Source organism: Hyaena hyaena, unplaced genomic scaffold (assembly GCF_003009895.1).
Source record: "Hyaena hyaena isolate Hyena2069 unplaced genomic scaffold, ASM300989v1 scaffold_4, whole genome shotgun sequence".
In the NCBI taxonomy this organism is placed as follows: Eukaryota; Metazoa; Chordata; class Mammalia; order Carnivora; family Hyaenidae; genus Hyaena; species Hyaena hyaena.
The window spans coordinates 8621239-8688680 of NW_024080636.1; the positions used below are offsets into that span (position 1 = coordinate 8621239).

Here is a 67442-nt window from a genome sequence, read left to right on the forward strand (position 1 = left end):
GCAACTGTCTCCTTGCACCCGGCGGTCCCAGAACCATGCACCCTCCTCAGCCGGATCCCAGGCTCCGCCAGCTGGCTTACCTGCCTCGGCTTAAAGGATGCCTTCTTCTGCCTCCACTTGGCCCCCGGAGCCAACCCCTGTCTGCTCCTGAATGGACCGAACCAGACACAGGGCGTCAGGTGTGACTGACTTGGACACGCCTCCCACTGGGTTTAAAACCTCACTTACCGTCTCTGGGGAGGCGCCGGCCGGAGACCTCACCGGCTTTCCAAGGAAGGCCACACGCTGCACCCTCCTATGCGGATGACCTGCTCCTCACCCGCGATACCCGAGAGCACCGTACAGAGGGCACGGCGGCCCTCCCCCAACTCTGTCGGGCTCGGGGTATCGGGTCTCGTGGAGAAAGGCGCGGATCTGCCCACAGCAACTCTGGTACTTAGGCTTCCTCCCCACCCAGGGAAAGAGAGCGCTAGGCCCGGAGAGAAAGGAGCTCATCACCACCTACCCCGGCCCCAAACTAAGGGGGCTACAAAAATTCCTGGGGGCTGCGGAATTCTGCCAAATCTGGATCCCCCGATTCTCAGCAATAGCAAGACCCCCCGACCATCTCTTGGTAAGGGCCGGATTGAGAGCCCCGTCTGGACAGAGGAGGCCGAAGCCTCCTTCCTAGAGAGAAAGGCCACCTTGGGGCAGGCACCAGCCCTGGGCCTGCCGAATACAGAAAAGCCCTTTAATCTCTTTGTGCACGAGAAGAAAAAGGCCACCCTCAGGGTGCTCACACAGACCGTTGGCTCTTGGCACCGGCCAGCAGCACACCTGTCGAAGAGGCTGGACCCAGTGGCAGCAGGATGGCCACCGTGCCTTAGGGCACTAGCGGCTACAGTTCTGCTCATTAAGGAGGCAGATAAACTCACCCTGGGACAAGAACTCAATGTCAAGGTCCCTCATGCGGTCATGTCTCTCATGCCTGTCCAAGTCTCAGCTAGCACAATACCAGGGGCTCCTCTGTGAGCATCTATGGGTCACTCTTAAAACACTGCAGACACTGAACCCTGTAACCTTCCTACCTTCTGAGGAGGGATCTACACCGACTCCTGGGGGGTCTTCGCTACTGTACACACACACGGGGCCTCCTACAAAGAGAGGGGCCTCCTCACAGCGGTGGGGAAGACCATCAAAAACAGGGAGGAAATACCAAAGCTCCTCAAGGCTGTCTGGCTTCCAAAAGAAGCTGCAGGTCTACACGGCAAAGAACAGCGGAAGGGAGACGACCCTGTAGCACGAGGGAATCGTCCAGCAGGCAAGGTGGCCAAGATAGCAGCTAATAAGGAGGTAGACACAGCTCCCCCTCATCCACACCGCGACCCCCACCAGCAGTTCAAAGAAGAAACTGTTCCCCCGGTTCGGCTCACTGGCCACAACGCACAGCGATAATGGGCTGCGTTCGTGGTAGACTTTATGCAAACCAGCCCCAGAGCTCAGAGAAAGGAGAGCGGATGAATCGCACTCTTGCGCATCCACTGCACACCAGGAACTCATGGTTTCTCCCCATTTAAACTACCCCGTGTCCCCCTTCTCACCAGGGCACGGGGCCAAAGACCACAGTGGACTGGGCCTCATGCCGTTATTCTGACCATGACTACTGCCCTCGAGGTCACAGACATCACTTCATGGGTCCACTGCTCCAGAGTCAAGAGGGCCAATCCTGAGGAGCCCCGGACTTGGAAGACTGACCCAAGTCCCATGAACCGGCTCAAAGCGACCTTCCAGAGAGTTCTAGAGTCTCAGGATCTTCAGCCCTGCTCCAGCCACGGCCCGGAAGCTGGCTGGTCTATGCACGGCAGAAATTTGAGGAATCACTGGTCTAATGAATAGACGATCCTTACTCCTTGCCATCAGACTGGCAGAGGGAATCTGCCAATCCCAGAAAGCTGGGGGGGCAGCAGGGGATTCCTGGTGGCACTCACCTTCCTCTTACGCGTAGGATGTTTTGTTGGTATTGGTTGCCTCTAGTCTGGGCCCCATTTGTAAACCTTCAGCCCTAAGGCCCAGGTTAAATGCGCACACAGTGTGGCTACCCGTCCTCCTCGGGACAGGAATAGCCCCAGGGACAGGGACTGGCATGGGAGGCATAGGCTCTTCTGTGGGACCAACGGGTGGCCGACTCCCGAGTGTCCCTGCAGAGCCACATAAGTTCCCTGGCAGGAGATGCCCTCCAGAACAGACAGGCGCCTGACCTCCTCGCTGCCGAGAAGGGGGCACCTGCATCTTCCTCGGAGACTTTGGAAACCAGGCGGGAATAGTCACAACCAAAGTCCAGGAACTAAGGGAAAGGACCAGCCCATAATAAATGAGGATGATGGCCTCTAACACAGCCTAGATCTGTTTCAAGGGTCATCAAAGGGGGGACGGCAGGCAAAAATCTGTTACAAGGTGGCAAACAGGACTGATGCGGAGACTGCAGCCCCAACTGAAGACTCCCGTTCCGGGTGCTTCTTCCTGCCCCGCTTGCCGCGCGCACCGAATCACTACTAGACTATAAACTGTCCCCCATGCTTGTGCTCGGGACTCAGACCTCTGGAGAGTGAGCTCCTCTGAGCCCACCAGTGTGAAATAAACCCCCTGCCTTCCAAGATCCCCGAGTGCCACCTGGTTCTTCAGGCAGGTGATCCAGACCAGGTTCCGTAACAAAATGAGAAAAATCACACGATCATTAAGAGATGCAGGAAAAGCATATCCAACAGCCACTCATGATAAAAGCTCTCAGTAAAGGGGCGCCTGGGTGGCTTAGTCGGTTAAGCGTCCGACTTTCGCTTAGGTCATGATATCGCGGTTTGTGGGTTCGAGCCCCGCGTAGGGCTCTGTGCTGACTGCCAGCTCAGAGCCTGGAGCTTGTTTCAGAGTCTGTATCTCCTTCTCTCTCTGACCCTCCCCTGCTCACGCTCTCTCTCTTTCCTAGAAATAAATAAAAAGAAAAAAAAGAAAAAAGAAAAAAAAAAAGCTCTCAGTAAACTAGGGATAAAGGGGGCCTTCCTCAACTTGATAAAGAACCATTATAAAAAGCCTACAGCTATCATTACACTTAATGGTGAGATGCTCAAAACTTTCCCATTAGATGAGGTACACGGCAAGGATGTCCTCTCTCACCATCCTTTTCAACGCTGAACTGGAAGTGCTAGCTAATGCAACAAGACACGAAAAGGAAATAAAAGGTACACAGATTGCAATGGAAGAAATAACACGGCCTTTGCTCACAGATGACATAATCATCTGAGTAGAAATCCTAAGAGAATTGACGAGAAGGCTTCTGGAACTAAGCAGTTACAGTAAGGCTCCACGAAACACGGTGAACATACAAAAGTCAATTCTGTCCTACATGCTGCCAATGAACACGTGTTATTTGAAATTAAAAACAATACCATTTATGTTAGCACTCAAAAAGCGAAACATTTAGGCATAAATCTAACAAAATATATACAACATTTAAATGAGGAAAAGAACAAAATTCTGATGAGCAAAATCAACTAAACAATTGGGGAGGCAGCCTATGTTCACAGATAAGAAGACTCAATATTGTCAAGATGTCAGGTCTTTCCAACCTCATCTATAGATCAATGCAATTTTGATCAAATCTCAGCAAGTTATTTTATGGATGTCGACAAAACAATTCTGAAGTTTACATGGAGAAGCAGAAGACCCAGAATAGCCACCAGAATATTGAAGAAGAACAAAGTTGGAAGACTGACTCTGCCTCGCTTCAAGCCTTACTATAAAGCTACAGTTAATCAGGACGATGTGGTGTTGACAAAACAATATACAAATTGATCGGTGAAACAAAGTAGTCTAGAAATAGATCTCCATAAATCCAGTCACGTGATCTTTGACGAAGGAGCAAAGACAACACAAGGGAGTAAAGATGGGCTCTTCAGCTAATGGTGCCAGAGCTGTATATCCACTCACGCCTCACACACTCACACACTCACTCACACACGCAGAAGCTAAACACAGACCCACACCCTTCATAAACATCACGCAAAATCAACCACATACTTAAATGTAAATGCAAAACTATAAAATTCCTAGAAGGTGACAGGAGAAAACCTAGATGACCTTGAGTGTGGAGATGAGTTTTCAGATGCAACACCAAAGGCACGATCCATGAAAGAGAGAACTGATAGCTAGACTGGGTTAAAATTAAAATTCTCTGCTCCGTGATGGACAATGTCAAGAGGATGCAGAGACCAGGCCGGGAGAACACCTGTGCAAAAGCCACATCTGATAAAGGGCTGATATTCAAAATATACAAAGAACCCTTAAAACTCAACAGCAAGGAAACAATTCAGTTGGAAAACAGGCTTAGAGACACTGATGGACACCAGAGACGTATAGACACCAGGTAAGCATCACATCACGCGCATCCGGCAAACGCACGTTAAAACAAGGGCCGCCACGCGCCCCTCAGAGGGGCCGTATCCAGAGCGCCGACAGCACCGAGTGCCAGGAGGCTGTGGAGCACCGCTGCCGGAGGGACGCAGATGGTGCGGCCACGCTGGAGCACAGCCCGGCCGTGTCTTGCAAAACTAAACATACTCTGGGGCGCCTGGGTGGCTTAGTCGGTTAAGCGTCCGACTTTCGCTTAGGTCACAATCTCGCGGTTCATGGGTTCGAGCCCCGCGTCGGGCTCTGTGCTGACTGCCAGCTCAGAGCCTGGAGCCTATTTGGGAATCTGTGTCTCCCTCTCTCTCCGACCCTCCCCTGCTCACGATGTGTCTCTCTCTCTCCTAGAAATAAATAAAAATATTTAAAAAAATAAAAATAAAAATAAAAATCAGCCTCTAAATACGGTATATCTGACAAGAGTACATAATGATTTCCCTAGAGTTACTAACTTTTAAAGATGGCCATGCTATTGGTCACATGCTCCACCAAAAGTTNGAGCCTGGAGCCTGTTTCAGTCTGTGACTCCCTCTCTCTCTGACCCTCCCCTGCTCACGCTGTCTCTCTCTCTCTCCTACAAATAAATAAAAAAAAACATTAAAAAAAAAAAAACTAAACATACTCCTACCTTACAGTAGTCGTGCTCCCTGGTATTTCCACGGAGCTGGAGCCACGGGTCCTCACAAAAAGCTGCGCACAGATGTTTAGAGCAGCTTTCTCCATAGTTGCCCAAACCTGAAACGTGCACGTTCGGTGTGTGACTTCACATCTCTGAGGCAACGATGGGCCTTTAGTAAGTGGACAGCCACTTGGAGAAAGAGGAAAGAAGGCCTACGCCTCACACAAACAAAAGTGAGCTCCAAATGGACCCAAAGCCTACATGCAGAAGAGACACCGAGCAGACATGGACAGAAAACACGGTGGAGCTGACTGTGCGAAAAGCTTCCCACCCAGGATGCCAGGCAAGAAATGGGCAATAAACCTCCACCTGGGAAGGCTCTTCACTTCACACTCGAGTCCGGAGATAAGTGACAAAAGGAGAATGTGCAGCTTATGTTGGAAATGAAGGGCAAATACCCTAGTAATGTATGTATATACGTAGATACATATAAAATGAGAGCAAAACGTCCAAGTCCGATGGAAAATGGACAAAATCTATGAACAGACAACTTATAAAAACAGATAGTTCTTACATCTATGAAGATGCTCACCTTCACTTGTGAAAAAATGAAGCAAAGGGGAGCCTGGGGGCTCAGCTGGTTAACCGTCGACTCTTGACTTCGGCTCAGGTCATGACCTCACGGTTCATGGGTGCAAGCCCTGCATCAGGCTCTGTGCTAATAGTGGGGAGCCTGCTTGGGAATCTCTCTATTCCCTTCTGTCTGCCCCTCCCTAACTTGTTCTCTCTCTGCCTCAAAATAAATAAACATTTAAAAAAAAAGAAAAGAAATGGGGCACCTGGGTGGCTCAGTTGGCTAAGTGTACTTCAGCTCAGGTCATGATCTCACAGTTCATGGGTTCGAGCCCTGCGTCGGGCTCTGTGCTGACAGCTCAGAGCCTGGAGCTGCTTCAGATTCTGTGTCTCCCTCTCTCTCTGACCCTCCCCTGCTCACACTGTCTCTCTCTCTCAGAAATAAAAACATTAAAAAAAAAAAAAAAGGAACGAAGCAAAGTCCAAGACACCATTGCCTCGCCACGAGACCAGCGAGGCCAGGGCAGGGCGATGTGGCAGGACCCAGCAGAACGGGTCCACGCTTCCGTGACCTCGCCTTCCCACCTGTAGGAATGCATCATACAGACACTCCTCAAACAGCATGAGAGGACACGTATGTGAGCTTACTCACGCAGCTCTGCTGGGAGTTGCAAAGTCCTGGCAACCACGAACATGCCAGCAGCCAGGAGGCTGGCTGCCTCAACCACGGCTCATCCACACCAAGTAGTACGTGGTTCCACGAAGGAGGAACGTCTGAGAAGAGGAGTGATTTCCAGAAGGAACAGCTGCAGCAAGCACGCGGGCAGGGAACGAGCCTGTGTGTATCTGCACATCTTCACAAGAAGGACCAACCAGAACACGGGGACAGTAGTTAGAAAACGTGGGGGAGGAGCGGGAGGGAGCCACGGCCCCGGTTTCTGAGGCGCAGTCACGTTTACCGGATCCGGAGACTGGAGGCAAATGGAAAGACACGAGCCCAGTCCTATTTTAAACGAAAAACTGCCACAGTGAAGGCAGGCTCATCCAAGGAACTTGCACACACGGCATTTGACCGTGAACCTGGTCGCTGGGGACGATCCTCAGCGTGGGGGGCGGAGGTACAGGTCTGGAGCCAGGCGGGCAACCAAGCCCACGGAGGTGGGCCTGGAGGTGTCGGTGGGGGCGTGTGGTCTCTCACAGGTGCACGTGCGTGTGTGTGTGTGCGTGCAAGCGTGCCCGTCCCCCCTCGCTGTCCACAGACAGGGCCTAGAGACAGACATCCCGAGAGCTACACGCACGTTTTGCATCCAGGTCTCTACACCCGCCCCCAAGAGGAGGCAGGGCCCCCGGACACATGGCTGATTTCCGGGCTGGGATGGAGGGGCCCTGGAGCCTCGTGCCAGGAAGTAGGGGAGCGATGACACGTCACCCCAGACAGCTCCCCGTGCGAACCCGGCACGGTGTGGGCACGGGGGGAGTCGGGGGGACTCAGACCGTCAAGGCCCAGCGGCGACCCACAGACGCGTGCTGACACCCCACGACCAACGCTTGAGCGCTGACCAGCTCTACGAGTGAGACATAGACGCCGGCGACGCGCACGTGCCAGAGCCCACGCAGACGCCGGCGACGCGCACGTGGTAGACCCCGTGGACAAGTAGATAAAAGGGAAAAGGCAGGAGTGGCTCTGTAGAGCGCTAAGCGCCAGCCGCGGAGTCACAGGAGGGGCCCGTCGGGGAGAGGCTGGGGGAAGCGCGCCCAGTGGACGTGTCCGCACACATTACCCGTCGGCGGCCGCGGAGACACAGCAGCTAAGGTGGGAAATGCCGTCACCTCCCTCCCGGGACACGCTGAAGCGCTGCAGGCCATAAGCACTCTCTTGAACGGCTCAGAAAAAATATCCTTTATGCGCGTGCACGTGTGTGGCATGAGTGCATGAGGTAGGGGTGCAGGTGACGTGTGCACATGTAGTATGAGCACACCTGGTGTGTCTGTGCACAAGGTGTGCGTGTGCATGGGTGAGCATGCGTGGCATGTGTGTGCGTGCGGGATGAGTGATACGTGCAGCGCAAGTGTGCTCGGCAGGAGTGCATGCGGTGTGAGCGAACACGGTCTGCGTGTGCATGTGCGGTGCGCCCGTTTCCTGCGTCATCTTCAATGTCTGCTCATGTCACGTGCACTTTGGGCACCTAGTGGATTCTCGTTCATTAAAATGTAAAGGTGCCAGGGTCACCACTTAAAACACACCCTCTGTGAAAGCAGCCTCTAGAAACAGCACGTATCAGGAGATCTCTAATAAGGAAACGTTCAAATTTTATTCTCATTCCTCTCGAAATTCCCAAAATTTCACGTGAGCTGGGTCGGCGCGGTGTGCCTGTGCCCACGAAGGCTCTTCCCGCAGCTTGGGGCATGGGCAGGGGTGGGGGGAGCGCCGGGGTTCCCGTGTTACCTCTTCACAGAGTCTCACACAATCTCCCCTGAAGGGAGAGGCCCCCGGGCAAGGCCTAGGGCCCCTGCAGTGTCCAGGGTGGCCGTGCAGGACCCGGCCTGTCCTCTGAGGCGTCCGTACAAGGCTCGCCCCCCGTTCGACTCTCCGTCTCGCCTCACTTGCCAGGGTGCCGGCCGAGTCTCTCCAGAAGCACCAGCTTGGTCTGCAGGTTGAAGTCGAGGGGAGGGAGCCGGGTCAGGTTCAGACTCACCCCGGTGGTGCCCGTGATGCTGGACAGGACCCGGTGCGTGTCCCTGTAGAGCGCCAGCCGCGCGGGGGCCGCCTCCATGAGGAGGTGCGTGTAGGCCAGCATGTGCCCCGACCCTGGCTGCACATCCTCCCTTTTCTCGTACCTGCAAGGGAAGAACATGGCCTTGCACCTGTGGGCCCGTGCCAGCCCCTGGTGCCAGCGTGCCCCCAGGGAGCCCACGCGTGGCCGCTGTGAGGGGCGCCACCACCTGCAGTCACAAAAGGCGGGAACACACCTCCAGGCACTGTTGACTTCCAGGAACCGAGACACGCCGGTCTGCGCAGCAGCCACGTCAATGTGCACGACGACATCTGTGGATGGCCACGTGTGCTCAGTCAGAACGGTGAGCCGGCGGGCCCCCCGACCCCCTGCCAGAGCTGCCGCCGGCCCCGCTCGGCCCCAAGCACCCACCTGTCCCGGGGGCCACCAGCTCGTGCAGCCGCTGCATCGCCACGCCGCCAGGATAGTTGAAGTGGGACACGTACAGGGCCGTGGCCGAGTAGGTGGCATTCACTACCAGGTGTCCTACCACAAGGACGGAGCCCAGCTTATACAGCCAAGACTTCCTGTAGTTGTTCAGCCTGGAAAGAGTGTGTTTCACGGAAGGGTTCCCTCTCCCCCGGCAACACCGGCCTGGGGAGTCTGCGGCCTCGTTTCAGAGGGGATCGGTTCACAGACCCCCCCCTTACCACACAGTCTCGGGCAAAGTCTGTCCGTGGTTCGCCCCAGCTCTGCTAACCTGAGATACCCGGAGTTTCCATGAGCAGGGTCCTCCCTCCTGACTCGACCCCTGAAGTAGTGTCTGCCTGTCGCTCTGAGCAGCCTCCTGCCCCCTCAGGTAAGGTGCACGTCCCCCCTGCCCCCCCGGGTAAGGTGCACGTCCCCCCTGCGCCCCCGGGTAAGGTGCACGTCCCCCCTGCCCCCCCGGGTCGGGTGCACGTCCCTCCAGCACCAAGCCCATCGCTGAGCCCAGATGGGGCCCCCAAGGCTGAGGCTTGTGTCCAGGGTGGCGCAGGGACACAGCACTTCCTGCCCTTGACGGGTGTTGGCTCTTTGGGAGCACGGCCTCTCCCGGCTCCCCGGGGCCGCCCCCCCCAGCCGCACCACCGTCACTCCAGTTCCTGCCACAGCAGTTGCCCCTGGGAAGGGCAGCCCCGCTCGACCGCCCTGCCTGCACCCCGGGCGCCCCCCTCAGGGGCACCTACGTTCTGCTGTGGAGACTTCTCCCTTCCTCGGAAAGCCCCAGGCCACCACCGTGGGCCTCAAGCCCCGGGGCCGAGCACTTCCTGCCCTTCCCCTTCCCTCCTGCCCATCATCCGCTCGGACAAACAGTGCCACTCTCTGCTGGGGGGGGGGGGAGGCTGTCCCTTCAGGGAAGTCAGCCCCAGAGACCATCCCCCTGGCTGAAGCCCACTCAGCCACCCCAGGCAGGGGCCACTCCGGGGACGTCCTCCCCGAGGACGGAGCCCGGGACGGTCAGCACAGCCGTGTGGACAGCGGCCCGACTGACTGGACGGACCGACACGCTGGGCGCGAGGCCAGCCCGACCCGCCCTCGGCCGTCCCCCTCCAACGCAGGCGCCCGCTCAGCAGCGTCTGTCCACCTAAGCGCCTCCCCCGTGTGACAGCGAGCGTGTGCGGCGTGGCTGCGGGAGTGGGGACAGCAGGACACTCACAGGCAGGCGCAGCCCCTGGCGGCCACGACGTTGAGCACCGGGAAGGAGTAGATGATGAACCGCAGCTCCTTGTGCGGGAGCAGCGAGTACAGGCCCACGAAGCCCAGCGAGGGCAGCAGCAGCGCCAGGGCCCGCCTGTCCACGGCGCCCAGCGGCACGAAGAGCAGGCTGCAGCCCAGGCCGCGGGGCAGGGCCGAGTAGAAATACCACAGCAGCGGCGAGGTCTGCGGGCGCAGGGTCAAGGAGCCACACGCCAGCGAGTCACGGCCGACAGGCGCTCCCACCCTGCGGCACCTGGGGCCCCGGCCGCCTGCCCCCCACGGAGCAACCTGCCCCCACGGGACGGGTGCACTGGGGCCGGCACGCTGTACCCCGCCGTGCGCGTGCTGACCGTCTGCGGCAAAATGTTACAGGTTATCATCAAAAACGACCCTGAAGGCTAAGAGAAACGGCGCCCAACAGCAGGGGTGCGGCGCCTGAGTGAGGCCAGGGGTGACCGCCCCGGCCAGCAGACCCAGCAGAAGGATACGCCCCAGTTGGAACTCTTGTTCAGGACGGTGTTGTACCAAAGCACCTTTCCCTCCGGCCACACGAGGTGTCGCCAAAACCAGGAGTCCACGGCGACCGTCAGGCCTGGTGAGACAGAGGAGACCCTCAGGGAAGAACACGGCCACCGAGAAATTCGGGCTCCGCCACCGCGGCGTGAACGGCGGCCCCAGAGCCCAGGTCTCAGGTACGTGTCCCGTGAAGCAGCGGCATCTGCACGGAAGCCACGAGCCACCTGCCTCAGGGGACGGGGATGGCGCGTCGGGACCTGGGCTCCCCACACGGGGCCAGCCGCCCCTCCCGGCCAGGACAAGGAGGGCCCACGGATGGAGACGCGCAGACATTTCGTCTCTGCCGGGGATTAAGGTCAACTCTCCCCAGAGCCCCGCTTTTGGTCACAGCAGCCGCGGCGGCTCCCACTCACCTAAGCAGAGAACCCCGGCCGGCAGGGCGCAGCGCACAGCCCGCGCCACCGTCACCCTCCGGGAGCGCAGCAGCAGCAGCAGCACGAGGCCCAGGAACAGGCTCAGCTCCGCTCGGAACACCAGGATGGCCAAGGCCGAGAGCCGGATGAAGCGGGCCCACTTCAGCTGCAGCCAGGCCGTGAGCGCGGGCAGGACTGCAAGACACGGGGTGCCGCTGCGGGCCACTCACTTCCTCCTGGTGAGAGCCACACGGAACCCTCCAGAAGACCGTACACGCCATTCACACCTGATCCGCTGACACAGCGCCACCACACAGCCTGAGGCCGCTTCTGCGGCCTGACTGCACCGGGACCCGGGCACCCGCTCTGAAACGGCCTAGGCTCTGCTCCAGCCTCCCCTCCTCTCTGCGCACCCGGCCTGCAGTGTGTCCCGCTGGCCCCCAGGGGGGGTCATTCGGCCCGGCGCCCTGCCTGCCACCTTCCCCAGGCAAGCTGAGGTCTGGGCCACGCCTCTGCTCCGACCGGCACAGACCCCCCAAGCCCACACCATCCACGGCCTCTCCCCGTCGGCCTGGGTCACCCCCAGGACGCTCGGACAGAGCTTCCGTCTGGCCCGCAAGCAGCTTCTCTCCGGCCTCACTCGCCGTCTGCAGAGCAGGGAGACCCCTGCACGCGGCCCCTGCCACCTGCCGGGAAGCACGCCTCCATCTGGCACCGGGCGTTTCTGACGGACACCCCTCACCGGGCCGCTGCGGCCTGTGTGCGCCCATGAGGGTGCAGCTCAGCAACCACCTACCCACGGACAGGGCCAGCACGTTGGGGAGCGTCCGCGTGCAGTAGAACATCAGGTGGAACTGAGTGGCCGTCACCCAGCAGAACATGGTGGCCACCGTGGCCCCGAACTGCCGCCTCACTTCTTTTTGTAAAGTCCAGAGTCCCAAGATCACGCCAAGTCCCAGGATGGCTCTGACTAAACAAAGAGGGCGCAGTGAGTGGCCCGCGGCGTGCAGGGCGTGAAGCAGCTCCCCGCCAGCGTCACTCGCAGTGGTGACTTAACAACAAGGTGGCAGTGAAGCCACCTTGAAAGAGGGGACCCTAGAGCTTCACTGTGGCCATGTAGCCTGGGCAGAGGGCTTAGGGGACACAGACACTGGGCAGGGCAGGCAGTGTGTGCAGGACGGCATGACCTCATCACCGCAGCACACGCCGAGGGGACAGGACACATCCAGGGGCGCCCTTCCCAAGGGAAGGAGACTGTCTGGGGCTCCCCAACACCCCCCGAACCGGCACAGCCCATGCAGCTGGCCCCGCTACGGAGGATTTCCATTTCCTAATGCAGTCGCTCAAGAAGCAGCTTCTTCCCCGGGGCCTGTGTCTTTAATATGCTGCCTCCGGAGGGTGGGGGGGGGGGTCCAAATACCATCTGGGCGCAGCCATGATAAAAATTCACCACGATGGAAAAATGGTGACTGTCAGCTAACAGTGACGTTGCAGAAAGACACGCATAGAACGTTCTGAATTTAGTTTTAAAAAATATACAGCACGGGGGAAGACCCAGGAGGCTCCACACAAATCCCTGTGGACGTGGCCTCTGGGTGGGGAAGGCGAGGCCCCCGATGCAGGAACCACGCTGCCCCGGGGGGAACGGGCTCTCCAGGCGCAGCCAGCGGCCCCTCTGTGGCCACCGCGGGAGACGCGTGCGCATGCTTTACCTCCTGCCGCGGCGGCCGGGGACAGGTCAGCCGGCACCCGCGCCTCACGGGCTCGGGAACAGACTGACAGGTGCCCAGTTACCTGTCCCGGGTCACACTCCAAGAAGGGCTGACTTCGGGCCTCAACCCGAGCTCCGGACAACTGCAGCGAGTGGCTTCGGTCCTGACAGAAGGACAGCCCGGAAGGAGGGGGCCTCGGCCCGGCGGACTGGAGCCCCGACTTCACATGGCCCCCTCCCCCCGTCCTCGCCCGAACTCCCCTTACCTACTAGCTGGGAATAGAACTTGGGCGCTTGCAGCAGGGACAGCACGCAGACCGCGGGGCTGGAGAGCACCGCCAGGGCCAGTGGTCCGAGGAACGTCCTGGGGACCACGCCGGGGAACTCCAGGTGGTCATACTGCAGGGAGAAGGGGGCTCAGCGCATGCCCCGGCCGGGGGCTGCCATGTGGCCTGGGACACGGGTACTCACCTTGTCCACGTCCAGCCGGTGGTAGAGCAAGTCGTGCGCGGCCTGCAGACTGAAGCTCTCCTCCACTTTGGAGTAGGGGCAGCTGAGGAGGTGGACGGCGCCCACGGCCACCAGCAGCCCCAGCAGCCAGCGCTGCCTGCTGGCACCCGATGTCCTCTTCCCGGCCATCGAGCTGTCCCGCTTCACGTGCCTCCAGTGATCAGCGACGCCGCTCTTCTGTGAGCACTGTGACAAAACAAAAATGCAGATTCCTGAGTTTCCACAGTCACACGCGAGTTAACGCCCGGGGGAGCTGGGTGAAGGGTGAGCGTGACTCTTCGAACTGCTGCCGTAACTTGTGTAGCTCAGAAGGCCTCCAAAGAGAATGTTCAAAGAAAAACCACACTTGAGCACCTTTCGTATTTTTTTTTAAAAGTAGGCTGGGGCACCTGGGTGGCTCAGTCAATTAGTGTCTGACTGGCTCAGGTCATGATCTTGCGGTTCATGAGTTCAAGCCCTGCATCAGGCTCTGTGCTGATGGCTCAGAGCCTGGAGCTGCTTCAGATTCTGTGTCTCCTTCTCTCTCTCCCCTGCTCACACTCTGTTTCTTTCTCATAAAGTAAAATAAAACAGTCAAAAGAATTATAAAAGTACGCTTGACACTGAGCGTGGAGCCCAACGTGGGCCTTGAACTCATGACCCCGAGATCAAGACCTGAGCTGAGATCGAGTCGGACGCTTCGCCTGAGCCACCCAGGCATCCCTTTCACACTTTAACTGGCTATCTCAGACCCTGAGCTGTGTATTTTTCCAGGAAAAAAGACTTTATTTGCAGAACCGAGTCAGTCCTCCTGGTGGCCGGGCCCTGGGCTGACCCAGCTCGGGAGGGCAGCGGGACGGGCCCTGCAGTGGAGGCTCCGCTCTGGCCGCGCAGCAGGGCCCAGCGGTACCGGCAGAGATGCGGGACAGGGGCCGGAGGCCGAGCGAGGGGCAGCCGCAGGAGGGCAGGAGGTGGCCCGCCTGCCCCACTGCGTGCTGGACTTCACCCTGGAAGCCGTGGGGAGCCCCTGAACATGAGCACACAGGGGACAAAAAGCATGAGTGTGTCCTTGAGGCGTTCGGACAGGTGTGCCCGCAGCGGGTCCCTGGAATCAGCCAGCTGCCAGCAGGGCGATTTGCAGAGGAGCCGACAGCCCAGGGCTTCCTGGGGGGCACCTGCAGTCTCCCATTTGTGCGGCGGGAAGACGGCAAATTCTTCCTTGTATTTCTGGCTACTCTTCAAACAGGTTTGAGGGGCACCTGGGTGACTCAGTCGGTTGAGTGTCCAACTTCGGCTCAGGTCATGATCTCACGGTTCGTGGGTTCGAGTCCTGGGTCGGGCTCTGTGCTGACAGCTCAGAGCCTGGAGCTGCTTCAGATTCTGTGTCTCCCTCTCTCTCTGACCCTCCCCTGCTCACGCTGTCTCTCCCTCTCTCTCAGAAATAAATAAAACATTAAGGAAAAAAAAGCAGCTTTGATTTAATTTGATCAGAACCCGAAGGACCAGAAGCAAAAGGAAAGTGCTTACTGTTTGCTAAAAATACTTTTTTTACTTTTTTATTTGAGGACACGTGTGCACACATGCATGGGGGGAGGGGCGGAGCTGGGGAGGGAGAGAGAGCCGCCCAGGTCCCCCTAAAACTACCCTGTGATTGGAGAGAGACTTAAGTGTGTAGTCTCCTGGGACCCGGGGGGCTTGGGTGGCTCCTCGGTTAAGCTACGGACTCTTGGTTTCGGCTCAGGTCATGACCTCAGGGCCGTGAGTTCGAGCCCCCACGGCCAGCTCTGTGTGGAGGCCGCTTGGGATGCCCTCTCCCCTGCTCACATGCGCTCGTGCTCTCTCTCTCTCTCCCCCAAAAACTAAAAAAGCAAAAATAATGTTTGTTTGTTTTTAAATATTTTTTATTTATTTCTAGGAGAGAGAGAGAGAGAGAGACAGCGTGAGCAGGGGAGGGTCAGAGAGAGAGGGAGTCACAGACCGAAACAGGCTCCAGGCTCTGAGCTGGCAGTCAGCACAGAGCCCGACGCGGGGCTCGAACCCACGAACCGCGAGATCATGACCCAAGCGAAAGTCGGACGCTCAACAGACTGAGCCACCCAGGCGCCTCACAAAAATAATGTTTTAAGCTCCAGTAAAGCGAAGGAGGCTGCGAAACACTCATACGCCGTTCAGTCCTCTTACTGTCACGGAAAAAAGAAGAAACGCCAAGCATCTACACCGCAAGCTGCGGAGACGGCGGCACAAGACAAGCTGCTCGGCGGGAACCGGACTCCGGCCCCCGGGGTCCCAGGTCAGAAGCCGCCCGCCCCGCAGACCCCGGTGAGGGGGCCCGGGGCGCGCCCCCCCCCAGGGAACTGAACGCTGTCCCCTCACAGGCCGCCGCGGACGCCGAGGCCCCGCCGCGAGCGGCCCTGCGCGTCCGTCGCCAGAGCCGGAGCACGCTCGTCTCGGTTCCACTTCCACCTCGGTTCCCGGGCCAGGGGGCGCGGGCAGAGGGGAAACGCGGGCCCCGGGCCCCCAGGGCACTGTGCCCAGGCTCCGGGCGAGGAGCACCGGCGCTAAGGACGGCAGAGCCCGCCGCCCGCCCCGAGAGCCCCGGCCGCTTAGTGCCGCGCGCTAACCTCGCCCGCCCGCGGCGGCGTCCCTCGAAGCGCGGCTCCCGGGCGGCCCGCGGCCGGAAGCGGGGTGGCGGAAGCGGAGAACGGACGAGAAGCCCTTGCCCAAACCTAACATGGCTGCCCAAACGTCTCTATCGTCGCCGCGGGACGCCTTCCCAGCCCGGAGTAAAGATGGCCGCCGCGGCCGGCGCGCGAGGGGCGGGCTCCCGTCTCCACGCCCCCGTCCCCGCCCCCTCCCGGCTGGGCGCTGACCCGGGGTCTTCCTATTGGTCGCTTCTCGTGGCGAGCCCGGATTGGGCCACATGGGGACCCCGCGACCAATAGTGGCGCGAGGGCTGGCGCGGGGCGGGATCCCGCCCGGCACCGTCAAGTAGCCCCGGGAACTGCCGGCAGCGCCGAGCGGTGGGCGACCGCAGAGGCCGAGCGCTCCGCTGCTTCCCGCTGGGCTTCGGCCAGGCCCGCGCGGCCGCGTCCTGCGCAGCGCTGCCGCGGCCCGCCATGCGCCCCCCTACCCCGGCCGCGCTGGGGCTGCTGCTGCTGCTGCTGCCGCTGCCGCCGCCCGCTGAGCCCTCCAAGAAGGCGACGCCCTGCAAGCGCTGCCGGGGGCTGGTGGACAAATTCAACCAGGTGGGCCGGTCACTCCACGCAGACGCGGGGTCGGGGTCGCGGGGGCCAGCCTGGGGGCGGCGGGGCCGGGGTCGTCCCGCGTTGGACCGGGGTCCTGGACCGAGCGTAACCCTGTGGTGGATCGGGGTCAGCCCACAACGGACGAGGGTCACGGACCTAACGTAGCCCCTCAGTGGCCAGGGTCACCCCACCATGGGCCCGAGGTCAGCCGACCGCTGACGAGGGTCTGGGACCCAGGGTAGCCCCTCAGTGGCCGGGGTCACCCCACCGTGGACCCGAGGTCAGCCTATCGCTGACAATGGTCAGGGACCCAGGATAGCCCGCAGATGGACCAGGTCACCCTTGTGATGGACCCAGGGTCACTCAGGCAATGGATGGTGTCATCCCAGGAGTGGACTCGGGGGTCACCGTGACGGACTAGGGCTGCCCTCACGACGGATGTGGGTGGGGCAGCGGCACTGAGCCTTGCGGCCCCGGCTCCCCGCAGGGAATGGTGGACACCGCAAAGAAGAACTTTGGCGGCGGGAACACGGCTTGGGAGGAGAAGACGCTCTCCAAGTATGAATTCAGGTGGGTGCCGCCGCCCGGGCTCTGGGCAGCCCAACTTGGGTACCTGACGTGCCCTGTGAGCGTTGTCACCCACACTGATGACAGACACACAGAGGGGTCCCTTCCGTCCAGTCACTTGTCAGCCGGCCCCTGCGTGGCCTTTGGCTCCCACACTTGTCCCCATACCCAGTCTCCACACAGCAAGCTGGGTCTTTTAATGACGCAACCCAGACGGTGAGGACCCCCACGTGACGGGTCTCTGAGCCTCCCCTGCCGGTGGGGTCCGCCCTCCCCCCTCCCCCAGAGCTCCAGCCTCCCCCCCCAGCTTCAGGGGCTCCCCTGGTGGGCCCCGCCCCTGCCGCCCTGTTCTCTGAGCCTCATTCACCGCAGGGCACACGTCCCCAGCTGTGTTTGTTGAGGATCTTTTCCTGCTGAAGTGCCACCGTCCTTCCCGCCTGGCGCCAAGTGGGGAAGTCCCTGTGGGACGGACGCTGAGCACCTGGGCTCCCGTTCTCACCCGGCGGTGCTGACGGCTTGTTTCAGCGAGGTCCGGCTGCTGGAGATCATGGAGCGCCTGTGTGACGGCAGCGACTTCGACTGTCACAGCATGCTGGAGGAGCACGAGGAGCGCCTGGAGGCCTGGTGGCTGCGCCTGTGAGTGCCCCGCACCCCCACACCCCCGCCCTGGGCCCCCCACACCCCCACCCTGTTCCCCAGCCGCCTACCCCCATACCTCCCACCGTTCCCCCAGCCCTGCACCCCTGCACCCAGGGTGTCTCCTGCACCCCTCACCCTGTTCCCTGGGCCCAGCCCCCGTACCCCAGCCTGGCTCCCCAGCCCCGCAGCCCCACCCCCTGTTCTCTCTGGGTGTTCACTGAAACTAACAGGAGTGACTTCTTATTTTTCAATTTATGATTTTGGGATAACTTCAGACCCCAGAGTTACCACACGCTTGTCTCTGCTGTTGTCGCCACGTCAGCATCTCATTGCCTTAGCGCGATAATCGCGGCGGGTGGGTGACAGGAGAAGTCTGCTCCGCCTGCGCTGGTGTTTCCCTGGCGTCACACAGTACCCTGGAGCGGACTTTATGATGAGCTGTGTTTTCGTGCGGAAGGGACCTGTCTTGTGGGCCTTAACGAATGCGTTTTCGATTCCTCAGGAAGAAGGAGCATCCTGACTTATTTGAATGGTTTTGTGTGAAAACCCTGGAGGTTTGCTGTTCACCAGGGACGTACGGGCCAGACTGCCTCGGTACGTGTTTCTCAGGGGCGTCTCCAGTGCCCCGGCCATTGCCGGTGCCCGCGTGCTGGCCCCCGGCGGCCGGGGGCAGGGTGGGGAACGGGGCGCTCGGCTCCCGTGGGGCCTGGAAGCTGCCTCCTCCGGGCCCAGGGCTGCTGCGTCACCGCCCCCCTCACCCCGCAGGGACCTTCTCCCTTGGGCCGCCCAGCTCTGAGCATCTGATCCCAACTGGGCTTGTAACTCAACGTCTGCTCACCTCCCGTATCCACCCGCGGGCCGGTTTTAACCCGCCCGTATGGGCGCTGCCCCGAGTGCGAGGTGGCGGTCTGTGGCTTGCATGGCCCCGGCCCAGCTCTACCCACTGAGGAGCTGGTCTGTGGGGGCCACGGGGCAGTCACGTGTCGGGGGGACATGCTGCGCCAGCCTCAGGCAGGGAAGCCAGGCTCTTCTGCGAAGATGGAGACGTTGAAACCGCAGCCCCCAGACCCCTTCACCTGGATCGGCTGGATAAAGTGGCACATTTCCCAAGTCCAGGCCCTCTCCCCGGCCGCGGCCCCTGCTGCCTGCCTTTCCTGGCATCCCGCTGCTGTGGCTGGCCCCGGCCATCGTCACGGTCCCCCGCCGCCCCCCACCCCCACGTGTGGGCATCCTGTCCCGTGTTCCCGGGGAGGCTGCCCAGAGCTCCCGGGCAGGGGAGCAGCCACAGCCGCGGGCCCGACGGGTCGCACGCGGGCTCCTGTAGTCCCGAGCAGGTGCTCGCGCTGGGGGGACATCCCGCTCTGGATTTTAGCGGGACTTCCAGACAGTTACTCTGTGAGCGGGTCTCTTCAATGGGAGCCCATCCCCCAGCTGACCCCCCCCCCCCGGGGCTGAGCTCTGAGAGGCGGGTCTGTGTCGCCCACAGCGTGCCAGGGCGGGTCCCAGAGGCCCTGTGGCGGGAACGGGGACTGCAGCGGGGACGGCAGCAGGCAGGGGGACGGGTCCTGCAAGTGTCACCCCGGGTACCAGGGGGCCACATGCATGGACTGTGTGGACGGCTACTTCAGCTCACTGAGGAACGAGACGCACAGCATCTGCACAGGTACTGCGCTGGCGTGGGCGGCCAGGGCTTCGGCCCACGGTCCTCGGCGTGGGAGGAGCAGCCCTTGGCTCTTACCCACGTCCCGGGAGCCTGGGGGGCGCGTAGGTACCATGAGAAGAGAAGCGGCTGGCTCGGCCGCCGTGGTCTTGCCTCCTGGCCCTAGCCAGCCCCCAGGAGGGAAGCGAGTCCCCGGGCTCCCGACGTTTTCTGGAGGACGGGGAGCGGACAGCGGTGTCACATCCACGCTCATCGGGCTCCTGGTGACCTGGAGCCTGGAGTGTCCCCACACGGGCTTGCTCTCCCGCTGTGGCTGTCTCAGTGGGGGGGGCGGGGGGAGGCCAGATGCCCGCTGTCGCTGAGGCTGAGTGTCTGGAGCGAGCAAAGGCCATGCTGGGCCCCAGCCCGCGTCGCTGCAGGAGACGGGGTAGAGAGGTGGCACGCACGAGACCTGGGACACCCGAGGTCACGAGGCATGACCTCCTGGCACCCAGGTCCCCTTAAGAGGGCACACCGCCTCGCTTACCCCAGTATCACGTCCGGTGGGCTCTCCTGCCCGGGTCCTCCGAGGTGTCCTGGGCCCCCCTCTGTGTGAGTGCTCAGGTGGCCTGTATGGTCACATGGGTAGCACCTTCTCGGTTGTGACCGTCAGGTGGCCGCGGGCCCAGGTCATGGTCTGGGCGCACGAGGAGTTAGCGGCCCGCGGAAGAGGCTGTGGGCGGCACCCTGCAGGCGGCCTCCTTGGCTCTCGCGCCCCAGGACCCGCGTCTCGGCACGAGCAGGCGCATTGGGTTCCTGCGCCAGAGATGCTCAGCGCGTGCCCCTCGCGTGTTCGTGTGGAGCCATTTCCCGGGGTTCTTTTCTGCTGAGAACGCAGCCGTTGGCGGGAGGTGAAAGCCCCCCGTTTGTGCTCTTTGGTCGGGTCTGCATCGCGAATTGCAGGAATAGTTTTTCCTCTTATTGAACGAGTATTGCTTTCCCGGGATTTCTTCCTTATTTGTTTCCGTCCTACTGCAGGTAAATTCTTAATTTCTGAGATGGCCTCTGTGTCACGTTTGTTACTGCAAGCGGGATTCACGTGTACTGACAGCCGTCCGGCCTCTGCTTTCCAGCTTGCGACGAGTCGTGTAAGACGTGCACGGGCCCCACCAACAGGGACTGCGGCCAGTGCCAAGCGGGCTGGGCGCAGCAGGACGGTGCCTGCGTGGGTGAGGCTGCGGCTGCGCGGGCTCCTGGGGCCTGGCCCCCCCCTCCTTCCCTCCCGTTCCCTTCTCCCCTCCCCCTGCTGCCCACTCCTCCTCCCTCCTCCCTCCCCCTCCTTTCTCCAGCACCTGCTGGTGTGCAGCCACTGGCAGGGAAACTGAGGCACAGACCTCCCTTTGGCCTGGAGAGCCATACACAGGCGCCTCGCAGCCGCAGAGAGGAGGCAGGCCTTCTGACACGCACACAGCTGCAGAGTTGGGGCCCCTTGGCTCTGCCCCCCCAGCTGGCAGCCACTGCCCGCTCCTGCTGCGCCCTCTCCTCTGACCCCAGGCCCGCAGAAGGCCCCGGGAGGGCCTGGCAGTGGCGGAGGGGCTCCTCCTCAGGCCCGGGTGCTGGTGGGCAGGCAGGCGGAGTGGCGGGTCGAGGCCGGGGTGCCCTCCGCCCGTCACACGTCCGCTTTGGTCTCCCCCTCAGTCAGGGGCGTCGGGCTGGCACCTGACATCGAGTGGGGAGGGCGGGGCCCCAACACCCACCCGGAGCCTCTGCGGCCCCTCCCCAGGGGCCTTACGCCTGCACGCGGGAGGCCACCTCCCCGGCCGCGCCCCTCACGGCGGTGCCGCTGTCCTTCCAGACGTGGACGAGTGTGCGGCCGAGGCGCCCCCGTGCGGCGACCAGCAGTACTGCGAGAACGTCGGCGGCTCGTTCGTGTGCGAAGGTGCCTGGGCGTGCCCCTCCCCCCGTGGGCGTGCCCACCTCCCCGCCACGTCCACGTGACTTCCGTGTGGTCTACCTTCTTTAAATTTTTTTCACTGTTTATTTATTTATTTTAGAGACAGAGACAGAGCACAAGTAGGGGCGGGGGAGAGAGGGAGGGAGACACAGGATCCGGAGCAGCTCCAGGCTCCCAGCCGTCAGCACAGAGCCCGACGCGGGGCTCGAACCCACGAACCGTGAGGTCATGACCTGAGCCGGAGGTGGACACCTAACTGAGCCACCCAGGTGCCCCTCTACCTACTTTTAAAAGTTTAAGGTAGTGGGCCGCCTGGGTGACTCCATCGGTTAAGCGTCCGACTCTTGATTTTGGCTCAGGTCATGATCCCAGGGGGTGAGACGGAGCCCCGCGTCGGGCTCTGCGCCAAAGCGTGGGGCCTGCTTGGGATTCTCTCTCCTTCTCTCTCTGCCCCTCCCCCACTTGCACGCCCACAGCACGTGCTCACTCGCTCTCTCAAAAAGAAAAATAGTTTAAGGTGGCGACCCAAGTAATAGGTATTTGTTGCAGAAAAATTAGAAAATTCAAATGAGTTGAAGATAATTTTTAAAAAACATCAATTCCACGGAGAGGGAGCCTCTGGTACTAGTTTTAACTCGCTCCGCGATGAACAAGGTCGGACCGTCCTTGTCCGACCCGACACGTGTGTACGTCAGGAACACGCACGCTCGTGATTTCCGAGCGCGTCCTGGCCCCGCGGATCTCTCAGACGCTCTGTCGCTGGCTGTCTGGGCCAGACCGACTCTCCCACAGTCGTGAACTTTGAAGTAAAGTTTCTCGCGTTCATCGTCGTTTTTCTTGCCCTGGTTGCAAACTGCTCGGCGGCGCAGACTATGTATAGGGCCACGCCGTCCCCAGAAGGCCGGGGCTTCCGCACATGCCACATGTGCCCCTCTGTGACTCTGCACCTCCCCTACAGCGAGCTCATAGCGCCCCCAGGACAGCGGCCGCGCCGCCGCCGGCTCCCATGACAGGGTGGGCAGAGGGTGCCAGGCCGTGGGCCTCCTGCATGTGGTCGCCGAGTCTCTGCTCTGCCACCTCCACTGAGCCCGTGCTTGGCGGGGAGGCTGGGTGGGAGACGCCGGAGCACCGGGTTCCCACGTGGCCGGGCTGCGGACCCAGTGTGGCCACTGGACGGGGTCCGACGTTGTCAGTGTTTTTCTCTCTGGTTTCTAGAATGTGATGCTACCTGTGTGGGCTGCACGGGGAAGGGCCCAGGACAGTGCAAGGAGTGTGTCCCTGGCTACACCAAGGAGAGCGGCCAGTGCGCAGGTCAGTGGCGGGCCGGGCCGGGCCGGAGCGCTGCTGCGGGGACCCCGCGGGGGGCGGGGCCGGGCCCAGCTGGTGGCGTCGGGCGATGGCTCCCACCCAGCAGACTCTGCTGCTCCCGCTCCTAGCGGAGCTGTGGGAGGGGCCCCGCGTGTGCATGGCGCTGGTGATCCACGCCCCGCCCGGGCCCCTGTCAGCTAGGGGCGACCCCGCCCCGCGGCCCCTCCGCGATCCGGGCCGGCTGGAACCCGCTTGGAAACAGGCGGCGAACCCACTGACCTCGCTGCACGTGCGAGCTTAGCTGGGCTTCACGCCTTCGCGGCCACACCGGGCCTCTCTGCTTTGGGCCGTGCGTGGCCCGCCCCCCGGCACCCCTGTTCAGCTGTCCCCTTACCCTCTTCTCCCACGTGACGTGTCTGACCTTCGTGTGTTCTGTGTGTGAGCGAGTGACGAGACGCTCGCGATCGCGACGCGGCCGCTGAGCAGGGCAGCTCGTTAGGGCGGGCTGTCTGCCCCGCAGACGTGGACGAGTGCGCGCTTGCGGACGCAGTGTGCGCGCGCGAGAACGAGAACTGTCACAACAGCCCTGGGAGCTACGCGTGCGTGTGCCCTGAGGGCTTCGAGGAGGCGGAAGCAGCCTGCGTGCACATGCAGACCGCGGCGGCTGGTGAGCAGCCCGGCCGGGGGGCGCGCGCGTGACACGGGCTGTCGGGCCACAGCGGCCAGAGGGCGACAGTCCCTGTGGGGAGGCCACCGCACAGGCGGGAGGTGGGGCGGGAAGCAGTGTCGGGGACCCCAGAGCCGTAGGTGGGCTGACGGCAGAGGAGCCCCCTGAAGGCCCCTGTGCGGCCCCCGTGCGAGCTTCCCGGAGGCCCGAGGCCAGCACCGCTCTGAGCCTGCGCGCAGGGTCCCCGGCCTCTTCTGGCTTCCGGTGGACGTCAGTCTTGGATCCCAGGGCTTATCGCCCCGTCCCCTCCGGTCTCTGCCTCTGTCCACGTGGCCTGTGTCCACGCCTCTCTCTCCCCATATGGACGCCGGTCATTGGATAGGGACCCACCCCAGTGACCTCACCTTACCTTGATCGTCTGTAGAGAGCCCATTTCCACACAAGGCCCAGTTCACACCTGCTGGGGTTAGGATGTCACCGCGTCTTTGGGGGACAGGTTAGGATGTCACCACGGCTCCTGGGGACAGCTCTCCTGCTAGTCTCCTAAAAGTGCTGGAACAGCAGAGTCTGTTCCCAGTGTCTGTTCCCAAATGAGTAAGACGTGTCGCAGACTCCAGCAGCCCCCCCCCCCCCCAGTGGGGTAAAGAACAGCGAGTGCGCAGCCTCATAGGAAGCCCAGCACCAAGGACGGGAATGCACCAGACGTCAAAGGGAGCGAGGACGCAGCAGAGGACAGGACAGCAGCCACCTCAGCCTCCGTGTGTCCTGGGGTCCCCCCGCCCACACTCCTCACCATCATCCAAGCCCCCGTTCCACCCGGCTGATTCCGAAGCGCCCGGCCGCCCCCTCCCCTGCCCCCCGCTGTGGGGCCATCGGGCTGCCGCGTCCGGGGGGAGCCCGCGCCACCCCATGCCGTGGGGACGGTGGCCCCAGCACTCGCTGCCCCGATCCCGTGGAAACCTAGCGCCTCGCCCCGGGGCTTTCGTGCGGGCATTTCCCCAGGTGATCTGTGTCTGTTTCCTGGCAGAAGCCGCAGAAGACCCAGCACAGCCGCCGTCGCACGAAGATCTATAACGTGTGTCCAGAGCTGGAAGCCGGACCCGCCCTTTAAGTTATTCAGACTGACACCCCAGAAATGCCGCCCCCACACTCCCGTTTCTCCACGGACGGTCCAGGGGAGCTGCGTCCCCTCAAACACTTGTGCCCACCTGGCCCTTAGAAAACTGCAGTTTCTGGTTCTTAAACAGATTTGTATATTTTGATACCATTCTTTATAATAAAATTGACTATTGGAGGGAGTCAGGCACAGAACGCGTGTGAGTTTGTCTCACTGAAAAGCTGAACGATTTTGGACGGAGTGAGCTCTGTTCGCCGTCACTGTCCCGCTGCAGCCGGATGGCGCCCCTGACGCCCAACAAGGAGAGGACACACCCCTGCCCGCCTGGGGTGCTTGGCTTGGGCTGTCAGCACAGGATGGAGAGCAATGCCACCGAGGGGCCCTCGGGCAGGGGCACAGCCAGAGGAATCCGTCCATCACAAGCCAGGGCCAAAGTCTCATCCAGGAATGAAGCAGCTGAGAAAAATACAGGCTGTGGCTTCACGGGGAGGCCCCCCAGGGCCCCTGAGAGCTCACCAGTCCGTGCAGGTGCCCCCAGGGCCCCCCCAGAGCTCACCAGTCCGTGCGGCACCCCCCAGAGCCCCTGAGAGCTCACCAGTCCGTGCAGGTGCCCCCAGGGCCCCCCCAGAGCTCACCAGTCGGTGCGGGCGCCCCCCAGGGCCCTGCACAGCCGTGTGAACGCCGGTTCCTGAGCACCCCGCCTGCCCTGCTGCTACCCCAGCCCCACTGCCGTCCACGCAGGGGCCGCCTGGGGCAGCCACCTGTCTCCCACTGTCCTAGCACCGAGGGCCTCGGCATCCTCACACCACCTTGCAGGACCTGCCCTGTGGGCCCAGGGCGGGCACCCCGGGGGCCGCAGGGGACACCCCCACCCCAAGTCTTGTCTCTGGTTCTCCCTGGATGCCAGTGCCACTCTGCTGGCAGCCCTTGCTCTGTCTCCATGTCTGTGCTGAGGGACAAGAAGCTTCCTGTCCCAGGCCAAGCGCCCCTGAGATCCTAGAGGACAAGGGTCGAGTTGACCAGGCAAGGCCAGCCTGCAGCTCTTGTCCAGGCCAGACCTGTTGGGGGTCCACGCGGGGGACGGCCCTGTCGTCACGCTCACACGTGGTCTCTATGGGCACCGGGCTTGAGGGTCTGGGCAGCCGGAGTACGGTGGGGAGAGGTGGCCACCAGAGGGGTGAAGGCCACGTGAGCCTGGAAGGGAGGACAAAGCCCTATGGTTGGGTGGCTTCCAGTGGCCCCGTGGGCTGTGGGCTTTGTGGAGGGAGGGAGGGAGGGAGGGCAAGCCTGAGGGCCGGGAGGCTGGCGGAGCCCCGCACAGGTGGGGGCGAGGACGGGGAGGCCCCTGGGGGGTGAGGGGCTCCTGCCACAGCTCGAACCCCAGCAGAGGGCCAGGCCAGAGAGGGCGGACATGTGGGACCCAGGTCAGGCCTGAGGAGCCAAAGCCACGGGCCACGTGGCTGGTATGAAATGAACCCCACTTTCCAGTTGGAACCCAAGGCTCCTGAGTCTGAGTGGTAGGGTCATCGGGGCAGCAGCCCACCCCTACCAGGGCTCTGTGGACACCGGAGCCCTCCCCGCCCCCCCCCCCCCCGCACAGGCGACATTGGCAGGCGTCCTGAGGGGCAGTCGCCTGGCAGTGGGGAGGGGACAGGCCCTGCTGTTGTGGACTCCAGGACATGCCTGCAGCTGGCTCCCCTACAGCCCCCATGTCAACCCCCGAGGGCTGTGGGGTCCTCTGGGGGGCCTGTCCCCTCACCTCCACCCTGCCAAGGCCCTGCCCTAGACCCCCACCATGGCACCTGGCTCGGGCTGCCCAGGGAGGGACCGGGCCAGCGTGGGCGGCTCCATGCTGGCAGCGGCTGTGGCCACAGGCCCCGGGTCGGTGTCCCGTGAACCCTCACCTCGTTCTGCTCAGGACCCCCTGCCCCTTCGCCGCCTCCCCCCAGCAGGAGACTGGAGGCATCCGGCTGACCTGGCTCCTGAAACTGCCAAGCAGGGGCCGGGTCAGGGCCTCCGTGCTGCTGCCCTGCTGGGGACACTGGGTCTGGCTCCTCTTGCTCACTTGTCACCCTCAGAGTGGCCCCTTCCCCAAGCTGCCCGGAGCCACGGTGGAGTGCCCCAGCCTGTCTCCTCGCCCGTGACCAGGACACGTTCCCAGACAAGGGACCTGGAGACAGAGGTGGAGGGTCCCCAGAGCAGCCCCTGGTGTGTGTAGGGGTGGACTGGGGTGTGCTGTGGGCGGGGAGGGCGGACTTGACCCCAGGCTCAGGTGCAGTCAGGAGCCAGGGGCCAAGGTGCAGGGACGCAGGTGCTGAGGGCCTGAATGTCAAGGCCCCACCCAGGTCTCCGAGTGACAGTGGAACCCCCCATCCGTGGTGGTGACCCTGCCGAGGCCCTGCGGACCCCCTCAGGCCCCAGGGCGGTGCGGGCACGGACAGTGAACGGACAGCGGGGACCACACCCCTCCGGGGCCCCACCGGCAGGCTAAGCCGCCCCGGGCTTGGCTGGAGGGGGCGCGGCCAGCAGGTGGCGCTGCAGGACCACCCAGGCTGCCCTGCAGGGCCTGGGCCGAGGTGGGCGACCCTGGGGAGGCCAGAGGTCCCAGGGCAGGACGCTCTGTGGCCAGGACCCTCGGCCCCCAGCACCAACGGGAGATCCAACCTGTGGAAGAAAAGGGCAGAAAGGAAGCCAGGCAGATGCAGCCGCCTGACTGTGGCCCCGCAGGGAGCCCAAACCGGATGACCCTCCGCTCCCTCCTCCCACCCCGGACGCGCCCCTGCAGAGGGCCAGCAGCATAGTGACCTGGCCCACTCTTTGCCTCTGGGACACCTCCTCCGGCCTCAGGACCACGTGTGGTTGGGCCGCCTGCCCCCCCGCCGGCCCGGACACGAGGGGCCTGGAGGACAGGTGTCCCCTGGGGACACAGCAGCGAACGCCAGTCCCAGCTGGCTTCCAGCCCCAGAGGGCGTGGCCAGTATATGCCCTGTCAGGCTAGAAGCTTCTGGAAGCCCCGTGGTCCCCACCCACCTTGCCCCCGAAGTCCCCTGGTCTGCTGTGCCGTCTGTGGGGTCCTGTTGCCCCGGGGGAGCGAACATCTGCTAAGCCCGTGTTCTCCACTGGGGGCCCAGGGGACATGTCACAGCTGGGTGAGGGGTGCTGCTGGCTCATGACGCGGCCAGGAAGCTGTCCAGCACCCTCGGTGCCCAGGGTGCCCCCACGGAGAGTGCCCTGCCCCCGCCCCCTTGCTGGGGATGCTGGGCCTCGGTCCCCGTGGCGCCGACTGGGCTGGCAGTGCCGGGCTCAGCCTCAGGACAGACGTGTGAGGAGCCATCACCTCCGCTGTCCTGGCCGTTCTGTCCGAGCACCCGGCGCCGAGGACAGGCTGGCTGCTGTCACACAGCCGAGGGGCTCTGCCCACCTGCTGCACGGGGTGGGTATGTCCTGGTGGGTGTGGACGTGGGATTTCGAATGTTCGCCCCGCGCCCTATCCGCAGACCCCCGTCCCCGAGATGCCCGTCTGCCTCCTCCCACGCCCCTGACCCGCTAGCTGGGCCGCTTGCCCACAGGGCCCCCTCCGCACTGCCATCGTCCACTCGTGCCCACAGACCGTGCCAGCCATCCCTGGACCGTGACTGAGCTCCCCCTCCGCGGGTCACAGGTGTCCCCGGAGGCCGCACACGGGGGCCGTGGGACACACAAAGGGGCAAGGGCCGCCAGACGGGGTCTGGACCACAGTGGTGCGACGGGCGCTGACCCGCGGCCTTGCCCAGGTCTCACCCACGTGCCCGACCTTCTGACAGGGCAGGTCTGAGAAAGCCAGTGCCGGGCAGTCGGCCGTAGCCCCGTGCCAGCCGGGCCATCTTTCTTGGGTCCCTTCTCCCGCAGACCCCGCGGCCCTGCCCCAGAGCCGCTCAGCTCGACGCAGGGGCGCCGGCAGCGCAGCACAGTCCAGGGGCGCGCGCCGCTGCAGCACCCCGAGGCCCCCAGGCCTGCGCTCCCTCGTGGTAAGGCGCAGGTGCGACCCGTCCTCTGCCCCAGGACCCCGGACATCTCCCCTGAGTGCGCGCGCTCGCCGCCTCTCCACCATCCGGTCTAACACAAGGCTGTTGATGCGGGGGGACAGGTGCGCTGTTCCAGGGACCCTGAGGAGGGTCACGGTAGCGGGGGGGCCACACGTTCTCTACCAGTAAATGTGGACGGCTTTTGAGTCTCTTCCTTGTTGGGATGGAGGATGGTGCAGCCTGGAGTGTCCGGCTGTTTGCCATCCTTCCGGATCTGTCACCGGCCTCTGGTCGTGGTCAGGCTGGCCAGGTGAACAGATGTGACAGCACCAGCCCTGCCCCCGTCAGTCTTTAAGTGTGTCATTGCCCAGGAAGTCCCGCGGTGGCTCACTACCTCGGTTGGGGGCAGCTGCGGACACTCCTGATGCGCTTGTGCGTCATGGCGGCCAAAGCAGCGATGCTGACTCCACTGGCCCGTTCTGGGCATGGGGAAATGGCCACTGGGTGGCCGTGTAGACTCAAAGTCAGGGACTGGACCCTGGCAACAATCCCATTCGTGAGCCCTTGACTGTAACAGGTGACACTTGGGGGCTCAGGTTATTGGCGTCAGCTGGAACCTTGTGTCCAGCGGTCCCCCAGTGCGTGGGCGAGTTCCCGCCCCTGTGCTGTCACGGGGTCACGGGGACGGCCCGGCACCCTCGCCACGGCACAGTCGTACCTGATGTCGCAAAGTCTGCTTCCCGAGGACCTGGCCCCCTTCTATTCTCTGGGTTCTGGGTCTGAAATCTGCCTCAATCCTGGAAACTGGGCCAAGGACCGTGACCTTTCATTGGGACCTCCTGGTTGATTTCTTCTCTTCGGACGTCTGTCCAGTCTCCAAGAATGCGGTGTTCACCACCTCGGCCCCTCAGGCCTGGCCCGGCTCTGAGCTTACCGCATCCACCCGGTGGCCCCTGTCGTGCCCCTCCCTCCCCCCCCCCCCGTCACTGTCCATTCTGTGACGGCTGCTTCCTGTTAGCAGACAGCGCGGGAGCCCCCACTAACCTCCCCGCAGAGCTGGTGCCTCTCCCGAGTGTGCTGCTGGCGGCTGGGCGGCGTGATGCGTCCTCCAGGCCACCGGGGAGCCCACCCCCGCCATCCGGCCCCTCCCCAACATCCCTGTGGCCCCTTGACAGTCTGCCCTTCTCAAGAGCACTTCTACGGGTCTCCCCAGTGCTGTGACCACACCACCTCTGGGTCCGAGTCCCAGACCTCAGGAAAGGCTCCAGTCAGTGAGCTCCCCTAACCTGCCCGGGATGACGTCCAGGATCCTGAGTCCCCTCTGCCCTGCAGTGGGCCACCATGTCCCCAACAGGCTATGTCACTACTTCGTCCCCAAAGGGATGTAAACAAGTCCTGGGGGCGGGGGTAGCGAGATTCCTGGATGTCTTCATTCAAGGACGCCTTCCCATAAAGGCACGGGCCACTTGTGCCCAAGGCCCGGGGCGGGGGAGGCCACCCCCGCGTGCCCATGCCCCCAGCCAGCGCCTTTGAGGGCACACGGTGCTCCTGCCAGGCTGGGTTCCACCTCGTGGGTCCTCCCAGCCTCCCCACAACATGTGACCTTTCCCGGAATGACAGGGGACCACATCGCCATCCCATACTCTCGACCACTGGACTCTGCCCAGCCGCTGCGGCCCCTCCCAATTCCCCGTGGTGACAGTCCCGACCGCTGGAATTCCCACTGTGCGGAGCGGGCCGGGTCCTCCTGTCTGTGGGGGCCGTCCTGGAGCGCCCTGGCTCTGCCTGCCTGCGCGTATTACAGAAGGGCAGTCGGTCCTCAGCCGACGCCCTGGCAAGCGTCCACACTGCGGCTCGGCGGCTGGCCTTTGATCCCCAACGGAGGGACTGTTCCCTGGGGAAGGGCGTGGCCGGGGCCGTCCCCGCAGGGGCCCAGGGTGAGGCCCCAGCAGCCAAGGCCAGGCCCGTCCTTCCTATTCCCCAGCAGCCGCCGCGGACCCCGGCGCTAGCCTGCTGCGGCTCGGGTCGCGCCCGTGTGCAGACAGCCTCCCACCCCCGCCGGCCCCCCTGCACTGCCAGGCCTCCCTCACCCCCGGGCCCCGGCCCACTCCTCCTGCCCACTGTGTGGGCTCTTGGCAAAAGGGCAGGGACCACCCCCAGCAGCCCTCAACCAGCCTGCCCCTCCTCACACCCCACTACACCCCTCACCCCAGGAGCACCCTCTGCGGGCCATCCTCTCCCTGGCCCCTCACTCTCTACCTGCCCAGGTCCTGGGCTAAGAGGGAATCCTGGGGACCCCACCCCAGGCTCGCGGCTCACATCTGCTCTCCACCTGCTCCTGCCTTCCCAGACCCACGGGGCACTGGAGCCGAGGGCGGGGGCGGGGGGGGGGAGCTTCCGTCCCACAGGGGCCCATGTGGCAGAAGCCTCGGCCTGTTGGGTGGGAGCAGCCCCCAGTCTCCGCAGGGACAGGCTGCCATTCAGAACACGTGTCCCCCTCCCAGTCCAGGAGCCCCTCAAAGCCTCCATTGTGGCTACGATCACCCCAGACGCCAGGCTGCCTGGCTGCACACCAGCGGCGGGCAAGGGGCCGGGTCTGTCCTGGTGAGACCGTGTGGACTCCAGAGACCCCCCTCTTCCCAGGCCGGGTGGGCTCCTTCTGCACCCAAAGTTCCAGGTGACATCATCAGGCTGGGCCTGGGAAGCTAGCACAGGCTCCCCTCCTGCCAGCCCCGCGACCCCCGCCCCTCACCACCAACAGCTGCCCAGGGCCGGGGGCTTTTTGTGGGACCACCTGCAGAGGGGAAGGGTTGGTGGTGGGAGGCGGTATCTTCCAGGCTGCACTGAAAGGAAGACAGGAAGGGCAGGGAAAGGGCATCTAACCTTGAGGGCACTCACAGTGGGGGTCCAGGGCAGCGTCCACCCCGCAGGCCTGCGGGACCACAGAGCAGCCACTAGGCCACCTCCCCAGTCCCCCTCCCGCCCTGTGCCCGGAGGGTCACCAGCGGATTTCAGTGCATGGCCCAGCAGCTCCGCCAAGGTGGGGGTAAGGAGCCGGAACCCTCCAGAGGGCGCCCCCGCTCCTGGCACCTCAGGCCCCCAGGAAAGCCCGTGGCGCAGAGACCACAGACCAGGGTCCCTCAACCCCCTCCGGTCCGCCTGCCCTCCTCCAGGCCTCCTCCCTGCCCCCCCATTCCGCCCCCGTCCCCCTCCAGACCCCTTTCCAGTCCCCTCCAGGCCCTGCCTCCGGATCGCCCCCTCCGCTCGGGGGGGGGGGGAACCTGTCCCCTCCCCGTCCCCTCCAGGACCCCTCCCCGTCCCCTCCGGGCCCCCGCTCGCCCCCCTGGTCCCCCGCCAGCCCCCCTCCCCGCCCCCACTCCGGGCCATAGCCCCGAGCCTGCCACCGCCCCCTTCCGGTCCGCGCGGGGCGGGCTGGGGCTGCGGGCGGGAACGGGGCGCGGCCCTGCCGGGAAGGGGGCGGCGCCGGAAGCGGCGTCGGGCTCCCCGAGCGGGCGGGGGGGAGGGTCCGGGGCGCGGCCCTCCCCCCTTCCCGGAGCCTGGGGGACGCGGGCGGTGACGCTGACGGGAAAGCCCGAGGCTTGGGGACGTAGGTGCGGCGCGTGCGCGGTCGGCCGCGACCTTCTGGGAAGCGCCGGGCGACAGGTGGCCGCGGGCGGGACGCTCGTGCCCCTGGTGACGTCATTGCGGGGGGTGTTCCCGCGGGAAACGGGCCCCCGGAAGCAGGCTGGGCAATGAGACGCAAGTTCGGGGGAGGCGGGGGCGCGCGGCCACCTCCGCGTCCCCGCGGGGAAGGATGTGGCCCCGGGGACCGCCTGCGTCCCCAGGACAGCCCCCACCCCGATGTCCGGCTGGGGGCGCCTCCAGCGCGGGAGACGGACCCCTCGCACCGAGACCCTGGATCCCCGCCCCGCCGTGCTCTCCAGCCACGGAGGGGGCCCCCCCCAGCCCCACGTGCCCTCCAGGACATGGGGCTCTGTCTCCGGAGGGCGGGGGTCTCCGCAGGGCCGGAGCCCCTACAGCCTGCTGGGGCACAGCTCCTCCATCCCCCCGGGCGCGCCCCTAACCCTAACCCTAACCCAGGGCACACCGCACCCCTCGGCGGGCTCAGGGGCCGCACGGCAGTGGAGTTGGGTCTGACCTTTCCCCTCGGTCAGATGGAGCAGCGCGACTTCCCCTCCGTCCTCGTCTCTGGCTGTGGCCGGAAGGCCCAGCTGCCCCCACCTAGTGCTCAGACACCTACTTGTGATGACAGAGGGGGACCACCTGCAAAGCCAGGCAGGACCCCGTGTCAACTCTACTCTCTAGTCTCAGACTAGAATCCGGCTGTGCCCCTGAGCGCACACAGGTCGGGGGTGAGGGCTTGAGGTGCCCTGTGTGACCCCACAAGCCCTTGCTCACCCCACCATCAGCATGTCCCTGGTTAGGGTGAAGGGAGGCTGGTAAATGGCCCCGAGGGCAGTGCTGGGCGGTGGGCACCAGCCAGGGACCCTCCGGGCCTGCTCTCCCAGGTGAGCGCGGGCCCTGGCTCAGCTGCTGGCCACAGAACAGTGGCCCTTGTGCGGCAGCCTGGGTGGGGGCTGGGGTACCAGCCCCGCGTGTCTCTGCTGGAGAATGGCATCCGCCCCCCTCCCCACCCCGAAGCGCATTGTCCATTCACCCTCCACCCTTGCTATTAATAGCTCCTCCCCTGAAGCCAAGCTATAAATAGCCCCCCAGCCCCTCACACAGGCCCCTTCAGTCGCTGGGCACACAGTCACCCACACACCAGCCCGCGCAGGGCCGTGCACACCCGGGCACCGAGCCCATGCCTGCTCTGCTCTCAGCCAGGCGCACAGAGGGGCGCACACGCTGCCCCAGCCGCTGTCCGCTCAGACCGTCCCTACACCACCTGGGTCCTCCCACGGCCTGAGCTGGCGCGTTGAGCTGTCGTCCACTCTTGAGGCCATGCGGCCAAGCGGCCTGGAGCAGGCGTTCGGGCCCCTCGTCCTCCGCCTGGCCTGGCCTCCCTTCCCTGAATGCAGGCCTCCTCAGTCTACCCCTGTGTCCCACTCAGAGGCCCTCTCAGACTCTCAAGCTTTTCATCTGTGGGGCAGGCGCGTAGCGTCCACCGGCTGCACCTTCAGGGGCAGCAGCTCAGCCGGCACCGCGGCCCCAGCCAGCCTGGGGGGGGGGGCCCTCGGCGCTCCTACTCCCTCCGGAGAACACCCGCTTCCTGCGCGGACTCAGCCCTGGCCCTCTGCTCCAGGTGCTGCTGGGTCGGGCCCTGGGGGCCATAGGGGTCCCAAGCCCAGCACAGCCCCCACCCGCTCGGACGCTCCGGCTCTGGTGGACCGAGCCTCCCACCTGTCCTATGGGACGGGCACCAGTGAATCCCTGTCCCCTGCCTCCTCCCGGGGCCTTGTCTCAGGTGAGTGTGACCCCTGGACAGTCTCCCCGGAGGGCCGTGTGGCTGGTGGTACCCAGGGCCAGGATGGGGGGCTTGGAGCCCGCTGCTATTGTGCCAAAAGGAGAAAAGGAAAACAACTCTGTTTACGGAAAAGGCGCGTCCGCTGCCACTGGCCAGCGGCCTTCCTGGGGGGACAGAGGCCCTTTGTTGGGAAAACAGGAAGAGAGGATTTCCAGGACCCATCGAGCCACCCGCCGGCCGGCCGCCCCAGCTTCCTCTGATTCTCAGCAGCTTCTGTGACTACCAGCTGCCTGTCTGTCTGTCCCCTTGTCTGTAAGTCCCTCTGATCACAGGACCCAGGCCTCCAGCTTTGGGATAAACCTGCAGCCAGTGCTCAATCCCACAGTGGGGGACGGGGGTGTCACCTGGAGGCTGGTGTCTCCTGCCCCCTGGCCACACAGGGACAAGCACCCGGCAGGTGCCCAGTGGGTGCCCAGCTTCAGGCCGCGCTGGGAGCACAGCAGCCCCCCTCCCCCACTCCGGAGTCCCGGAGTCTTTCGGAAAGACACCGGGGAGCAGGCAGGAAAGCCAGGTGTGGGGAGGGGTCTCTGTCGGTCCAACAGCCAGGGGAGGCTGGCCTTGGACTTAGGGCCCAGGCGCACAGAGCCCTGCATTGTCAGGCGCCAGGGGAGAGGGATGCGGTCGGGGGCTGAGGGGCCCCTGCCCTTCTCCCCTAGCTCCCAGGGCACCAGCGCCTCGGGGCCAGTGGGCCTCCCACCCCCACTGCACACCCAGCCCGCCGCTCGCTTGCTGCTCACCAGCCGGACCCACCATGGCGTGGGCACGTGTGCACGTGGGGGTGCTCACACGTATCTGCACGCAAGCGCCGTCACGCGTGCACAGCCCTGGCTGTTGGCACAGTCACCCCGTCCCCGGGCCGGGAGAGCCGGCTGAGTGTGTGCCCGAGCTGGTGTGAGGGGCTGCAGGGGGAGATGGGCGCGGGCGTGGGCAGCACTTGGCTTCTGCCCTGCAGGGTGGGAGCAGGGCGGGAGGCCATGAGCGGACGGGCTGGGAGGCCCCTCTGCCGCACAACCCGGGGCTGCGGTTTTCGGGGGGCGGGTGCTGGGAGCAGCGTGGAGGGCATTTGCTGATGGGCCTGAGGGAGCGGGCAGGGGAGTGCTCCGAGTGCGGGGCAGGGTGCTCAGTGTGGGGGTGCAGCCCGTGCTCCGGGCGCACCATCCTTTGGTTCCTGCATCTAGGCCTTCTGACGCGGTCACGGCCACCACCACCTCGGCCGACCACATGGCTGCCCGTGTCTGAGAAAGTAAGAGGGCACCCGGAGCCTGCCTCAGGCGACTGTTTCAGGGACGCCCTGTCCACAGCCAGGGAACCTGTCTGTCTGTCCCTCCGACCTTCTGTCCAGCCCTGGGCAGTGCTGCACACCCTCAGACTCACCAGGGATTTTGTTAATGGCGAATAAATGAATAAAGCACTTATCTGTCCAGCCTCTGCCCCGCCTCCCTGAGGCCTGGTGTGGGCCTGGCTCACAGCTGGCTCTCAGGGAAGACTACTTACCGAGTCACGGAGGAGTGAATGAATGAGAGGGTGAGTGAATGAGTGAGTGGAGGAGTGAACGAGGGAGGGAGGGAGGGAAGAGCACCCACGAAACCGCGAGTGGGCGGGTCAAGGACAGCATGAACAGAGGAAGGGTCGAGTGGCCGTGGAAGGAGGCAGGCGGATGGGCCGCCCAACACGGCGTCTACTCACTGCTGACCTCGTACATTCGGAGTCTGTCTGATGCTCCCAGCAAACAGGAGAAATGGCCCAAAATGCTGTGCATGAAGCTTCTAGAAGCCAGTGGCAGCGCCGAGGCATCTGGATGGCTGAGGCCACCTCCTGCCTGCTGGGGACACAAAGCCACAGCTGTTCCCTGCCACAGCGGGCCCCGTGCCAGGTGGCGGTCAGATGGTCCGGCTGGGCTCTGGAGTGCGTGGGGTAGCCCCCGGATTGTGGTGGGGGCCCCATCGTCCCCCATGAGGGGCCCCCAGACCTGGAGCCGGCCTCATCCACACCTGAGCTGTCACAGCAAGAGGCAGGGTAGGGAGGGGGCTGCCCCGAAATGGGGGCCTGGGCTTGTGCCGCGCACCCAGGCACAGGTCAAGGGGTGGCCCCCAGGGACTAGGAGGCCAGTGCCTTGTCCCTTGGGGGGGGTGCAGGGCAGGGGAAGATCGTGAACAACCTCAGGAGTTTTGAACACCACCCCTGAAAGTCACTTGCCCCCCAAATCACCTCAGGTATTTATCCCCAAGCCTCTGGACGCAGGGCGGAGCCCCTGAAGCACCAGCTGCCTGCGGGGGCTGGTGGGTGGTGGGGACCACGTCTCTGGAGGGGTCTGTGGCCGCAGCCACCCCGGCTCTCAAGGATGCTCCTGTCTGTGATTCTCAGGCCCCCAGTGCTGCAGGTCTCCAGGAAGGGACCCACAGTCATGTCAAGAAGGGAGGGTTCCTCTGTTAATGAGGATCCCTGCCCCTGGGGTACCCCACTGGGGACTCCTCCCTGATGCAAGCTTTCATCTCAGATGGGTTCGGCCTCGGTGGTCATGTCCATCCATGGCCGTGCTGGAGTGTGGCTGGAAGCAGCCTCCCTCGCGCTGGCCAGGGCCAGCCACCCCAACAAGGTGTCACTCTGCTCTCCCACCACCCGTGGGGGCTCAGCCTGTGCCCCTCATAGGTCTTCCTGGAGAGACTGGGTCTCACGGATGCCAGGACCTCTGACCATAGAGCCCAGAGCTCTGGGGCCAGGAGTGCAGAGTCCCCACAAAGTCTTGGCAGTGATCACCGCTGCTCCCGTCCCCTGGTCCTTGGGCACCACGCCACCCGGGTCCCACCGGGGCTGTCTGGCTGTGCTCCGGAGCCCAGGCCTGCGCTGTGACCCACCCATCATAAGGACAGTATGACGTTCCAGATGGTGGAGCCTCGTTATACAAATGCAGGAGATAACGTGCGTGGCCCCGGGACAGAGTGGGAAAGCATACGGCCTGTTCTGTGTGAAGCCGTTTCTGGTCCTCTTTCTAGTCTGGGATGGGAAGTGCATTCACCAAACCACCCGCCGCGCGCTGCCCCGGCCACAGCACTGCACTCCCGGCAGCTCTGCGGCTGAGCCTGTGGCCGCGCGCCCTCCGCCGGGGCGTACTGGCTCTGCAGGGGCCACCCCGGGGGGCCAGGCGGTGTGGACACGGGGGTGTGGGGTGCCATGGCCTCCACCGTGGTGCTCCCGACCTGCAGGTACCCACGCCAGTGCGGCCGCATCTCTCCGGGGGCCAGCTGTGCAGCGGAGGCGGGGCCCCTGGAGCGGCAGGCAGGGAATCCTCGGGCCTGTCCCCACAGCCGGCGGGCCAGGCTGTCTGGCACCATGCCGCTCGGTCACCGGCAGGGAGCTGCTGGGGGTCTCGGCTGCAGGCAGTGCCCACACAGCAAGGAGGCCACGGGGAAGACTAAGGACGGAGCCATGGGGGGGCAGGACTTAGGTTGTCCCAGGCCCTCTGGCTACTCTGCAGGGGGGGAGGGCGGAGGTCAGGGAGGAGGGGCCGTGGGGTCATCCCCGTGAGGGTGGGCGGCAAGCACTGGGTGGACTCTGCATCCCGCCTCCTGGTTTTGCGTATTGAGCTGTGGCCTCCCCTCCAGCGTGGGCCCAGTGGCTGACTCGGAAAGGCTGTGCTGGAAGCCGCCCCACAGAGAGGCCCACGGGCCGCAGAGCTGCGGGAAGTCCCGTCAGTGAGGACCCGAGTCTGCACCCGCTTGAGTGAGCTTGGATGCAACCACCCTGCCTCGGTTCGCCCTACGGATGAGACAGCAGCCCCGCCACACCTGGACTCCAGACCACAGAAATCAGGAGACCACAAAACAGGGCTGGAGGAAGCCAGTAAAGCTTGGAGTAATTTGCTCCCTCTATCAAAGCCCCCCCAAAGGTGGAGCCTGCTGTGGGCCTGAGCTCAGGAGGGGAGAGGGGCAGCCAAGGGGGCCCACCCCTCCAGGAGGTTGATGGTTAAGTCTCATGGCTGTGGGGGAGGGGAAGTCCAGAGAGTCTTGTAAGGGTAAGAGATGATGCCCCAAATGTGCCCTTTTGGACATGGCCTCAGGGAAAGCTGGCGATGGGCTAGGGGAGCTCTGAGGGGCCCCTGGGCAGGTGGGGCCTCTAGGGGACAGGTGTGACAGGGCAGGCAGGAGGGGGGAGAACACAGGGAGGGACGCAGAGCAGATGGGGTAGGCCCCTGGGTGGGTGCCCCCAGCTGCCCCGATCAAGAGCGAGTGGCCACAAGAGGGGCTGAGGGGAGAGAGGGTCAGTGGTGGCTGGGGATCTCAGCGGGGTGCAGAGGGCAGTGAGGGCAGTGAAAACCTGGGGGACCCACAAACCACCCCAGGAGGCCCCCCAGGACGGCCCCACCCCCACAACGGGTGCCCCAGGTGCAAGTCTGGATGTGGAGCAGTGGCAGCTCGTGCTGCTGACAGTGCGGCCTCCACGAAGGCCGTCCAGAGCCTCCCCGGGATGCAGGAGCACCGTGCGACGCTGGCTTCCGCCCTGGGCGTGCGCCCAGGAGAGCGGAAAGCGGGTGCTCACACACACCTGTACACCCACGTGCACACACTGTTACCCAGTGCACAAAAAGTGGATGTGACCTGAGTGTCCAGCGACGTACGGAGGGATGAGCAAGACATGGCCCATCCATGGGGTGGATAGGCCAGCCCTGAAAAGGGAGCAGCTTCACGCCCGCCCACCGCACCGCGGGGGACCCTTGAGGGCACTGTGCTCGGTGAAAGAAGCCATCACAGAAGGACAAGTCCCGTGTGGTTCCACGTCGATGAGGCGCCCGGGGTGGTCAGATTCACAGACACAAAGAATAGAGATGGTGGGGGGCGCCTGGGTGGCTCAGTTGGTTCGGCGTCCGACTTCGGCTCAGGTCATGATCTCACGGCTCAGGTCATGATCTCACGGTTCGTGGGTTCGAGCCCCACGTCGGGCTCTGTGCTGACAGCTCGGAGCCTGGAGCTGCTTCAGATTCTGTGTCTCCCTCTCTCTCTGCCCCTCCCCTGCTCACACTGTCTCTCTCTCTCTCAAAAATAAAATAAAACATTAAAAAAAAAAGAATAGAGATGGTGGTGCTGGGGGAGGGTGCTGGGGGGAGGGGGGAGTGTCTGATGGGGAGGGAGTTCCAGTTTGGGAAGAGGGAAAAGTTCTGGAGATGGGGGGGATGGGCGCACAACAAGTGAATGCACTTAGTGCCCCTGAACTATGCACTTAAGACTAAAACGGTTACATGGTGAATCGTATGCAGTGTAGATTTTACCCGGTGAAAAGTAAAGCACCAGGCGGTGCTTACACGTGCTGGGCAGCAGCCACGAACAGCAGCCACGAAACACAAACCGCAGGGATTTCTGTGCCTGCAATGAGCTCACAGCTGATATTTGCATTTGAAACCTGCCCAGCACTATGTGAAAATGAAAACATTGATGAGACCGATTGGACAGTGTGATGTTTCTTTACTCAGAACGTTAAACACCAGATAAGAAATAACCCCGGATAGTTGAGGAAGAGACCACGGATAGAAGGAAAATGCTTTCCATTCCAGGTCCTTCGGTGTCCCTTCTACCAGACACCGTGGGAGGGGGAGCGGGGTGCCTATGGGGAGAGGGGCAGGGTGACCGGCCACAGAGGGGGAAGAGTGGGGTGCTTACTGTGGGGGAGCGGAGTGCCTGGCGGGGGTGGGGAGAGTGGGCGCCCACCGTGGGGGAGGGGGGTGCCTGCTGGGAGGGGGGAGCGGGGCACCCACCAGAAGCCTCCCCAGCCTGCGAGCTACTCTTGCCTGTGGGCGGCGGAGCGGCTGGGAGGGGTTGTGGGAGGCGATCCCGCAGACCCGCGTCAGCACAGGTGGTAAATATAAGGACGGTCTGGGGGTGACTCACGCGCGGTCTTCTGGAGGGGGGCTGGAGGGCTGGCAGAGGTCCCCCGAGGTCCGGCTGGGTGACCCCAGCCGATGTACAGAGTTCCCGTCATTTCTGTCGTCCAAACGGCACAAACCCTGTGCCCTTTCCTGCCTGCACGCTGCAGTCAGTGATTGGGGTATTAAAATATGCATATGAAAAAGAAGACATTCCCAGGGCAAAACCCCCCTCCCTCCCGGACTTGGGAACCCAGGGGCCCTGGGACCACCAGGGAGCATCCTGGGTTTCTCTCAGGCCCTGGGACCCCAGCAAGGACCCAGAGCTGCCTGCGGTGTGGACGGTGCGGGGGTGAGGCCTCAGTAGGGAAACAGCTGTGGCTGGTGCTCTCCTTACCGCGAGCTGTGTGCACCGTGTGTTGAAATGACCGTGGATACCAGGCTAAATAAGATCAATGATTAAAATTAATTTCACCTTTCTTGCTACTTGTAATTACCTGAGTGACCCACATTCACTTTTCATCCGGGGGCCCTGGTCTACAGGGCTGCCCTCCGCCACCAGTGAATTGGGTCAGCTCCTTTCTCCCTCGAACGTCTCCGGAGGGACCAACAGAGGTGGGCCCATCGGGTCCCCAGACCCATCCGACAAGCCCTGACGGCCCCCCACAAGCCCCCAGCCAGGCCATGTCCTCCGCACCTTCCCACCTGCTCTGACCTGGCCAGGTCACCCCCAGACCCTGGGGACCAGAATCTGGGAGGAGGCCTTGGGGGTCTCTCAGAACTCCTCCCACGTGCTCCGCGGATCTGGACCGGGGCAGTGGCCTTGTGGGGGGGGACAGAGGAGGTCCGGCCCCAGACGCAGAGGAAACGCTCTGAGGCCAGCTGGGGCCAAGACCCCGGCTTTGTGGCCCCGGCGGGGCTCTCCCCGCGAGCAGCGAGCAGCGGGGGCCTTGGGGCGCAGGCCTGAGGGACCCGGGTGTGGGAGGGGCTGGCCGTGAGGACAGCCAGGCTCAGGGTGGCTGTGAGTTCAGGATTTGGGGCTGGCTCCGTGGCCGCCCGCAGGTGGGGTGCTGTGTGCCCTTGCAGGGCCCCGGGCACGTGCACACAGGCTCATGGGCGTGCGCGGACAGGCTCGCGGACAGGTGCACACGCACATGCATGCACGGGGCCTCCGGAGCGGGGCAGCCTTCCAGGGAACTCGCTGGTCTTGTGGACGCCGCCTCTTGGGGCCCCACTAGCCGCCCCAGAGTGTTGGAGGGGTGTCGCCCATCAGGGTGGGTCCTGGGCATGAGACAGGTCCCCTGCTGGGCCCGTTGGGTCTTGCACACCTCCCCCCTCCCCACGGTGGGTGGCAGCAGAGGGGCCCCGGCGGGGGACCCCGCTGGCCTGGCGCTCGGTGCCCAGCCTGGCCTGAGGGCGCAGCCTGCAAGGTGCGCCTTCTCCCAGCCGTGCGGCGCGCAGACCAGGCCACCAGGTGAGCCGGTGCCAGAGTCGGGCAGGCTCTGGGTCCAGTGACCACGAGGGGCATGGATGGCCAGGCCTGGGGAGACCCGCTAAGTGACAGAGCCGAGGGCTCCGGCGGGGGCCTGGCAGGGGTGGAGGCAGCGCTCAGAGGGGTAGAGGCCGGGCCCCTGGCAGGCGTGGCCCTGCCGGCGGCTGTGCCCTGGCCCTGTCGTCACCCCGTGCGCTGGCCCCGAGCCACGGCCACCCGCCCCAGGACACTGTGTGCGGCCGGAACAGGGCGTGTGTTTGCTCTGGGCGCCCCACGGGCCCCTGCTCGCACCCAGGAGCCTCAGCAGGCCGGACAAGGGCTCATTGTGTCCCCAGCTGCCCCCGCCCCACAACCACAGGCCGCAAGGCTACCCCCTGCCCAGCTCTGCCCACTGTCTCCCCACGGCTCGCCCTGGCCTGTGCCCCCAGCCTGTCCCCCATCCTAGTTCCCAACGCCGCCCGCCGGGCCCAGGCTGCCTGGATCCTGACCCCTGGTGCTGCTCCCTGCCTAGATGCCGCCCAGTGTGTGCCTTCGTGCTCCGGGGGCTGCCCCCCTCCTCCCCTCTGCCTCACGCAGGGCAGGAGACCCTCCTACCGGGCTGCCCCAGGCAGGGCAAAGGAGGGCAGAGCCCCTCGGACTGCAGGGCTTCCCACTAGAGGGGGCCTGGGAGGTGGCAATTGCTTGGGTGGGTCCAAGCGTCCTGGGGGGGCAGATGCAGAGCCTCGGTGCCCTCTGTCAGGCTCAGGGCTGGGGCCCCTGGTCGGTGAGCCACACTGCTGCCCGGTGGGGGTGGTGGCCTAGCTACATTGGCCCAGAGGTGAAGCCTGGTTGCGAGCTGTGAGAGTTGCGGCGGCTCAGGGATCGGGGCATCAGGACTTCTCGGGGGACGGCGGGCTTGGAGAGGGCCGCCTGCACCCTCGGGGGAGGCTGGCTCTCAGGCCCGCCGGTCAGGGCGCACACGGGCCCATGTGGGTTATAACACAGAGCCCTTGCAGGTCGTGACCCAGCACCCACGCAAGCCCGGCTGGGTCAGGGCGCATGGTGCCCACTCCCATCCCGTCCCACAGGCTGGCTCAGGGGCTCGAACAGAGCACGGCCCCAGGTGAGCCTGGGACACGCCCAGACCTTGAGGCGGGGGCCCGGAGAGGTGGAGGGGCACCCACAAGCCAGGATGACCCAAATGGTTCCAGTGACAGGTGGGGGGAGGTGTCACCATCGACCACAGGGGCGCCCAGGGGACAGGGCGAGATGGGGGGGGAGGTGTGTTGTTAGAGTCATCTGACCAGCTCCCTCAGTGACAGGAATGAGCTGCCGCAGGCACCCTGCTGGGAGCTGCTGGGGTCACGGCGGCGGGGGGGGGGGCGGGGGGGCAGCCCGCCAGGCGAGGACACAGCGGCGGCAGCCACCCGCTCAGCGGGGCCGCGCCTACTTGATCTCCCCCTGCCACTCAACCGCATTTGAGGGTCTCCAAGGTCCCCACTGGCCAGGGCTGGCCTCTTCCTGCTCCCCTCCCCCTGAGCTGCGGGGCTCCCCCAGGCCCAGCCCATGAGGCCTCACGTGGGGAAACCGAGGCTAGAGGTGAAGAAGGGGGCAGGCAGCCGCTGGGCAGGCTTGTCTGACGCAGGCCCACAGCAGGCCACGTAGAACCGGTCTGACCCTGTGTGTGTGTGTGTGTGTGTGTGTGTGTGTGTGTGGTCATGTCCACGTGTGCACGTGCGCTGGCATCTGGCCAGGAGGCAGGCGGAACAGAGGCTGCAGCGTGCGTCATGGGCAGCACCCGGGGGTGCCCACGGGGCGACAGAGGGCAGAGCGGGGACCTGGCAGCAGAGCCGGGAAGGCTGGGCTGCAGGGGGAGGGGGAAGGGGCTGCAGGGAGGGGGGAAGGGGCGGGGGGCCCTTTCCACAGGTCAGAGACAGAGATAGGTGCAGGGAGGCCACAGTCGGCCTGGGGCCCGGCCACCGGGTAGTGCCAACGCCCTCTGTGGCCCTTCCCTAGCTCTGCCCACCCCACCCAAGGTCACCCGGCCGTGCCCTCCAGAGCCCCTGCGCTCGGCAAGAGAAGGCCAGTGTCAGGTGGATGCGCCCCTGCTTTCGCACCCCTGCGGCCGCGGTGGCCGGGCTGCCCAGCCGCTGCCCGTCCGCCTCCCCAGAGCTCCGCCCCCAGGCCTGCACTAGAGTCACCGAATCCTGGCAACGAGGCCTCAGGACTGTGGACCGTCCACCTCTGCCCCGGCTCAGCCCAGCCCACCCTCCTGCCCCGCCTGGGCTCCTTCCCACCACCCTGCCCCCGCAGGCCTCGCGACAGCTCCTCTTGGCCTGGCTGGCGTCCCTCCGCCCCCACCTCCTCTCCCCGCCTCCTGGACCCTAGACCTTCCCCACGGGAGACGCCCCCGACCTCCATCCTGACGGCGCCGGACTCGGGAACCCCAGTCTGGGGCACAGCCGGCCCCTCCTGCCCGGCCTCCAGGCTGCGCTGAGCCCCGGCCTGGCCTTGGGCTCTGGGCCACCCACCCCAGCTCCCGGGCCTCCACTCCCCAGGCCCCTGGCCCAGCGACCCCCAGCCTCAGTCCTCCAGCCTGTGAGCTGGGCGGCAGCCGGGACCTGGCTGGCCGTTTGCATTCCTGAGCCTCAGTTTCCCAGCGTGCAAATAGAGAGCGAGGGGAGGACGGCGCGCCCCGTCTCTGCCCCCAGAGCCCCAAGCGAGCGGGGGGGGGGGGGGCCCAGCCGACTCCCGCCTCACCCTACCCCTGCTCCCCGACAGATAAGCTTCGGCATCAGGAGGGATGCTGGTAACTGGTATCCGGGACCAGGAAGGACACCCCCAGGCCTGAGCCAGTTCCTGCAGCTGCCCCCCCCACTTCAGGCCGCACGCACCCCTTCGCCCGCGCAGCCGGCCCTGCCCTGTCCGGGGGCTATGGGCCTTTGCAGGAGGCAAAGACCAGGTGAAGCCCGGATGGCAGGATGGGAATGGTGGTTTTAGCGCCTAGAGGTCGGGGGGTTGGCAGAGGGTTTGGGTGCTAGGAGGGGGCGGGAGAGGCAGAAGCAGGTCACACTGGGCTGCAGGGCACTGTGGGCACCCTACCCGCCCCGCCCGTCAGGCGCCTCCCCACTCATACGTTTCCCTAGCGGCTCTATGGGGGCAGAGGGGTAGGCGCTCCCGGAGACCCATCCTGCGGCTCAGACAACTGAGGCCCGGTGGCTCTGTCTTTCCTTCACAGGCAAGAGGGAGCCACTGAAGGGTTTTCAGGGAGGGAGTGTGTGTTTAGAAGCAGGCTTCAGAGGTGTCACCAGGCGGGCCAGCTGAGGGCAGGGAGCAGTGGCAGAGCCCGGGGCTGCGGCTGGGGGAGGCGCTGGGGGGGAGGGGTGGATAACAGGGTCCCGGGTCCCGGAGCAGCGACCCTGCCTGCCTGGGAGGGACTCCAGGGTGCGTCCCAAAAACCACAAGTCAGCGGCTCCCTCCAGCTGGTGCTGCCAGGGAAGCCACTCCGGGACGCCGGGCACGGCACAGAGATGGCGGGGGAGGGGAGGAGGGGCGAGGGATCTTGCCTGGGGTCCTCAGGGAAGGGCTGAGCCCCCAGGGTGGGAGGGGCCGGCCGGGCCCGCAGGGAAGGCCCAGCTGGCGCGAGCGGGGGCGCCTGCAGTGCAGGTCCCCTGCTGGCAGTGCTGAGGAGGGACTGACTCAGGCTCAGTGTGGAGCCCCCGGGGGCCCAGACCCCCAAGGGGTTGACGCTGCTGTGCTGTTGATCAAGGAGAGACAAGGCCCCTGTCCGGAGCCCAGCCAGGCCCTGGGGGGCCCCAAAAAGGAGGTAGGGGGGCTGGTGCACGGTCTGCTCTGGGCCAGGCTGGCTCTTGGGCAGCCTCTTGGTCCCCACCCCCACGCCCCCCTGCCCCCCTGGCCAGCGGGGCTGGACCCCCTCTGGGCCCTGAGGGAACTGCCCCCTCCCAGGGCAGTGGGTGGTACCAGGCCCCCAGGAAGCAGGAAGGGGGTCTGGGCAGGGAGGTGTTGACGGCTTGGGATGGGATTTCTTGGGCGTAGGGGAGTCTAGCCAGAGAGTAAAAGCACAGAATTCTTTCCATTTCTCTGTGGTGACTCAGTCGCTGTGCCTCCCCCCCCCGCCCCCCACCCCCGGGTGCCTGCGTCAGGCCCGGAAGGCGCCTGACCTCCAGGGTGGGGTTAGCAGCACCCGCCTTGCTGTGCTCCAGCCCCACTTCTTTTCCCGGTCAGGTGTGGCCCTGCCCAGCCCCACCCCCACCCGCACCCTCCGCTGCTCCACCCGGGCCTGGGCCCCCCTCCCCCGGCCACGCCCACGTCCACGCCCAGCCCGGACTCCAGCCTCCAGGCCTTTATAGGGTGCTGGGCCCCAGATCCTGGCGTGAGCACTAGTGCCAGAAGAGGGGAGGAGGGTCCACACAGGGTCTGTGTGGCCCAGCCCCCAACCCCACCGTGACTCGGTTGCCCTGCTGCGAGCCAGGAGGCCGTTCCACCTACCATGGTGCCTGACCCTGCTGGGACGGGGCTCGGGAAGAGGGCGCACATGTGATAAGGAGCTCCCCCGGCCGCAGTGCCCACCATGGACATCTGGACACGACCTGCCTGGTCCACACAGGCTGGCCGGCCTCACGCGCACACACCTGCGTGCTCACCTGCTCACGGTGCTTACCTAGCGTCGTCTGAACCCTGGCCCAGACTGAGCAGCCACCAGGGAGCCCTGTGGCATCCCAGCCACACTGGGTCCCTCTAGGCTACTGGGCCCCGCACCAGCTGGGGAGCCCGTGGTGGCACAGTCCCGCTTGGGGGTCAACAAGAGTGAGCAGGGGGACACGAGACGGGGGCATCTCCGTGCCAGGCCCTCCCCGCCCCGCCGCCCCTTCCACGGTCGCTTTCTGGAAACAGGGGAGTGGCCTTGAGGTGGAAGCCTGCCCAGCCGCTCCTTTAGAACCAAACGCTGTCTGGGCCGCCCCCTGCCTGGGGACAGAGACAGGGCCTCGGTGGGCTCTCTGGCCTCCACCAGTCTGTGTTGGGGCTTAGACTTGGGGTGGGGGGCAGAGCTACAGCAGCCCCAGACCCTTCGTCCTGTACCTGCTCTCGACCTCCCCCTCCCCCCTCCCCACAGAACATAAGCCAGGAAAGTCCTCGGGCCCAGTCTGTGGCTCAGGGTGACCAGACCGTCCCCTTCCTCCCTCACAGGCATGGCCAGCAGCCCCCGAATGCTGACATCCCCCAGGGCGCCCCCATCCTGAGCCTCCACGCTCCTGCCGTGGCTTGGGATCCAAATGCCCACGCGCCTCTCAATGACCAAGCCCGGCTGGCGCTGGGGACGTTCCGGGAGCCAGAGCTGGTCCTTCTGGCAAAAATCACAGTGAGGAGAGTCTGGAAGGCTAGAGGGGCCTCCTGGGGCCCCCTGTGGATGTGCTCGTCCCCGCCCAGCTCCGAGTCCGGCCCTGGCCGCCATGGTCTGGCCCCTGCCCACAGGCCCGGGTCCACCCCGCCAGGCACAGCAAGCAGGGGCAGCTGACGCGTGGGTCCACGGAGGCTCATGTGCCACCTCAGGCCTCCCGGGCGCCAAGCACCCACGGGCCTCAGCCGAGCCGGTCTCGCCCTTCAGCCAGGGCAGGACTTTGGGCCACATCAGACCTTCCTGGGAGCCACTGACGCCAGCCCCACGCCCAGGTGGGCTATTTCTGAGCCATTGAGGGAGAAGGCCCCCCGGGCCTGGGGCTCCCCTGTGGACCAGCTCTGAGCCGTGTGGGTGCTGCCTGGGGCTGGCGGGTTGGGACCTGAAGTCGCCACCTGTGCCGCCCGCTTCCGCCCACGCCTGGCCTGCTCTTGGCGGAGTTGCTCCCCAGCAGCGACACGCTCCCGTGAGCTCGGCTGGGCCAGCTGCCACCCATGGGCTCGTCCTTCCCGAAGCTTCCCCCTCAGTGTCTCCACAGGCACTGCCGTCTCTGCCGCGGTGGGAAAGCAACGCCCCGCCGAGGGCGGCAGGGGGGTGTGAGTGCACTGAGCAGGTCTGCAGCAAGCGCTCACGAAACGCATGTCTCCAAGGCCACACTGCGTCCCGAGCTCACGTTTGCTGCGAGCAGGCCCCCAGGGGTCTGTGCTCCGGGGCAGTTCCTCCATGACCTAAGTATGATCTGAGTGGCCCAGGCCAGTCCTGGGACTGTCCCCAGATGACGTCACTGCTGGAGCCCCTGAGCCCCCAGGTCCCCGAATCCCTCTGGGACTCGGGACACCACCCCTTCCTCTCTAGAGAGGCCCCCAGGGTGGCTCCAAATGGCACAGCTCTGGTCCCCACACCTTTGGCCCACTGTTGCCCCAGCCTGGGTCCCCGCAGTCACAGGTGAGGACAGCCCCCCACCCCCCTGTTCTCAGTCAGGCTTGGAGACCCAGCGGAGTTGGGCCTCCGCTTCCAGGGAGGTCCCATGTGGGACCCGCTGCCTGCACGGCTCCTGGGCCCGGGCCGGCAGGAGCTTCGTGCAAATCAGAGGCAAACCCAGGCATAGCCAGCTTCTGGCTCTTCGGGCATCGCCCTGGTGGCCACTTCCTCACCTCACCCCCACCCACATGCTGGAGGTTGGAGTGGGGCGGAGTGACGGGCCCGTCCAGCCTGGCCGTCATCCACAGAGACTGCACCTGGTCTTGGGGAGGGGGCAGCCCGGGCCCCCGGGGCAGGTGGGAGAGATGTGGGGCAGCCCTCCCCGAGTCCAGGCAGGGCTCCTTGGCCTTGAGGGCCCCAGCACAGTGGGGGATGGAGCTGCCAGGGGGAACCGGGCCCTGCCCCCCATCTCCTGGTCCCAGGGAAACCCCGGACTCCGTGGATGAAATCCGGGACCTGTGCCCAGGACAACCAGAAACCCCCGAGCCACGTCCATCGGAGGCCTACTACGTGCCGTGGGGACACCTCACAGACACCTCACTGGGTCCTCTTTCCGGACCTGCCCGAGAGTGGTCAGAGTCCCCACAGACGGGGGGCCCCAGGCCGGGAGAGCTTGGGGGTGAGCCCACGGCTCTGGCCTGGGTTAGCGGGAGAGCAGGGGCTTGGCCTGAGTGGTGGGTGGGGACCGGCCGAAGCTGCTCAGCTCAGGTGGGAGGATGGTCCCCAGGGAAGGCGGGAGAAGGCCCTCGCTAAGTGGCCGGGGAGCTGGTGCCTCCGTCCGGGGACAGCCCGGTTCCCGTCGCAGGCCCGGGGTCCTCTGTGGGGAGAGGAGTCCTGCAGGCAGGCCCCACCCCCATCACCGCCACCCTCAAGGCCGGGCCTGGGGTGTCCAGTCCAGCTGTGCTGGGGTCAGCCCTACAGGGGCCCCGGCCCCTCCCCTGGCTTCTTCGATGCCTTAGGATCTGCCGACCGGGAGCGCAGGCAGCTGTTGCCGAGGCTGAGGGAGCTCGCGGACTAAAGGGTCTACGGCGGCCATGGCTGTGCCGTCCCCCCTGAGCCTCCTGAGGCTCAGGCCAGGCCAGGGCCTCCTGGGCAGGGAGGCTAGAGTTCACACAGGCCACTGCTGCTCACTGGCACCCACGGATTTTCACAGCCCCCCCCAGGCCAGGCCCTACCCTGGGCTGCTTTGGGAAATGTTACAAAACCCTGGCACGGCACTGCTGGCTCCCCTCCCTAGCGGGTGAGAGGCCACAACAGAGGTGAGGCGAGTGGATGCCAGAGGGAAGGCCCTCCCCGCCTCACCCAGGCTGCAGATCTGTGCAGGCGCTGGAGGAGGGGCAGGGGCGCCCCGCGGTGCCCAGCTGGGGGCTGGGGTGGGGGGAGGGGGAAGGCTGGCTGCTGTCGGGGAGCCAGCGGGCCAGGTGTGTGGCCCGGGAGATGACAGACCCAGGAAGGCCAGGGGTTCCCGTGGTGGGGGCAGAGGCCAGGGCAGTGGCTGTGACTGTGGGCCGTCACTGTCACCATCACCGGGGGTAACCCTGCGGGCCAGGGCAGCCCTGGGGGCAGACGAAGGCGGGAGCTGGAAAGACTGGTTGTTGGAAGCTGGGAGGGAGGCCCAAGGGGAGCACGGGCCGGCTGGCGGGGGTGGGGGGGCTGGGGAGATGGGACAGAGGCATGGCCTAGGTTGAGGGGTACCTCGAGGCCAGGGCAGGGCCCAGCAAACCTGTGGGGTGTCAGGGACTGCTGGAAAGGGGCAGATTGAGGACTGGGGTGGACAAGACCTCCGGAGAACAGGGAAGGGGGCCCAGGGGAGGCCTGAGGGGCCTGGAGGCGGGGGATCGTGGGGGAGCGCCCCCTCCGTGTGTGCCCTCCCTCCCCACTCTCCAGCTCTGTGGGCGTGTTCATAAGCGTGTGAGCAGATGTATGTTTGCACAAGTGTCTCTGTGCGGGGTGTGTGTGTGTGTGTGTGTGTGTGTGTGTGTATGAGATACAGACTGTGAGTGACCCAGGCCATCTTCTGTCCACTTCCCTCTCCCTTCGTTGTCCCGGAAACAAGCCTGGCTCCAGTCACCATGGCAACAGTGCAGCCCCTCCTGCCAGCAGGACAGGGTGACCCTCGGGCCGGCTGTTCCCAGTGTCGGGGGTGGGCAGGGACCCTCTCATAGGGTCTGCCCTCTGGGAACTGGCTGCCCCTCCTGGCAGGACGGCCCCGGATGGAGACGCCCGCAGAACGCTGGCCTGAGCCCCGGACACCTTCAAGGGCCACAGGAGGCCGAGGGACAGGGCCAGTGGGGCAGCGGGATGAGGACACGGCGCCTCAACCCCAGTTGGGCCCACCGTCTAGTGGCCTCTCCTGTCTGCGTGCAGGGCTGCCCCCAGCTCTGCTGCTCATGGGGGTCCTGGCCCGGGCCACACCTGCCTGTGGGTTCCAGAGCTATTTTTAAGGCCCACCGAGCAGTCTTTCAAGAAGCCAGGAGAAAACAACAGAGACGTGTTCTACATTGCTGCTGGTGTGGGGGGACCAGGCCAGCAGGGATGGGATGGCCTGGGGTCACTTCCAAAAGCCACACCCAGGGCAGAAGGGCAGAAGGTCCTGGACTCTGATCCTGCTTTGTACCCCCCTACCAAGGAGGGCAGAGGCCCCACATCTGGGAGAATCCCTCAGAGCCTCGGTCTGCCAAGCTGAGAGAGGGGTGGGCCATGTCCCCCTGCAGGGAGGGGCGGGGTGAGATGCCCAGCACCCTGCCTGAGTCCGCGCCAGAGTGGACGTGGGGCCCTGGGCGGCTGCACAAGCAGAAATACCGGGCCACTGCCCGGCCCACTTCTCAGGCCAGAGGGAGGCCGACAGAGGCCCTGACGACCATGGACAGGCCCTGGGGGAGGGTCTGGGTCCAGCGCGTCCCTTCGCGGAGCTCCCGGTCGGGGAAGGCTGCACACACACTGGCCCGAACATGTACACACACAGGCTCACACAACAGCACACAGACAACATACAAGGCAGTGTCTACGGGGATAAAGGCTCTGAGGAAATCTCCATCCCAGAAAAGAGGCTGCCTCCTGCTCTGCCCTCTACTCCCAGACGAGGCCAGCACCCCTTCCCCACTCCTGGAGTCTTCCAGAGGCTTCCGCAGATGGCCCAGACCACTCTCAGAGCTCGAGAAGTTGTAGAAAGGACACGCACTCCACCTCTTTCTGAAGAATTGTGAGTGCACCCTGCTCTGAGTTTGGGGAGATGCGAGGTCTTTGGACCAAGGCCCGGGAGCTGGTAGTGGGGGTGGGGGGTGCCCCTCCCCTGGGATGCTGGCCTCCCAAGGCTGACTCCCAACACCAGGGGCCCACAGGGCACACGGGCCAGGGCGTGTGAGGAGGACTGGCCTGGAGATTCACAGGGCGGGCCGGAGCCACCCTGGAGAGGCCACCGGAGGCAGCACCTCCTGTCGGTGGAACCAGGCCTGTCTCAGAACCACGTCTCGCCACGGTCAACGCCTAGAACCAGAACACCCTCTGTCACTCCCGCCCTCCCCAGCCCAGCGCGGGCTGAGGCAGGGCCCAGGAACCCATTACAGCCTGACCTGAGGTTTACCTACTCTCTGGCAGGCAGTCCTGGGACCCTCTGCTGGCCTCAGGAAGGACCCACAAGTGGACAAGAGCCCCTCCTTCCTCGCAGGTGCTGTGTGGATTCGGCCGAAATTGGTGGGCTCCTGCCTCCGCCTTGGATCTGACCCTGTGGGGCACCCCGCCCTCCCACGCCAGTGCCGCAGGATGGGGGACAGAGCTCCCGTAAGGCAAGAATCTGAGAGCTCGATCAGTGAAAGGTCTACTTTCTGCCCTGGGACAGTAATAGTGGCAGCGAACGGCAGTGAAAGGGGGTGGCTTGGCGGAGGTCGGGTGTGCCGAGGGAGCCCGCAGGCCAGCCCAGGCCCCTGGGGCCCATGAGCGTCCATCCTCGGAGGGCACACCTGGGGTGACCCCAAGTGGGCCCAGAGACGTGCCTGCAATGGTCAGACCCCAGCCTGGATGGCAGGGGCCACAGACAGCGCCTGCAATGCCAGCACCTTGGACTCCTGGCCACCCTGACCCTCAGCCTCTCAGGCAGGTGACGGGGACCGCGGGGCGTGGGCGGCTGTGCTACGGTGGCTGGCACACAGCTGCTCTTATCGGAGTCCTGAGCAGCTCAGGCTGGTGACCTTGGGCCGAGGTCAGCAACCTGTAAGGTTTGACCACCTCACACAGGCGATTCTGTGTGGTACTGAGGTCAGGGAACGGGCTCGGGTCCGAGCCAGGGCCGTGAGCAAAGGTCAGCGGCGAGTCCCTCGTTCAGGTGGGCAGCAGCTGGACCTGGAGAACAGCCAGGTGGGCGGAGAGCAGAAAAGGGCGCTCCAGGCGCGGGGACAGCGTTGTCCGGGAGCGTAGGCTTCGGGCTTGAAGTCAAGTCCCGGTCAGAACGGCGCCCCCAGGGTGAACCGGGGGCGCCCGGGACAGGGTCAGCACCTGGCCGGCGTCACGGGCGGCTGTGTCCCCAGCGCGGCCGCTGAGCGAGGCCCCTGCGGGGGCAGCACCGCCTCCTCGCGCTGCGCACCGGGGTGCGCGGACCGCTGGACACCCACTCGCAGGGTCGGGGGCTCACGGGGGTCGCCTCCAGGACTCCCGCCTCTGCTCGGGACCCCGAGCCCACGGCAGCCGGCGCGACGTAGCCGCCAGCTCCAGGGGGGACGGAAGCGGGCGCGCGTTCCGCCGGTGACCTTCCCGGGTAAGGCCCGGGGCGGGGCTGGCGGGTCCCCGCTCCGCCCGCCCGCCGCCATTGGCTGGAGCTTCGGGGCCCTTTGAAAACCCCGATTTCCATTGGCCCCCGCGGCCCCGCCCCACACATCTCGGCCTCCGCCCGCGCAGGAGTTGCGCGTGCGCGGTGTGCGTGTATGTGCGCGCGCGCGGGGTGACGTGTACCGCCACGCCACGCTGTGCGCCTCCGCGTCTCCACTAGAGCGAGCTAGTTCCGGGCGGGTCGCCGCACACCCCTCGCCCACCGGCCCTCGCCGACCCCGGGTGGCGGCGCCCGGCCCGGCCAGGCCGTCGCCTCGGCTGCCCGCGCGCGCCCCCGGGGGCGACCCCGGGTCGCAGGCGGCGGCGGAAGGGGGCGGGGTTCCGGCCGCCCCGCCCCCGCGGAGGGATACGGTCTCCGCGGCCCAAAACCCCGGGGCGAGAAGGCCGGGGCGTGTGAGCCGCTGGCTGCTGCGCGCGCACGCGGTCCACGCGCGGCTCGGCCCGGGGCCCCTGCGCCGCGCGGACTGCCTCGCCCGAGCGGGTCCCTGCGCTTCCCGCCTCAACGCCGCGGCCGCCTCCGTCCGAGGCTCGGGTCTCTGCGCGGCGCCGGGAGGCCGCCCTCTCACGGCTGCGGCCGCGCGGGGAGCCGGGCCGGGTGAGAGGCGGCGGAGAGCCCGGGGGCCGCGGGCCCGCGCCCGGCTGCCGCCCGCGATGCTGCTCTCCAAGTTCGGCTCCCTGGCGCACCTGTGCGGGCCGGGCGGCGTGGACCACCTCCCGGTGAAGATCCTGCAGCCGGGGGGGGGGGGGGCTGGGGCGCCCGGGCCGCGGGAGGGGGGCCGGGGCGCGCCGAGCCGCACCAACCCCGCCCGCGCTCGGTCCCCACAGTCAAGGCGGACAAGGAGAGCTTCGAGAAGGTGTACCAGGTGGGCGCCGTGCTGGGCAGCGGCGGCTTCGGAACAGTCTACGCGGGCAGCCGTATAGCCGACGGACTCCCGGTGAGTCGGGCGGCCGGGCGGACCCGGGTTCCTTCCCCACCGCGCGCGTCGTCTCGTGTCCGCCGGCCCTGACCGCTCGCGTCCCCCCGTGTCCCCCCAGGTTGCCGTGAAGCACGTGGTGAAGGAGCGGGTGACCGAGTGGGGCAGCATCGTAAGTGCGGGCGGCGCCTCGGGGCGGGCGGGGGCCGGGGCCGCCGGGGCGCGGGGCGCGCTGACCGCCGGGTCCCGCAGGGCGGCGCGGCCGTGCCCCTGGAGGTGGTGCTGCTGCGCAAGGTGGGCGCGGCGGGCGGCGCGCGCGGCGTCATCCGCCTGCTGGACTGGTTTGAGCGGCCCGACGGCTTCCTGCTGGTGCTCGAGCGGCCCGAGCCGGCCCAGGACCTCTTCGACTTCATCACGGAGCGCGGAGCCCTGGACGAGCCCCTGGCGCGGCGCTTCTTCGCCCAGGTGCTGGCCGCCGTGCGCCACTGCCACGGCTGCGGGGTCGTGCACCGCGACATCAAGGACGAGAACCTGCTGGTGGACCTGCGCACGGGCGAGCTGAAGCTCATCGACTTCGGCTCGGGCGCGCTGCTCAAGGACACGGTCTACACCGACTTCGACGGTGAGCGGCCGGCGGGGACGCCCGCGGGGCCCGGCGACTGTTGGCGGCCGCGCGCGCGGGGGGCGGGGCGCGGCGGGAGGGCCCGGGCCTCCCCTGCGCGGGGGCGGCGCCGCCGAAATCCCCGCATTGCGGAGCGGGGAAGCCGGGCCGCCCGCCCCGCCCGCCTCCGGGGCCTCGCTCACATCTGTTTGTTGTGAAACCCGAGCCCTCGCTCATGTGACCCGCCCTCCCCGGGCGGGCCGGCTGGGGAGGCCTCGCCGCCGCCGGGTTTTTCCAGGGTGATGACGGCGCAGGGTTTCGAGGCCGCGGAGGGGATTCAGTAGCGCTCAGGGTCTCATTTGGTGGGGCGCCCCCCCCCCCCGTGGACGTCCTAACCCGCGTGCCTTCCTCAGGGACCCGGGTGTACAGCCCCCCGGAGTGGATCCGCTACCACCGTTACCACGGGCGCTCGGCCACGGTGTGGTCCCTGGGCGTGCTGCTCTACGACATGGTGTGCGGGGACATTCCCTTCGAGCAGGACGAGGAGATTCTGCGAGGCCGCCTCTTCTTCCGGAGGAGGGTCTCCCCAGGTGCGTGCCGGGTGCCGGGAGCGGGGGGAGCCCCGGGGCGCGGGCGCTCGGCCCTCCCTGACCGGCTTCCCTCTTCTGCGCAGAGTGCCAGCAGCTCATCCAGTGGTGTCTGTCCCTGCGGCCCTCGGAGCGGCCGTCGCTGGACCAGATCTCCGCACACCCCTGGATGCTGGGGGCGGAGGGGGGCCCCGCGGAGAGCTGCGACCTGCGGCTGCGCGCGCTGGACGCGGACGACGGGGCCAGCACCACCTCCAGCAGCGAGAGCTTGTGAGGAGGGGTCCGGGCCGGGCTTGCGGAGCCGGAGGGACCCACCCCACCCGGGCTGTCGGCTTCGTGCGCGGGCCGTGACCCCTGACTCCTGGTGACCTTTGCCTTTGGCACCGGGCTGTTTTCCTTCGCTTTGAGTGCCTTTCCGAACGCTGCTCTCGCGGGACTTGGGCTTCTCAAGCTCTGTCTGTCCAAAGACGCTCCGGTCCAGGTGGGGTCCGGTCCGGCCTGGCCTGGGCAGGTGCGGGGCCCTGAGGCCGTCCCTCTCCTGTGCTGCTCCGGGAGGCAGGCCTGTTGGACTGTGTTGGACCAGGAGCATGTCCTGTGGCCTCAGCTCACGGGGAGGGGTGGGCACGGGGCCTCTGGTGCCCCCCCTCCGGCGCCCACCTGTTTGTCGGTGTTCGTCTGGGCACATCTGTGCACTAGCAATGCAACGTTGGGGCCTCCGCCGCCTGTGCGCGCGCACGTCTATTTATGGTCTGACCCTGAGGAGGGCTATTTATTGTTTAATTTATTTGCGGCCGTTCCCTCCTCCCGGCACCCCCCCTCACCCCCCACCCCCGCCTTCTTCGGTCCCCGGGGCGGGGTTGGGGGGGGTGGCTGTGTGTGTGGACCCCAGGTCCTGATCCTGTGTCTGTCCGAAGATGGACTTGTACAGCGGCTAATTTAAGGGGAGAGGGTGACCCCACCACCTCGTGGCTCTGCTCCTTGGGCGTGGGGGGTGGGGGTGGGGGTTAAATTATTGACCTTGTACAGTCCGCTTGTTGGCTCTGGAGGTTGGGGGGGGTGGGGGGACAGAGTCTCAAGCCTTTAATTTATTGTAGCAGCTGTGTCTCTGTGGTCCGGGTGCGGGTAGGCATTGCGGACAGGGTTTCTTTCAGTTCAAAAGTGAGATGTCTGGAGATCATATTTTTTATACAGGTATTTCAATTAAATTGTTTTGTATATAAATTATTTTGTGTTCATGGGGCAGGGAGGCTGTAGGGGGAGGTTTGGGGAAAGGGGCCTGGGCAGCGCCCTCCTCGTTTCCTGTGTGGAGACAGCAGCATGGCAGGAACCTAGGCTCTTTCCTGGGCCTCCTTGCCACCCCATTCTCGCCCCCCACCCCCCAGAGAGCAGTAGGCCGTGCTACTGGGGGTCTCTGGGAGGGGACGGGGAGCCGGGGTGGCCCCAAGGGGGTGGCCCCAAGGGGACCTCCGGGTGTCTGTTCCCAGGGATGCTTAGTCAGAGGTGGGAGGAGGAGGAGACGGCCCTCGCTCAGGCCACTGGGGCAGAAGCATACAGGGCGAGGCATCCGTGCTGTTCCACGTGTGGCGGGAAGGGGTTCTGAGGAGGAGTAGCAGTTTGCCAGGAAGAGGGGCTGGGAAGACGTTCCAGGCACAGAGAGCAGGGGTGGGGTATGCCCAGTGGAGTCGGGAGGGGGCGGGTGCTGGCTGGTGGGGCCTTGGTCTGACCTTGAATGGCAGGGTAGGGCGGGTAGAAGCCCCAGCCAGGTTTGGACACGGAACGGGGGGCAGGGGGGGCAGATAGTAGCAGGGCAGGCCCAGCAGGGGGCCTGGCCGTGTTCTCCCCCCCCCCCCCATCTGTGGGGCCATCCGCTCAGCAGCTCCTGGTGATGGGACAGCGGGGCACCTGCTGGACCTGGGAAGTGGCCATCTTGTGCCCCAGGGCCCCGCACAGCCCGGAGGCCCATTCCTGTGTCCCACAGCCCAGGGGCCAGCCACGTGTCCTGTCCTCAGAGCACGCACACCCTCACACGCCTGCCAGTGGGCCCCCCCGGGAGCACAGGGTGGAATAGAAGGAACGTTCTGAGACCACAGGCCAGAGCAGACGGGAAGCTTTAGAAAACAAAGCTAGGGGTGAAGCAGGGGGGCTGTGGTGGGGGCTCCTGGCTGGGTCTGGGCCCTGCAGGGAGTCAGTGGACGTTTGGAGCCTGCCTGGCGCCTGGCCAGCCTTTCCTGAGGAATCCTTAAGACCCAGGGGTCCCCAGGGACCCTGAGCAGATGCGTGAGGCAGTGGGGGTGCAGGGGGAGCCCGCGTACCTGCTCCCCGGCCCCTGCAGCTCCCTGCCTGGCTGAGCACCCCCTGTGCCCCCAGCCTCTGCGAGGACAGGGACCCGCGTGGGCTGGAGTTCGTTGGGGGAACACTCAGAATTGAGGATGGCGTCTCTGCAGCACGTGGGCCTGTGCTCCGGTGACGGTGACTCATGTGTCCCTGTGGTGCCAGCCCCCCACTTGTCAGCTGAGGATCCTGGGCTGGTGTTGGGCACCGCCCCCCCGCCCCTCACCCGCCCATCCTCAGCTGGCCTCCAACCACCCACCCGAGCCCCCGGTAACCCTTCACTGAGCTCATCTTTGTGGGGGATCCTGAGCCAAGCCCTCGAGTGCCAAGGCGCCTCATACTTCGGTGCTGAGTGCCTGTGGCTTGTGGGGAAGGCCGGTTCCTGGCACAGAGGGAGGCGCTTCACGGGGATGCTCGGGGGGACATGGAGGGACATGGGGTCAGAGGCACATGCACGTGCAAAGTCAAGGAGCGAGTGGGGGAGGCCTGCCCCCCCCACGAGAGCGCTGAAGCCCCCGAGGCCAGGCCCGCACCAGGGGGACACGCCGCCCTGCGTGCCGTCCTCAAGCCCTCGTGGAGAGGCTGAGCCGCTGGCCCAAGACCGCTGCCCGCTTAACCACGGGGACTGCGTCTCTAGGAGGGTCTGGAGGACAGTGCGTCCCGGAGTTTGCTCCTGGGACGGGACACCGAGCTGTGCTGAGTCCAGGACACGCCGCCGCCTCAGGATCCGTGCTGGTCCCAGGCTCTGCCCGTCGCCCCCAAGGCTGCTCAGCCCTGGGGCCCGTGTGCCCAGTGGTGCTTCTGGAGGTGGGCCAGGCTCGGGCTGGCGCTGGGCAGATGGGCCCGGAGCGTGGTCACCGATGGGCTCAAGGGGTGCAGATGGTGCGGCTACCCGTGACCCTGCCTCCTGCCTGCGGAGGGGAAGCCGCAGCTCTGACGGAGGGAACAGGAGGCAGGGGGAGGGTGCTGCTGGGGGAGGCCCTGGCCTGTGTGTATTAAGGCCGACGGGGCAGGTGGCCTCCATCTGGGGCCAGAGGTCAGGCCTGAGGTCCGGTAGGAGTTGGGGGTGCTGACGCCTACTGCCATGCGGGGCCACCCCCACTTTCTCCACCCAGCCCCACACCCCTTTGACTCCGTGCTGAATGGACAAGCCTGGGTACCCCCAAAGCATCCTCCCCCAACCTGGGGCCACTGGACACCGCGGCCCACCCAGCCCAGGCCTAGATGCTGTGTGCACCCTCCCCTCCCTGTCCCAGCTCCAGCAGGTGAGGGCCCTCAGCCAGGCTGTGCTTGGGGAAACTGAGGCCAGAGTGGCAGGAACCTTCTGTAGGTGCTGGGGTAGGACACTGGCCCCCACTGCCGCACCCCTGCACAGAGCAGCCGCTGAGAGCCGCGCTGGAGGCTGGGGCCCACGGAGCCTGGGAGCACCCCGGCTGTGGGTGCAGGGGCGCAGGCCGCCGGCGAGGCGAGGGGTGCGGCACTGGGGGAGCCTTCCCGGCCCCTGTACTGAGATTTCAGGGAGTCCGCCCTGGACAGGGCTCCGGGTCCGAGGCACAGGCAGAATTTCAGAGCCTCAGCTGAGGCAGGCCCGGGCCTGGCCCGACACTGCCACCCGACCCCGCTCCGGGTGGGCCCCTCACCCCACCCCCCGCTCCTAGACACGAGCCTGGAGCTCTGTCAGGACCTGAGGGGCAGCCCTGCCCCTGCCCGGCCCCGCCCGTGGCTGCCCTCCTCCCGGCCCCCGCGCTCCTGGGCTCTCTCTGCGGAGGGAAGCCTGGCGGGGCCCACAGGGTCTTGTCCCAGCTCCCGGGTGGGTTGGGGTGCCCGGGGTCAGGGGAGCAGGCGCAAACACCAGACCACGCTGCTCATTCAGACCTGGCGCCTGTGGGGCCGGCTGCTGTCCCCCTCCTAGGTGCCAGGGGGTCCACAGAGGGGCGAGGGGCCGGGGAGCTGCCGTGAGTCCCTCACCCCTGAGCTGAGCCAGTGCCAAGGGTCCGTGCCTCTTGCACGGAACTCCGTGCGTCCCAGCGCTGCCTGAGGGGCCTAGGGTCTGGGGGCCTGGGTAGGGGTGTCCCCTGGGGGCCAGGATGGTCCTGTTGGCTTGGGCAGGGCCTCCACCCCCAAGGCTGAAGCCGGTCAGGAGGGCGTGGCTCCGGAACGCTGCCACCCCCCAGCCCGGTGACTCGACTGTCCGCTGCCGGGCTGGTGCCCAGCTGGCTGGTCTTAAACATCTCGGGCCCATCTCGTACGGGGGCTCCTTCAGAGCTACTTGGTTAAGTTCCCAGCTTCTGTCCTTCAGGGAGTCTGCTCAGGGTTGTGTGGAACCCAGAAGTCCTCGTGGAAGGAACCGAAACCCCAAACGGCCGCCCGCCGGGTTCTGTCGTGGCTCCTACCGGCCCTTCCCTCCCGGAGCGCGGCTTGTGCCCTGTCTGCAGGCGGCTTTGATGGGTTTGCCCACGGCCAGGCCCTCTGAGGGCAGGTGGGTGCTGGCTGCGCCCACAGGGTAGGGGTGCAGTGTCAGGGGCCGCCTCTCCTGGCTGGAACGCAGATCCGGGTCAGAGCCTCGTTAAGTTTCTTTTCTCCAGTTCAGGCCCCCAAAACGAATCCTCGGCATGGCTCTGGTGCCAACCTTCACAGAAGAGGGAAGTGATTCCTGGCAGAAAGCCAGGAGCCCCACCTGCCCCTTTCGGGCAGGCAGACCCCAGCTGGCATGCTAACGTGGGGGCCCCCGTGCTAACAAGCTGTGCCAGGAGGAAACGGGAAGGGGGCAGTTGGGGCAGCCCCTGAGGCTGGCGGTGGGGCCCGGTGGCCAGGCAGGACACCCATGTCGGGACGCCCACACTGCGTGGGACCCCAGAGGAGCGGGGTAGGCCCGCGCACCCCCACTGCAGGAGCCCTGGCCCCTCTGGAGGGGCACCGCATGGCAGCGCTGGGCATGGGCAGGCCTGAGGTCCTGGGCCAGCCGCGGGGGTGGGGGGTGTCCGCCAGGCTTGGCACCTGTCCACGGAGCTGAGGGATGGGCCCCCATTCGTCTCGTGACCCCTGGCCGTGGGCGAGGGGTGCCAGATCCACGGGGAATTGCTAGCCCTGGGGTTTCTCAATGGGCCCCTCCCCTCTCCAGAGGCCTCTGATTAGGGGCGTGGGGGGCTCTGCCTTAGCCGCCAGCACATGACTTCCAGGCCAACCTTGGCAAAACCCCGCGAGCTTCAATGACACCACTGACCCCTGGAGTTCCTGGCAGTCAGGCCTGCGGGCAGGGCGGGGCGGGGGCGGAGGGGGCGGGGGCGGGGCCGGGGCGGAGGGGGCGGGGCCGGGGCGGGGCCTGCCCCTCCAGTGCTGGCCACTGCCCTCCTCCTGGCCTGGTCCCTGCAGGAGAGCTCTTCCCCGGAGGCTGGGCTGCAGGCACAGGCGGGGATGGGGTGGGGAGGGATGGGAGGCCCAGTCCCGGATCAGTGAAGAGGGGCCTCATTTTGGGGTGGGTCACCCGCAGCCAGCACTGAATGGGCCGGGTGGAGGACACTGGGGCTCAGGGGGCTCAGGGACCCGCCGAAGGTCGTAAGCAGCCAAGTGGGCCCATCCCACCAGGGAGGAGAGGAGGGCATCCCGGGACGCCGCCTCCCCTTCCCAGCACGGCTTGCAGGGAGGCGCGCACCCTGCCCTCCTGGGGGGCGCCTGCCCGGACCTGAGGCTCAGGCCACCCCAGTGTCATGGGTCCCGGCCACCGGGCAGGGAGCACCGTCGGGCTTCCGTGCCCTGCCGCACCTGTGCTGCCCTGAGCTGTGTTCCTGGGGCTCCTCCCCAGTGACCCGCACCCCGGAGGCCACGTGGGCAGAGGGCGGGGGAGGCGGCGCGAGGTGCGGTGCCCCTGCCAGGCCCAGCCCGCTGGTTCCTGTGGCCTCTGCGGCCTCCACCGGGGCCTGAGGTGCGGGCCCAGGGCCGGACCTCGAGGATGAGAAGGGGCCGCTTCTGGCAGGTGGTGTGACCCCGGAAGCACAAGGGTGCTTCCTGCTCCTCCAGCGCCTGGGGGCAGGGAGGGGGCAGGAGCCTGGGGGCCCTGCATCAGGACTTAGGCCACAGCACGGCCTGCCCTGCAGACGCCCCACGTCCGAGAGAGCACGTGTGCAGGGGTCCACACCCTCAGCCCATGGTGCGCTCCGGAGGCGGCCACCCCAGGGCTCCCAGCCCTGTCCCCAGCAGGCCTCTCCCAGGTGAGCTCAAAGGGACCTTTTCACTCCAGAGAGAGCCAGACATTCCAGATTCCTGGGGGCTCACCTCTGCCAGAGGGGCAGTGACCCAGACAAATTGGCATGATAGTTTTAGGATGCGACAGAGAGACAGGGCAGCGAGTTTCTCAGGGGTCCCCATCAGGGTTTCTGCAGAGATGAGGAAGAGGGGCGCTGGGAGCGGAAACAGCCGGCGCAAAGGCCCAGAGGCAGAGCGAGAAGCCCAGGCCACAGGGTGGGCATAGGGCAGGCTGCAAGTTTCCCCGGGGCGCGCACGGCTCAGGGCTCTTCCCCAGGTCTGCTCCTCAGCCTGCAGCCCCCCACCGACCTGCTACATCCGGGTCAGCTCCGGACCAGCGTAGGAGGCCCACCGGCCTTCCCGCCCGAGCTGTGCCCAGCCTCGCCCCTCCCGCGGGGAGGCAGCGCTGAGACACAGCAGGGTCCGCAGTCCTGCCCGTGGGGCGCTGAGGACCCTGGTGCCAGTGCCCAGAGCAGCAGAGAGGGCATCCCACACCCGGGACCAGAGGGGCCCCTCGCTGGCCCAGCGACCTGGACTCCCTCGGAAGCGGGTCAGGGGCTGCTGTGGGGTCCCTGAGTCCGGGACAGCCACCACAGTGTCCCCTCTAGAAAGGGCCAGGAGCGCCCATCAGACCACAAAAAACAGTCCGTGTGCACTGTGAGTGCACCTGTAGGTGTGGGTGGGTCTCAGCGCGTGTGTCTGCGCACGCTCCAAGTGTGTGTGCGTGGGTATGGAGAGGGGGCGCCTGCGTGTCTGCATACATGTACATGTATGTGTGACGTGGCACGGGTTTGTGCACACGCATACATGCATGTGTGTGCGTCTGTGTGTGCATCTGTGTGCGCACCTGGGCAGAGCCTGCTGCCAAGACATGGGGCATTCTACACCCCGCGTGACCCGCACACTCCTCAGAGGCGTGGCAGCACGTGGTGGGCGGGGAGAGGGTGAGGAGACAGAGGAGGGGCTTGTGCAGAGCCAGGCCCTATTCCCCGCCCCCACCCCCCACCCCCACCCCGTGCCGGGTGGCAGTGCTGTCACCTGTGAACCGGGCTGAACTGCCTGAAGCCCCAGAGTGTGTTCGAGAGCACCCCTGGGCCCCTGCTGCATCCGGGGTCTAGCTCTAGCAGAGTCCGCGGTCAGGGGGCCATGGAGGGGGCATCTGGGTCCTAGGGAGCAGGGATGGGGTGGGAGTGGGGGGTCCCAGAGGGCTGAGATCGAGGAGGAGGTGGGGAGGTGGAGTCTAGGGGCCGAGGGATCTGCAGGGAGAGAAGGTTTGGGGCCACCAGGCCAGCGCTCGGGGGAGGGGAGGGGAGAGTAAGAGAGTGACTCGCAGGGTCTAGACACAACTTGGGCCGGGGTGGGGAGGGGTCTGCAGCATCCAGTCAGGGAGTCCTCCGAGACCAAAGTGGGGTGGGCTGGGTGCTTTGGAAGGTAGCAGGTCAGTGGCACCCACGGAGGGACAAAGGCCCGAGAGGACCCCGTCCACACCCCCGGGCAGCCCGTGCCAACCCACAAGGGCCCACTGTGGCTCAGACCAGTGCAGGAGAGAAGGCTGGGCCCGAGGAGGCCGCTCGCCCTGGTGAGCAGGGACTCCAGCCCCGGGGGGACTCAGGGACGCGGAGCTGTGCTTCACTGACCTCCCCTCCCCCGTACCGGCCCGGTCTCTGGGACATTCTGTCCCTGTTCTCACCTCACGTGGTCACCAGGGCCCGGTTACCCTGCCCAGCACCTGACCCCCACGCCTGGCCTATTGAGAGCTGATGGGCGGATTAGCTGTGGGCGCCGTCGGCCAGCTGGGGCGCTGGGACCAGCAGCCGCAGCCCAGGGAAGGGCGGGGGGGGGGGGGGGCAGACAGAGACGAGAGACAGAGACGAGAGCGAGAGAGAGAGAGAGAGAATCCCAAGGCTCTGTGCTGTTAACATGGAGCCTAATGCAGGGCTCAAACTCATGAACTACCACGATCTGAGCTGAAATCAAGAGTCAGATGTTTAACCAACTGAGCTACCCTGTCACCCTCATATTTTATGTTTAAATTTTAAATCCATTTCAAGTTAATTTTTATAAGTGTTATAAGACAGGAGGCCATTTCCATTCATTTGCATGTGGTTATCTAGTTTCTTCAGCATCATTTAACTGAGTATGCTTGGATCCTTTGATGAAAATTAGTTGACTATAAATGTATGGATTTATTTCCTGGCTCTCTGTTACACTGATCCATGTATTTTTATTCCTATACGACACTGTTTTAATACTATAGCTTTGTAATATAATTTGAAATCAGGAAGTGTGATGCCTCTGGCTTTGTTCCTCATTCTCAAGATTGCTTTAGATTTTAAAGCTACTGCAATCAAAATATTACTGTATTTGTGTAGAACAGACATATATATATATTACTGGAACAGAGAGGCTAAAAACATAAATGCTTGGTACGTGATGGCTTAGAATAAAGACTTAACTGTTCAACAAATCATGTGGGGGCAAATAATCTTCTATATGGAAAAACCAGAATTATATCTCTACCTCACAGCATATTCAAACACAGTCCAGATGGATTAAAGACCAAAACATAAAGGATAGCATTTTAGTGGTCACAGGACAATACAGGAAAATCTCCTTATGACATTGAGAAGAAAACCATTAAAGCAAAGGTGGATATGTCTGACTAAATCTCTATACTTGTGCTGTAGCAATGAGGTCATAACTTTTTTTTTAATACTAGAAGCCAGAAATAACGCTAGAAGATGTTTGCAAGCTATGGAAGAAAGGATTAGTATTCAGAATATATTTTTAAAAATCTGTATATGAGAAAAAGAAAAAAACCAAAGAATCTAAGATAAAAATAGGTAAAGAATATGGATAGGCAATTAACAAGTATATCTGCAATGCTTTCATTACTTTACATATTATTATGCAAGTAACTATATTTCNGGGTCTCCCCCACCGCCCGGGGTCTCCCCCACCGCCCCGGGTCTCCCCCACCGCCCGGGGTCTCCATTGCATGGAGCCAGGCCCCAGGCCCTCCCCTGCCCCCTCCCCATCGTGGCCTCCAAACTGGTCTGTGAGGTCCCTGCAGATGGGGCCTCACTCAGAAGGGCCTCTCTCCAGCGCACAGGAGGGGAGACACACTGTGTGGTGTGCATGTGGGTGTGTGTGTGTATGGGGTGTGTGGTGTGCATGGTGGATATGGTATGAGTGGCATGTTTTGTGTGTGCGTAGTGCGTACATGTATGTGTGGTGTGTGTGTTATGTACGTGTGTGGTGTGTTTTGTGATGTGTGTGGTGTGAGTGTAGTGTGTTTTGTGGTGTTTGTGATGTGTGGTGTGTGTGTGGTGTGTTTTGTGTTGTGTGTGGGGAAGTGAGGTGTGGTGTGGGGGGGTGTATGTGTGTGGGATGTGCACGTGTGTGGGGCGTGTGGGATGTGTGTGGGGTGTGGGGTGTGGGGTGAGTATTGTGTGTGTTTTGCAGTGTTTGCGGTGTATGATACGTGTGGCATGTTTTGTGTTGTGTGTGTATGTGTGTGTGGTGTGTGTGTGGTGTGTGTGCTGGGGCCGGAGTGGGAAGACGTTGTGTCCGAGCTGAGATCAGGGAGGGCCTCTCTGAGGAGGTGGTCCGGAAGCGGGTGGGGGTGGGGAGGGGCAGGAGGGCCCGCCGTCGTGGGAAAGGCGGGGGGGAGGGGCACTCAGTGCGTCGTGGCCCCGAGGTGGACAGGGCGGCGGTCAGGGCACCGGGTTGGCCACCCTGTTAGCGAGGGGGGGACGGTCGTGGTGCAGCGCTCCCCCAGGGCACAGCCCCCAGGGCAGGGTCCAGAAGACTCTTGCTTTCAGCCAAATTTTTAATGAAGAACAAACTTCTTAAACCAATGCACTGAGCCACTTTAAACATTGCTCAGAGAATTAAATGGAAATCGAAAAAAAAAACCCTGAGAAGTATTTTTAAAACAGCTTTATTGAGGTGTAATTTACATACCATAAAATCCACCCACTTTCAACAGTTTTGGGGATGATCCACCCACAATTCAATGATTTTAGTAAATTTACCCGGTTGTGCAGCCACCGCCACAGTCCGACTTTAGAACATTTGCCATCGCCTCCTGGGTCCCCGGGCGGTCCGCAGTCACCCCTCCCAGCCCGGCCCCGCAGCCCCGCGCCCGCTTTCCGTCCCCACAGACCTGCCTCTTGCACACACTCCACGTACACAGAATCGAGCCACGTGGACTGTTTGCCGCGTGGCTGCTCTCCCTGGACATGACTATCCCCGAGTTCACCCGTGCGGGTCGCCATCATTATACTTCACGGTGTGGATGCGGCACACTTTGCTCACCGGTTGATGGGTATTGGGCTTGTCTCCACGTTTTGACTATTATGAATGAGGCTGCCGTGAACGTTCTGGACGAGTTCTTGTGTGCACACACGTGGTTTCTCCTGGGTGAACACCTACGAGTGGAGTTCCTGGGTCATGTGGCAAATTTATGTTTACCTTTTGAAAAAATTGGCTGCACGTTTCACTTTCCTACCAGCGACATTGGAGGCTTCCGGTGGTTCCGTTTCCTTGCCACACTCGTGCTGGGCTCTCCTGATCACAGCCACCCGGAGTGTGCGAGGTGCCGGCGCATTTGCTTTCGACTTGGATCTTCCTAATAACTAATGATGCCGAACATCTTTTCAAATTGGATTAGACACTTCAGCCGAGAAGATACCCGGCTTTCCTTCTCCTTCCTTGGTGAAATGTCTAATAACATTTTTTTTGCTAATTTTTTTTAACTTGGTCAATTGTCTTATTATTGCTATTTTAAATTTTATGTTTGTTTTTCATTATAAAACATGCACAATAATTATAAGTATACATTTGTCTTATATTTGAGTTGCAAGTGTTCTAAATACAAATCTCTTATTAAAATTTTTTTAATGTTTATTTGTTTTTGAGACAGAGAGAAACAGAGCATGAGTGGGGGAGGGGCAGAGAGAGAGGAAGACACAGAATCTGAAGCAGCTCCAGGCTCCAAGCTGTCAGCACAGAGCCCGACACGGGGCTCGAACCCACCAACCGTGAGATCGTGACCTGAGCCAAAGTCAGACGCTTATCTGACTGAGCCACCCAGGCTCCTCGCAAATCCCTTATTACATATGATCTGCAAACATTTTATTCCAGTTTTCATTGTCTTCTTATGGTCACTTGAAGCACAAAATCTGTACTATTGGTCAAGTTTGATTCATCTTTCATGGATTCCAGCTTTTGGCGTTGCACCTAAGAACTGCCTGCCTCAAGGTCACATAGATTTTCTCTTGTTTCAAAAGTTTTATAGCTTTAGATCTTACCTTCAGCTTTAAAGTTGATTTTGAGTTAATTTTTGTGCAGTGTGAGGTAGGGGCCCAAATTCCTGTTTTTACGTGGGTTTCAGCATAGTGCCATTTGCTGAAAAAAGTATCTTTTTCCCCCTTGAAAGCCGTGGCTCCTTTGTCCAAAATCAATTGACAGTAAATCTAAGAGTTTACTTCTGGACTCTCAGTGCTGCTCCTTTTCAAAATTGTTTGGCTATCCTGTGTCCTCTGTGTGCCCATGAAAGTTTTATGATCAGATTGCTAACTTTTGCTCCCCAAACCCCAAAATACTCTCATTTGATAGAATTGCATTCAATCTATTAGTCAATTTGGGGAATATTATCACTTTAGCAATATTGAGATCCCCAGCCCATAAACAGTGAATGTCTCTCTATTCATCTAGATCTTCTTTAATACCACTTAGAAATGCTGTGGGGACGCCTGGGAGGCTCAGCTGGTTAAGTGCCTGACTTCAGCTCAGGTCCTGATCTCACAGTTCATGGGTTCAAGTCCCGCGTCGGGCTCTGTGCTGACTGCCAGCTCAGAGCCTGGAGTCTGTTTGTCTGTGACTCCCTCTCTCTCTGACCCTCCCCTGCTCACACTGTCTCTCTCTCTCTCCTAGAAATAAATTAAAAAAAAAAAACATTAAAAAAAATAAAAATAATTATTAAAAAAAATGCTATGTAGTGTTCAACTCTCACACGCCTTTTGTTAAACGTACTCCTAGGTATTTTATTCTTTTCAATGCTGTTGTGAATGGAATTGGTTTCTCAGTTTTCTTGCTGGATTGCTCATCGCTAACAAAAAAGTGTGGCTGGATTTTGTGTATTGATCCCGGATCTTGGAACCACGGTGAGCTTGCTAATTAGCAGGCTCTTTCCTTTATGTCCTCCTGCCATTTGGCCCCAAATGTGTCACAAATGCAGAAGTGCACAGTTTCTGGTGGAGGAAAAGGGCACCTCAGGTAACTGGAAAGTACCGGGAAAATACTGGAGAGAAAGAAACGTAGGGAAATTAGCCCAGGAGATTCAGTTTTGGGAAAACATGAAAATCTCAACTCACATGGGAA

The 67442-nt window shown here is 64.1% G+C and overlaps 3 protein-coding genes across 4 annotated transcripts; 2 read left to right on the top strand and 1 right to left on the bottom strand.

Moving 5' to 3' along the window:
- Positions 1-7919: 7919 nt before the first annotated feature.
- ALG12 (ALG12 alpha-1,6-mannosyltransferase) lies at positions 7920-15935 on the bottom strand. The gene is made up of 10 exons (XM_039235175.1): positions 15831-15935; positions 13192-13416; positions 12987-13119; positions 11806-11979; positions 11010-11204; positions 10569-10672; positions 10040-10263; positions 8776-8945; positions 8600-8675; positions 7920-8467 (listed from the first exon to the last, which is right to left on the bottom strand). Exons 2-10 carry the CDS (start codon positions 13357-13359, stop codon positions 8230-8232), a joined length of 1482 nt encoding a protein of 493 aa, XP_039091106.1. The 5' UTR covers positions 13360-13416; positions 15831-15935; the 3' UTR covers positions 7920-8229.
- Positions 15936-16200: 265 nt separating this feature from the next.
- Positions 16201-24539, top strand: CRELD2 (cysteine rich with EGF like domains 2). Of its 2 annotated transcripts, XM_039235200.1 has the most exons (10): positions 16201-16454; positions 16942-17024; positions 17547-17657; positions 18163-18254; positions 19147-19323; positions 20433-20528; positions 21155-21238; positions 22469-22564; positions 23082-23228; positions 24256-24539. In XM_039235200.1, exons 1-10 carry the CDS (start codon positions 16326-16328, stop codon positions 24300-24302), a joined length of 1062 nt encoding a protein of 353 aa, XP_039091131.1. In that variant the 5' UTR covers positions 16201-16325; the 3' UTR covers positions 24303-24539. The 2 variants fall into 2 exon arrangements, with proteins under 2 accessions (XP_039091131.1, XP_039091142.1); XM_039235211.1 differs by lacking the exon at positions 20433-20528.
- Positions 24540-52756: 28217 nt separating this feature from the next.
- Positions 52757-55703, top strand: PIM3 (Pim-3 proto-oncogene, serine/threonine kinase). Its single transcript, XM_039235221.1, has 6 exons — positions 52757-53113; positions 53203-53315; positions 53416-53466; positions 53547-53916; positions 54309-54485; positions 54569-55703. Exons 1-6 carry the CDS (start codon positions 53032-53034, stop codon positions 54754-54756), a joined length of 981 nt encoding a protein of 326 aa, XP_039091152.1. The 5' UTR covers positions 52757-53031; the 3' UTR covers positions 54757-55703.
- The last annotated feature ends 11739 nt before the right edge of the window (positions 55704-67442 follow it).

Bases quoted from the DNA above. Each gene is read 5' to 3' on its own strand.
- PIM3 (XM_039235221.1), top strand. From the start codon at position 53,032: ATGCTGCTCTCCAAGTTCGGCTCCCTGGCGCACCTGTGCGGGCCGGGC. The intron at 53,114-53,202 runs CGGGGGGGGGGG...GCTCGGTCCCCA, and splicing joins CCCGGTGAAGATCCTGCAGC to CAGTCAAGGCGGACAAGGAG. The intron at 53,467-53,546 runs GTAAGTGCGGGC...CGGGTCCCGCAG, and splicing joins TGACCGAGTGGGGCAGCATC to GGCGGCGCGGCCGTGCCCCT.
- ALG12 (XM_039235175.1), bottom strand. From the start codon at position 13,359: ATGGCCGGGAAGAGGACATCGGGTGCCAGCAGGCAGCGCTGGCTGCTG. The intron at 10,673-11,009 runs GTGAGTGGGAGC...CTGTCTCACCAG, and splicing joins GGCCGGGGTTCTCTGCTTAG to GCCTGACGGTCGCCGTGGAC. The intron at 8,946-10,039 runs GTGAGTGTCCTG...CACTCTTTCCAG, and splicing joins GCCAGGGGCTGCGCCTGCCT to GCTGAACAACTACAGGAAGT.
- CRELD2 (XM_039235200.1), top strand. From the start codon at position 16,326: ATGCGCCCCCCTACCCCGGCCGCGCTGGGGCTGCTGCTGCTGCTGCTG. The intron at 17,658-18,162 runs GTGAGTGCCCCG...TCGATTCCTCAG, and splicing joins GAGGCCTGGTGGCTGCGCCT to GAAGAAGGAGCATCCTGACT. The intron at 21,239-22,468 runs GTGCCTGGGCGT...TCTGGTTTCTAG, and splicing joins CGGCTCGTTCGTGTGCGAAG to AATGTGATGCTACCTGTGTG.